The sequence below is a fragment of the Tenrec ecaudatus genome, chromosome 13 (genome assembly GCF_050624435.1).
Source record: "Tenrec ecaudatus isolate mTenEca1 chromosome 13, mTenEca1.hap1, whole genome shotgun sequence".
Taxonomy (NCBI): domain Eukaryota; kingdom Metazoa; phylum Chordata; class Mammalia; order Afrosoricida; family Tenrecidae; genus Tenrec; species Tenrec ecaudatus.
This window is the reverse complement of record NC_134542.1, coordinates 120651068-120720417: the sequence shown is the minus strand read 5'-3', so window position 1 is coordinate 120720417 and position 69350 is coordinate 120651068.

Here is a 69350-nt window from a genome sequence, read left to right as displayed (position 1 = left end):
CCTGCGCGGCTTCAATAGCTCAATACCCTGAGTTGCTGAACCTGCCCGCAAGCTTCTCAATAAAGCCTGCTTCTAAAACTTCGTTAATTGCATCTTTGATTCTGTTTTCACGTCCAAATAAACCTTATACACTGAGCCTCGAGAAGGCTTTTGGAGTCAAAATCCTCCCAGCCTCCAGGCAGCAGCGTCCCAGCCCCCTCACAAATGCAGCCCGGGAAGGCAGGCGAGTTCCTGGGAAAGCAGGCACGTCAAGTCCCGCACACCAGCAAGAAACGGCGCAAAGACGGACACCAGCAAGAAACGGCGCAAAGACGGACACCAGGAAGAAACGGCGCAAAGACGGACACCAGCAAGAAACGGCACAAAGACGAACACCGTGAATTCAACCCAACAATTCTCCCGAGGGTGGTGAGGTAAAAGGAGCCCAGAGGGGCCCCCAATCCGTGAGACCAACATGGGAGGGCCCACTCCTGGGGCCGGCTTACCTCATAGCTCCAAATCACACAGCACCACTTCTTTTCGACCTCTCCGGGGACAGGTGTGCCTCGGTCCATGGCTCCACGCGAGAAACAGCTCACGGCGAGGCCTGGTTTGGGATCCCCGTGAGTTTTATGAGCGGTTAGGGAGGCGTGGTCGATGACGTGGGTCGACCCCATTGGCTGAATTGTTGAATTGAATTCACCTGGCCTAGGTGAGCCAATGCAGGTACAGCCCCACCCAGGCATAGCTCCCCCTCCTGGCTGGAAACCTGAACTGCTGAGCATGCAGTGAGCCACTGCTTCATGAGCCGGTAGCTCGGACCTCTGAGCATGTGTAATAGGCCTGCCAGTCCCTATGCTAGCTCCCTAACAGGTTTTCCAGCCAAAGGTCTGCCTTCTGGAGCTGTTCTACAGAAAGCACTTAGTTCCTGACCCTTATGCATTCGGGGTAATGGATGCCCTCGCTTCCGTGCTTGCTTCTATTTCATTCTGGAATGGTCCTTGTTTCACAGGTCGGCGAGGTCAGGAATTCTGGGCTGGTTGGCTACCAAGCACAAAAAACATAGCCAACAGATTGAAATCTCAACCCCTATATTGGTTTATTATCGACCACACAAACTTGTCTTCTGGAACTTCCCTCCTAAATTTCTGAACCCTTGAACTCCTTGACACATGTACTTGGAAAGCAAGGATTCCAAACTCTGATCACCATATCTGACTGCTCCCCCAGTCCCTCTGCACTGTCAACCAGCAAAGTCGGGCCTCTCCATTTCTCAGAAGCTGCAGATTGTTACGTGACATCACCCTGTGTTTAAATGTTAGTGATTATGCCATTTAAGAAACAAATGTGTGAGCCAACTGGGGGCAAACAAGACTCGTTTCAAACACCAGCTCTGTCTCCTCTAAGGGCCCGTGTACAACTGCGACAACACAACAGTGGGTCCTGCTGGGTCTCCATTAGCATCTGGGGGGAAGGTTATTTATTACAGGGAATCCTACCTTTGTCCCTTGGTGTTAATGGCAGACTCACTGGGTGACGGATTGTGTCTGACACGCACCACGTTTGCCGCAGCAAACACCAACACTTTGTCAAACTCCGTTTGGTATTGCTCCATCCCTCCATTATTCTCCCTAATCACAAAAATAATTAACACATTCATATAAAAGCACAGGATGAGGATAGCTTTAATTTATGCATCTAGTTCAGGGTCATCCCTCTTATCAAGATATGACAATCTAATGAGGCTTAATTAAAAGTAGCAGTGAAGCAATTTAGGAAACTGAGGGATTGTCACGAGTCCTGGTTGTGACAGCATGTTCTGTGCACCATGGAAGATAACAGATTTGTCTTCTGTGGTATCTCATATCCATCATCCCCAAACTACCTGCTCTTAGGGGTAGAGAGAGCGAGCTTGTCTTTGAAAAAAGTGCCTGGGTTTGGTAGCTGCTCACAGGATGGCAGGTGTAATGTATTATGAGAACTTAACAAGGCTCTGAGAAGATGGCTATTGGAAGGTCTGGCTGGAGGGCAAGGTCATGGCCCTGAAGGATTCAGGATCCAGAAGTCAAGTCAGAACTGGATGCCAGAGACTTTCTCAATCCAGCCCTCTTTGCCACTCCCCTAAGGCCAATCCATTTCTAAGGGTTATGGATTCTACTTCAGAATCTTTCTCAAACCCAGGGCCCTCTTCACCATTGTTGTCTAGACCTGGTCACCTCTTGCCTTATAAATACAAATATGGGTTTATTGTAAGTCTGGGTCTGTTAGGTTTCTCGGGTGGGAAATGTCTCGGTCCTTGGCTACACACTGGAAAGAAATTCACACCAAAGCCTGGGTGGTAATCCGAGTGGGTTTATAGACATGAGAGAAGAAGGTTCCGGCGTTACACTAAACTGAACACGGGCACCCTCATGACACTGCACACTCAGCCCTGCTGAGTGGAAGGCAGAGAAGCAGCTGAAGGGAAGGGGCGGTGGTCTCCAGATTCCAGCCTTGTAAGGGCTTTCAGCTGGGAGGCATCAATTAAGCTCTCCTGGCTTGGGCTTAGCCCGCATTGGCTTCCAACCTCCTGTAGGGGGCCCCCTAAGCATGGAGAGGAACAACCCCTTGTCTTGCTACCTAACCGGTCTACATTCCTGCATGGCTACATTGAGATGGAACTAGCCCCTTTAGACAGCCTGAGGGGTTCACCAGGAGACACGGGCCCCAGTGTTCCCTGTGACCACCTTAAACCTTAAACTACTGTTGGAGTTTATATTACCTGTGTGGGTCTGTGGGCATGGGACGTTTCCATGCCAGAGACCTGAAGTTACACAAATAGGCATCCAGAACAGAACTCATACAGGCTCTAATAAGATGCTCGGATGCTTCTCGCTAGGATGAGAATTTAACGAAGTGTGTGAGCAGTTCAGATCTTGTAAGGGAGAACAGGTCAGTAGGGTATCCAGAGAAGAGAGCAAAGGTCAGGGGAAAGGGAGGGGGCCCACAGACATCTGTGCTCTGTGTTTGGCCACAAGACAAGAAACCGGGTCTCCTTGCAAAAGAGAGCAGAGCAGCAAGTCCCTCAGAACTACGACATTTTTAAACATGACCTATACAACACTCGGCTCTGGGAGGCGCCTTGGAAAACCATAAAAGCCCTAAAAGAGGGGCAAGGAGGAAGCCCAAGTCTTTGATTTTCCCTGCTGTGCTTTCAGTGTTGAAATGTCTGTGCACGGAGCCTTTGAAATTTCAGAATCAGAGAGTGGATTCACAAGCCAAGCTCCTGCTTTATTCTTCAATGCATTTTGGCCCAGCTTCTCCTTGGTGAGACATGTAACAGAAATTCTGGACTTAGGGGCCACTTGGTCCTTGGACACTAGGAGATTTCAGTGGAATCTGAAACAGGGCTCTAACCACCAGCTGGACTGGCCTAGGAAGCCCAAGTATTCATTCTCCCAAACACCAACCTCCCGTTGCTCTTCATCTGCCTGCACCTTGTTCAGCTTTAGTTGTCCGTGGAAGCGTTTGGCACCCATCTGATGCTTCGGAACCCAGAAAGGAGGAAAGGTAAAACTGGGATTCAAATGAAACAGACTTAAGCAGGACCATAGCCAAGATGTGCCCAGGGCTCCTCGCAGCATTTGTCACCTTCATTTCCCTCTTCGGACTCAGACGTGGCAAGGTTCAGAAACAAGCTTTACCAGAAAGAACAGCTGTGAACCCAGCCTGCTTCCAAGTGAGAAAAAGCCCTTTACACATGAGTTCCTGAGGTCAGCCCAGCCCTGTGCGTCCCCACTCCTCCCAGAGTCCCTGGCTCTCTGGCGAAGCATTAAAGCAAGTGGAAGCAGACATTTGCTCAGAATAAAAAAATCGTTTTTCACAATAGCACGGCACGTTCTGGATGGCAATCACGGCTGCACAAACCATATCCGTCCTCCAGCCATAATGTTGGTGCCTCAGTGACCATGCACATACATTGTGTGGCGAGATTCAGAGCCTGTTCCATTTGTGGTCAATTGTTTCCTCCCTCTCCATACTTTGCACTTAGGAGACATGCTCTCTGGAAGTGGTTGAGGCTTGTCTTGTCACCAATAATCATCTCCTACACCTTCTTTAAAAGTCACTAATTTGATGTGTTCACTCAAAGAAATGCCAATAATATGAGGTTTCAGAGGAGAGCTCCTAGAGCTCCCCCAGACAACAAGGAGGCCGAGTGTCACCGTCATTATCCTGAGCTGGGAGGGGGCACTAGTGTTCTGGAAGCTGGGGATCCGTCACTGCCTGCCCACCGCACAGACAGAGCAGGTGCTGGTTATAATTGCTTCTAGACGTCTTGCCATGCTGAGTTGAAAGTCAAACCCGTAAACGCTGCCCGACTACAATAACACTGGAGTACACAGACATTTCTGCATCATTGCTGGGTGAAAATATACTGAGTGGAGTTGGATGAGATGGCAGCAAGTGCCTAAGGAGGGGATGCTGTGGGAATACCAACAAGATGACTGTCAGTCGCCGTTTCCTCCTCTCGTCTGCTTTTCCCCCCCTTTCTTTCAGGCCCAAAAGACATGACAGATATGTAAGCAAACAAATTTGTTCATTTTTAGAGAAGTCTCCCACCCCACCCCACCCCACCCCCATCCAACTCTGGCCTCCTTTGAGCAAGCCAGTAGAACTTTTTTTTTTTTTTTAAACCTGGCTTCTGCTATGGCAATTTCCGGAGTTGCTATGTGGCTGTGTTTAAAAGTCGCCTTTGGGATCCAGAGCACAATCCTTGTCACAAAGGCATTCTCCCAGTCCCAAATAGCAATGCGACCTCCTTTCAGAAGGTTGTTCTTGCTTCTGTAGACCCAGAAAGGAGTTCAAGCTGTTGATCTTGACCGTGGTTGTCGAGTCAGCCTCTCATGGACACCTCATGGGAAGCGGAGCAAACTATGCCAGTCTGTGCTATCACCAGGGCTGGGAAGGGAAGCCAACTGTGGAGGGCCATAGGTCGATGTGTGGATGGAGATAATCAGGTCTTTCGTCCTTATTCTATTTCAGTCTGGAAACATCCCTGAAGCCTGCTCAGTGTCATAGCAACACACAAACTTTCACTGACAGTCTGGGGCACATTGGCTGCAAATCGAACCCGGGTCTTCCCGGTGAAAGACGATGAGAGATCTACCACTGAAGCACCGTGGCCCTCACCTCAAACCAGGGCAGTCATTTCCCACAGATCTACCAGAGTTCAAACCACACCACAATGCGTGATGACTAAGATTGCCACCAGAATCTGATACTGATGCAGAAAAAAACCTAACTACCATTTTATTGACTCCCACTCATACCGGCCCAATAGGACAAAGAACTGCCCCTTTGGGGTTTTGAGACTTTAAATCCTTACAGTAGCGGTTCTCAACCTGTGGGTCGCGACCCCTCTGGGGATCAAATAACCCTTTCACAGGGGTCAACCATTTCATAACAATAGCAAAATTACAGTTATGAAGTAGCAATGAAAATAATTTTATGGTTGCAGGTGACCACAACATGAACTGTATTAAAGGGTGGGGGCATTATGAAGGTTGAGAACCACTGCCTTACAGAAATAGACAACCTCATATTTCTCCCACGGACGGGCTAGTCAGTTCAAACCCCCGACCTTGCTATTAGCAGCTTAATGCACAGTCCACTACACCACCTGGGCTCCTAATGCTATAATAAGAGATACTATTGTTAGATCTCTCCTGGGAGAGATATACCTCAGGCCTTGGCTTCGCGTGAGAAAGAATTCAATTCGAAGCCTGGATTGTGATCCAAGTGGGTTTTTTGAGAGAAGTTTCAGGTTTACACAGGCACCTCAGGGCCCCTCACGGGGCACAGCCTACCTAGAAGCTGCTGGAGAGAAAGTCACTCAGTGGGCTCCGGGATCCTGCCTTTTTTTCTTTTTTTAAAAATCGTTTTATTAGGGGCTCATACAACTCTTATCACAATCCATATATACATCAATTGTGTAAAGCACATTTGTACATTCATTGCCCTCATTATTCTCAAAACATTTGCTCTCCACTTAAGCCCCTGGCATCAAGTCCTCATTTCTCCCCTCCCTCCCCGCTCCCCCATCCCTAAAGAAACCTTGATAATTTGTGAGTGGTGATACTGAGAGGGTTGTGGGAGGGTGGATTGGAAAGAGGGAACTGATTACAAGTATCTACATGTGACCTCCTCTCTGGGGGACGGACAACAGAAAAGTGGGTGAAGGGAGACATCGGAGCGGTCAAGATCCTGCCTTTTCAATTCCTCCATAGGGAGGCATGGTTGACGGTCATGGTCAACCCCAATGGCTGGATTGAATTCACCTGGCCCAGATGGGCCAATCCAGGTGTAATGCCCACCTAGGTGTACCACCCCTTCCTGGCCGGAAGTTTGAACCTGAGCATATGTAATGGATGACCCAGTCCCTATGCTAAACCACCTAATAGTATTTGCAAGATGCCAAGCACCGTTCTAAGCTTTTTGTGTATAATAATTCAATTATTCCACTTAACAAGCCTATGTGTGGACTCTATTTGGCCTCCTTTTACAGATGAAAAATCAGTGGCACAGAATGATAAAGTCATGAGCCTAGGACCACACAGTGATGAAGTGGGAAGGAGAGATTTGCACCCAGGCTGCAGAGCCCATGCCTTGGGTGCCTACAGCTGCCATGTAGGACACAGAAAAGCATGGAGCAGACTCGGCGTAAGATATTAGGGAGGTGGGAGGACTGTAGCATGAATGTATGTGCTATGACTTCATGAGAGTAGCTGCTACTCAGATCCAGAAGAGAATACAAGCCTTTTGCAAAAATTATTTTTGCCAAGAGAGGGTGGAAAACTGCATCTTGTGCGAAATCCCCCCAACCTGCACATGTGCATAGCTATTTCAGAAGGTTCCAAACAATGTGTGCTGTGCGGCAAACCAAACTGAGCTCAGGGGGAGCTGGGCTGTGCGTTATGTTAGCCAGAAAGTGAGCAGTTTGAACTCACCAGCCACCACTCCAAGGGAGAAAGAGGAGGCTTTCTGCTCCCATGGACTTACAGCCTTCGAAGTGGCAGGGAGCATTTCCATGCGTCCTATGATTAGGATCTCAGAGGGTGAGGGTGGAGTTGGTTGAGACCTGTCTTCAGGGCATTTCCCAGAAGGGCTTCCTGCAGTGGCTCTGCCTTCAGGAATGTCTGATGACCTTGAGGGCAGCAAAGTCCTAAACACACTCAAGCAGTGGTTCTCAACCTTCCTAATACAGGTCCTCTTGTTGTGGTGATGCCCCCCTCCCCCAACCATTAAATGATTTTCTTGCTACTTCATCACTGTAATTTTGCTACAGTTATGAATTGGGTGAGCCCTGTGAAAGGGTCATATGACTCCCAAAGGGGTCGCAACCCACAGGTTGAGAACCACTGCACTAAGGGTTCCCCTCCCAGGCAGCCCTACCAGTGTCTGGTGTGCATAGTTCTGTGAGGTGAGAGAAATGGACTTAGTTTCTGCTTCTGGTGACAGTTGATGTGGGTGGGCTTTCTCCCTATGTCAAATCCCTCTCAAGCCATTTGTCACCACAACAGAGGGAGCCATGCACAAAAAAGCAAGAAGAGGATGCAGCACAGCAGGACAGCAAGCAGAACAAAGATTGAATAAGCACAATTCACTTCAATCATGAATCGGGTGCCCTTGAGATGTGAGGAAGACCCCAGTCTAGTGACATTAGATCAGGTTTAGGGATTGAGTGAAGCGACCCCTCTTGGCTCCCCTCAGCCCCTATTTTGCTTTCCCATTGATCCTGACCCTTGCATCGTGATTGGTCCTTATTCCAGCATGATGGTTGGTTTCATAACCACGGCATATGGGAATGTGTTAGTCGATAGGTTATACAGGCACAGCCTCTGGAATGGGTAAGTGAGGAGGCGATTTGGGCTCGCTCATGCAGACCTCTAGTTGTCCTTGACATGACTGGTAGAATGGATCATGTGAAGTGATTTGAGATCGGCGTTGAGATCTCATAGGTCATGCAGACTTCTAGCTGATCCTGGCAGTACCCTATTTTAAGGAAACAGAATGTTTGGCGTTTAAGTCGTATTTGAGCTTAAATTTTGAGCAATAGGCTGTGGCTCACAGTGAGAGTCTATGTGGAGACCCTACATCCATTTTGAGGGGCCACAGATTCAGCCGCCATTGAGTTCTTTCCTACTCTGACTGGCAGTGGAAAGCTTGTCCCTCAGGCAGTGTGCTTGCGTCCACTCCCCGGGCCACACTCAACGATATACGGTAGTGTGCACATCCCAATGAAGGTCCCGCTCATGCTCTCACAGGCCCTCCTGAAACTCCAGGAATTGATCTGTCTTCAGTCACAATTTTGTGACAAAGTTGTTTGTTTTCTATGTCTTATTTAAGTTTTCAGGAGCCCAGGTGGTAATGCTGGATAGTGTTGGACTATTAAGAGCAAGGTCGCTGGTTCAAAGCCACTAGTCATTCCACAGGAGAAAGATGAGGTTATTGCTTCCTGTAAAGGTAGCAACTTCAGGATCCCTACACAGAGTCACTATGAGTCAGAGTCAGCAGGACAGAATGGGTGTCATTTTATTTAAGTCACTGTGGCTGTGGGTCCTTCCAACACCATTGTGGCCTCATGCGGATGCTCTCCTTCATCCAGAACAGCAGTTTGTGCCTTTTTCTTGTGTAAAACTTAGCAAAGGAGTTCCTAATAAAATATAGTTGGATTGGGAGTCTTTTTCCCCTAAAAACAAAGTAAATACAAAAATAGAAACGAGACTATGGTGCTAATAACCAGTTGGAGAGTTGAGAGAGCTGAACTCTCAATCCTGATAGAAAACCATTGTGACTGAGCACCTGCTCAAGGTCATCCACAGCCTATGAGGTTGAGCCTATGTGTTGGGGAGTAATTGTGTACATAAAGTTAACCATTTCTCTTTCTAAAGATTCTGTCTAAAGCTTACTTTAAATAATAAGTTTTCCCCTGGGCTAGGTAAAGTTCAGCATTCATCATGTTAGGCCAGAGGAGGCAAATCACACCCACTACCCAGGGAGCACTGCTTCCAAAAGCACATTGCCTGTGCCGGGGAAGAGGGGAGGTACCCGGACCAGAAATGCTGACAGAGTGGAACCAGAGAGCTCAGCCCCCAGCTTCCCGAGAGAGCAGCTGTGATGGTTCACTTCTGGATGAATATGTTTAAGCAAAGGCCAAGGGCATGACTTGGGCAGCACGAAAAGCAGATGTGCAGAGGTTGTTCACTGCATTCCAGAAGTTCACACACTCTCCTGAGGCTCCTTGGCTCAATGGCAGGAAGTCATTGGTGGCTTCCACCTTCAATCCCAAAAGGTCACTGCCGTCCAGTGGATTCCAACCACAGTGACCCTATATGGAGTTTTCAAGACTGTAAATTTTCATGGGAGCCAGCAGTCTCATTGTCCCCCCTGGGACAGCGAGCTAGCAGCCCGTTTTGCCACCAGGGCTCCTTCCTCTCCAATTCTGGATCCAGTCCCTCCGAATATCCTGCCCTGCCCTTGTCTAGGCTTCTTAAATGCGTTCCACGCTGCTTACGTTTGTCTGGGTGCATTCGAGAAACAAATCCACAGAAACACATATGTATAAGAGAGTTGTATATAAAGGGTGAGTGCACATCAAGAAAACATGCTCACATGTGCTTATGCACCCGCTTTGTCTTCAGCGATCATGTTGGTGTAGGCTGGTGTGCTTTTTCCATGTGGACTTTGTTGTTTCTTAGCTACATGGCCCCCTGTTTATCTTCCAGCCTTTAAGACCCCAGACGCTATATGCTTTGATAGCCGGGCACCATGGTGCTTAACTACTACACCACCAGGGTTCATTAGCATGTGACTTATCTCCTGTCATTCACACTAGATGCTCAAAATAGCAGGAGACCAGGTTTCTCCTTTGTGGCCACACCAGGTACTGACAGAACCAAGAACAGAGACACAGTTATATATCTTGACTATCATTTGCATATTATATGCCAGGAATCCCTAGGAAGTGTCTTGGAATTGTTCTACTCTGGTTCAAATTTCACACACCCTCCCAGTTTCCATACTGACTCTGCCAAACCCCTAGTAGCTGATTTGCACCTCCTATCAACTTGGAGAAAACACCCTAGGCCAGATATAGAAGTGGACATACTTGGTACCCAGAAAAACTGTTCAGTGTTTTGAGGGCGGCTCAGCAAACAAAATGGGCACAGTGATTAAGCATTCAGCTGCTAACACAACGCTCAACTCTGTAGTGGTTCTGCAAGAGAAGGATATGGTAGTTGACCCCCCAAAAGAGTTACAAACTTGGAAACCCTACGGGTATTTGTATACGGTCGCTATGTGTTCCAATTGAGATGATTGTCATAGGTTGGGTTTGGTTCAACCCGTCTTACTGAGGAGACTCCTTCTTTACACGCGATCAGTTACTTTAGAGGAAAAAGGCATGCCTGTCCCAGAAAAATCCAAGGACTGGTAAAGGCAACACCCACAAAGACACTCCCTCTGCCTGCCTAACTCTAAAATGCTGCCCATAAAACACTCTGCCTGGTAATATCTGGGCAGCACACTGGGGAGGTGCGGCAAATGTGTGTTGAATGTATGAGGCCATTTCATAGTTTGGTTGCACGATCAGGGTGTCTGTCATAAAGCCCATCTCTTTGACTCCACCTCTCAGCAGAGATGAACACAAGCTTCCCGTTTTTTTCTCGGCAATGTCCTTGTCAAATAAAAGTTCCTTGTACATCAGTAACTTGCCACAGAGCAAAAGATATGGGAAGAGGCTCATCTTTCTCCTGGCTATGAAATAGAATGGCAAGCCCCTCCCTTCAACACACACACACACACGCACGCACACACACACACGCGTACACGCACACCCCTGCCTTACAACTACATTCGGTTGATTAGCAAACAAAGCTCTACAACCCAACTATGTGTTTTTCTTCTCCAGAGGAATGACAGACTTATATACCCTGCATTGTCTTTTTTTAATGGAATTGCCCCAGTTCTCCTCACCTTTCCTTAGATAGTGCAGTGAACTATTAGATGACTGCAGGTATTGAAAACTAGTATTGATTTCCGGTTTGTGTCACCTTTGGCTTTTAGCACCCTCCACTTCTCTAGTAAGCTTTCCATTGCTTTGGGGAAATTTTCTCTCTCTGAATTTATTATGTGAGGGTGGTAGTGTAATAATCAATGTGCCTATGGAGGACTATCCTTCATGACCTAAACTCATTAAGGGGCAGTGCCTGATGGAGCATCAGGTTGGAGGAAGGCCTATTAACAACCAGCATTATACAGATGACACAATTTTGCTGAAAATGAGAAGGACTTGATTCACTTGCTGATGAAGATGAAGGATTGATTAAAGCCTTCAGTTTGGATTATGACTCAATGTAAAGAAAGCCCAGACCCTCACAACTGGACCTATTGATAACATCATGATCAATGGAGGAAAGATCGAAATTGTCAAGGATTTTGTCTTGCTTGAATCCACAATCAATTCTCATGGAAGCAGCAGAGAAGAGAACAAATGACACATTTCACTAGTCAAATCTGCTACACGAGACCTCTTTAAAGTGTTGAAAAGCAAGAGATTACTTTGAGGACTGGGGCGGGTTGACCCAGGCCATGGTATTTTCAACTGTCTCATATTCATGTGAAAGTTGAACACTGAATACGGAAGACCAAAGAAGAATAGATATATTTGATTAGTAGTGATGTAAAAGAGTAATGAATGTACCATGGACTGCCAAAAGAACAAACCCCTCTAAATTGGATGAAGTACAGCCAGAATGTTCCTCAGGGCAAGGATAATGAGACTTCGCCTTAACATTGACATGTTGTCCGGAGAGATCAGTCCCTGGAGCAGGACATCGTGTTCTGGAAAGTAGAGGGGCAATGAAAAAGAGGAAAGCCCTCAACAAATGGGATTGACACAGTGGCTGCAACAATGGGCTCAAACTTAAGAACAACTGTGAGAATGGTACAGGACCGGGCAGTGTATGATTATGTTGTATGTATGGTCACAATGAATCCAAACCCTCCCTATGACACTGAACAACAACAACAACAACAACCTGACTGAATCCTCTAGGAGGACTCTTGAATGTGAGAAAAATGGAACGAAGCCAGAGGAAGGATTGGAGGATGTCTTAAGTTTCTGTCTTAATCTCCTTAACCAAAAATTATCCAACAAGTCAGTAGCCTTAAAACACTTTTCCCCCTGCTTTGGAGCTTACAGGTTCAAATTTGGGGTGCGACTCTAGGTCAGGGTCCTTCTTTGTGGATACCAGAAAGTTCCTTGGCATTCCTCGCTATCTTTCTCCCCGTACTGTGTGTTACTGGGTCTATCCTGGCCTTTAACTCAGAAGTGTTTAGGTTTAGGCTCAAGCCTATTCTCATATGGCCTCATTTTTTTAAACATTTTATTAGGGACTCATACAACTCTTATCACAATCCATACATATACATATATCAATTGTATAAAGCACATCTGTACATTCTTTGCCTTAATCATTTTTTTTTTGCATTTTATTAGGGGCTCATACAACTCTTATCACAATCCATACATATACATACATCAATTATATAAAGCACATCCGCACATTCCCTGCCCCAATCATTCTCAAAGCATTTGCTCTCCACTTATGCACTTTGCATCAGGTCCTCTTTTTTTTTTCCACTCCCTCCCCGCTCCCCCCTCCCTCATGTACCCTTGGTAATTTATACATTGTTATTTTGTCATATCTTGCTCTATCCCGAGTCTCCCTTCCCCCCCTTCTCTGCTGTCCATCTCCCAGGGAGGAGGTCACATGTGGATCCTCGTAATCAGTTCCCCCTTTCCAACCCACTCACCCTCCACTCTCCCAGCATCGCCCCTCACACCTTTGGTCCTGAAGGTATCATCCACCCTGGATTCCCTGTGCCTCCAGCCCCCATATGCACCAGTGTACAACCTCTGCCCTATCCAGCCCTGCAAGGTAGAATTTGGATCATGGTAGTTGGGGGGAGGAAGCATACAGGATCTGGGGGAAAGCTGTGTTCTTCATCGGTACTACCTCGCACCCTGACTGACCCATCTCCTCTTCTAAACCCCTCTATGAAGGGATCTCCAGTGGCCATACGGCCTCATTTATATTACAAAAGAACTCCCTTCTTTTCAAACAGGATCATGTCCACCAAGGTTCAAATTTCTCACATATTTTGAGGGGGCTACAAATCAATCCATAATGGTTCTTTTGGGTAGCTGTAACAACTGGCTACCAATCGAGTGACTTAAACAGCAGGCATTTGTTCTCTCACTTTTCTGAAGGACAAAGGGTTAAAATTAAGGTGTGGGCAAGATTCATTCCTTCTGAGAGCTCTGAAGGAGAATCAAAGTAGCCTCTCTCTGCTTCTGGTCACTGCTGCTAATCCTTGATATTTCTTGGCTTATAGATGCACTGATCCAATCTCTGCCAGTGTCTTCACACGGGGTCTCTGTGTGCCCACTCCCCTTCTTATAAGAACACACCAATCAGTGCATGTAGTATCCATCTGAAATCTAAACCCAGAAAGATGGAGCTCTTGAAATACTTATCTAAGCACATCTGCCAAGACCTCCTCTCCAAGTAAGGCCATAGCCTCAGGCCCCATGTGAACATGAATGGGTGTGTGTGAATGTGATTTAATGTACTACAGAGGGCACGCTTTGGCCTCAGGAGGAGTGTTTCGCCATTACCTGCTTCACAGCCCTGAGATTGCCCAGGCATTTGCCACATTTTCTTGTCTTCCCAACATTTATCCACCATTAGGCCTTTTTCCCTAAGTTAGTCAAGCGTCAGTTTCTGTCACTTGTGATCATGACCCTCCCTCCCGCCCAGGTCACAAATTTAAAGTGACACAGGCAGTTTCTTTAATGGGCACTATGTTATCCTGACTAGCAAGCATTGCTAAGGAGGGAGGATGAATCAGGGAGAACCCGCTTGCTTCATCTAGCTTCGGGGCAGTCCACAGAGGATTGATCCCTGAGCCACTAACGAATTTTGCAACTGTCACAGAACAATGCAAATAAGTAAGATCCACATCTGCTGAACACCATCATGAGGTCAAACTGTGTGTAAATAAATGCCTGTTTCAAAGAGTGAGTAAATTCTATGGTAAGGAGTGACAGGGCTTTGTTGGCATAAACCCAGCAAGGCATTATGGGTCGGATATTAATGAACTCATGCTCCTGGGCCTCACAGAGCCCCAGCTCAACTGCTTCAGCTTGTTGACAAACTGAACTCAGGGTACCCGGAGAGAGCACTACCATTTTGATGAACAAGGTTGGTTGGGGATGATGCTTCCTAACTTGCATTTTAATATAAATTTGATGATTCATCTGAGCAATGTGGAAAGAGCATTCAGATAAAAGAGAGGGACAAACATCAAGTGACCAGAGGATGAAACTTCTTTCTAATCTGTGCCCACTGGAATTGCTTCTTGGGAAGGTATTTTTTGGGGGTGTGGGGTTGTTCCCCTACCCTGCTCCAAGCCTTCCTCCTCATGCCCACCCCCACCCCAGCATACATCCTACTGGGAGAATGTCTCTGAATAATGAAGTTTTAATAAATGAAGCTTTAATGAGCCTGATAGTCTGCCTAAGACCCCTTCAAACTGTAGTCTTTCATTTGTATTCTTCCATCCTTTCTGAAGAAATGAACCTGATGGCAGGTAGTATGTTTCCTTTCCAGGATGAGCTGATAGAGCCTCTCGCTGCTGCAGTGGGAGGTGAAACATTAAAAGGCCCTCTGTGGCCATGAGACATGCCCACTCTCCAAGAGACACTGGGCAGGTTTTCTGAAGCTCCTCAGAATTGACTAGTGGCCCTGGTCCACCCATCTCAACCAACCCAGTCTTCATTTGCACTGCATGCCCTCTCTGAGCTCCAACTGCATGCTTCATTTGAGGATGACAAAGCCTCTATTGTCTGAGAAGATGCGCAGACATATGAACTAATCAATGCTCCCCCTGTCCCCGGGGAGTGTGAAATTCTCCCATCATGCCCACCAGCTTCCCTGGAAATTCCTGTCTTAACTCAGGCACTTAATATCAATGGTGTCTCTGCTTCCTTTCTTCTTGCACACCCCCCAGGCATTAACTGTCATCCTTCCTCTCCCTAAAATATACTTTGAATCTATTCACTTCATGCCATCCCTACTGCCCCAAGGTGTGTCTTGCATTGACTATGAAACTAGATTCTGTATCCATTTTCCAGGGCTGTCAAAACAAAGCATCGTAAATCAGGTGGCTTTTAAGAACAGTCCACCACCTGTCTATCAGTTCGTGGTGCAGTGGTAGCTAGAGTGCTGCTGTGAAATTGGAAGCTGTGCCACCGATATGACAAACCCCAGAAGGGTCAGCAATGATGGGCAGGCTTCAGTGGAACCTCGAGCCCTGTGGTGCTCAACCTTCCTTTAATACAATTCCTCATGTTGTGGTGACCCCCAACCATAAAATCATTTTCCTTGCTACTTCATAACTTTAATGTTGCTACTGCCATGAATCGGGTGACTCGTGTTAAAAGGTCGCTGGACCCCAAAAGGGGTCACAACCCACAGATTGAGAACCACTGCTCTAGCCTAAGGCAGACTAGGAAGAAAGACCTGGTGATCTACTTCCAAATATTAACAAATGAAAGCCTATGGGTCACAAAAAAATATGGTCCTATAGAGTGCTGGAAGATGAGCCACTGACCTGCAAACAACAGCTACAAAAATAGACTCAAACACACCAACAAAGGCCTGCTGAACTCCAAAGCCCTAACAAACCCACTGCCCTCAAGTCCATGCCAACTCATAGCGGCCCTATAGGACAGGGGCGAACTGTGTATTAGTCTGGGTATGCTAGAGGAAAATCGAGGGAGACTCATGTGTATGAGAGAGAGTTGGTGGTTTTTAAAAATCATTTCCCTATTATTTAATCATTATATTAGGGATTTATACAACTCTTATCACAATCTATCCATCCATCCATTATAAAGCACATTTATACATTCATTGCCCTCATCATTGTCAAAACATTTGCTCTCCACATAAGCCCCTGGCACCTGCTCCTCATTTTTCTCCTCCCTCCCCACTCCCCCCTCCTTATGAACCCTTGATAAATTTTATTGGGGGCTCATACAACTCTTATCACAGTCATTCCATCCATCCATCCATCCATCCATCCATCCATCCATCCATCCATCCATCCATCCATCCACCCATTGTGTGTCAAGTACATTTGTACATGTGTTGCCCTCATCCTTCTCAAAACATTTGCTTTCTACTTGAGCCCTTCGTATCAGCTCCTCATTTCCCCACTTCCATCCTCCTCCCCCTCCCTCATAAATCCTTGGTAATATATAAATTATTTTGTCATATCTTACACGTCAAACATCTCACTTCCCCCACTTTTCTGTTGTCCGTCCCCCAGGGCAGAGATTTTATGTAGATCCTTGTAATCGATTCACCCTTTCTACCCCACCTTCCCTCCACCCTTCTGGTATTGCCACTCTCACCACTGGTCCTGTAGGGATCATCTGTCATGGATTCCCTGTGTTTCCAGCTCCTGTCTGTACCAGAGTACATGTTCTGGTCTAATTCTACCTTATAAATCCAGAGAGAGAGTTTTATATCAAACAGTAATTGTACATTAAGCAAACGTCCCAGCCCAGTGCACATCAAATCCATAAGTCTGGTATTAGCCCATATGTCTGATACCAATCTATAAATTCCTTTTCAGACCCATAAAACATGTGCAGTGATGCTGAATGCAGGATAATCACAGGCCAATGGGTGGAAAGTCTTGTGGATCCAGTGGCATTGTAAGCATCTCAGTGCTGGCTGCGATCTCTCTGAGGCTTCTTTGGCTTCAGAGGTCTGGTCGCATCCATTTGGCTTGCCTTCTGCAATGTCTCCAAAGGAGTAGCAGAGAGAGAGAGAGAGAGAGAGAGAGAGAGAGAGAGAGAGAGAGAGAGGTGTCTTCCACCGCCAAGGAGGAAGTACCAGATTTCTCAGAGTTCTCAGGAGAAGGCTATGCCCACATAAAAATCTCACTGACTATCTCCAGATTGGCAGCCTAAACTCCACGCCTACACTCCTAATCCTTAACTTGACACAAGATTAGGTGACTACCACAGGCTCCTAATCCATAACAAGCCCATTTATTTTTTCCCTGCATACCGACACCAATCCAATACCCAAAGCTTTACACAATGGGTGGAGATCTACTTCTAAAACATGAATATAGAAAAATCGCTTTTGCTTGAAGGCTCTCAAGGAAATGCTCACTGAAAACTCCATTCCTATTATCTCACCTCCCCCAAATTAGTCTTCTTCTGGGCTTTCAGTCACACCAAGATCTCTCCTGCCCCAAGGCCTTTACATGCACTGTCACCTCTTCCAAGCCCTGAAGTGCCAAGTTCAAAGTTCCAGTTTTCTCCCTGATCCTGAATTTTAAGAACTGTGTGTGTGGGAGGGAAGGGGTTGGGCTGTTTGTTGAACTGCTGGGTTTTGGAGCCATTTGTCATGCAACCTCATTTTGTCAATGACTGGTTAATTAATGCAGCATTCATTTGCCCTTCTTCCACTCACAGCACATGGCTTGTATCTTTGGGATCACTCTTCCACCATGCTCCATCTCCATGCTTCTGCTGGCATTGACCCAATCTGCCAGCTCCAGGCCTGGCTAGTCAGGGCATGACTTTCCTCTGTCCAAAGGGACTGGGTCAGACTCAGTATGAGACTCATGCTAGGTTAATGATATCTAACCCTAAAAAATGCCCCAGAAACAATTTCCTCATTGCCAATGAGTCCATTTTGAATCATAGAAGGTCCCTGTGGGGTTTCTCAGACTGTAAATATTTATGTGAGCAGAAAGTTCCATCTTTTTCCCTATGAGGTAGCTGGTAGGGTAGCACTGCCAACCTTGCAGTTAGCAATCCAATGCTTACCTGATAGTACCGCCAATGATTAGAAAGGAAAAGAGCCTCTCTCTAATAGAATTCCTGAGCTTCTAGATAAAACTACAGCTGTCATCAGGAAGCCTGCGTGAAACTCAAAAGGAAACAGCTCTGAAAGGAAAAGGTTCAAACTCTGATGGTATCAACTGAGTGCCAGAACCCAGCTATTCCTGATGCTCTGTCTCCAGACTTACAAATTCCATAAACCTACCCATTAATTCCTTCTCCTGCTCCTTCCCTTCTCACGCCCCAAGGTACTTTGACTTAGCTTTGAAGGCACTCACAACTTCACGGGTTCTGCCTTGCACAGGTGTCTGCTTGCTTCCAGTTCAGTCCTGACATTGTCCCTATCTTTAGCCATGTTAGGCTTGAGTCCTAGAGCTTTCCTTTGCTTGTCTCCCTATTGCTCTTGTCCTATGAAGTCTGTGGCTTTATCTTTAAGTCTAAGTCCTGCCCTTTCGCTTTTGTAGAAATCTGTCTCTGTATCTTGACTCATGGCAGGTTGTGTCCTTCAAAGATGACTGTCCTAATGTTGCACATCGCACATTCTCTTGTTACAAGATGAGTTTGTGTTCATTTTTCCAGAAACAGGGCCTGCTTTCCCTCTTCCTTGCATCTTGGCAGGCCTTTGACTATGGCAGAAGTGTTGCTCTGTGACTTCCACCTGGTCGTATTAGGTTGTTCACCATTGGGACTCTGTCAGGATGTTGCAAGGAAGACCAAGCCAAATGAAAATGTCACATATAGGGTTCTTTTTGAGCTCCAAACAATAGAAGTATCAGTCGTGTGAGGGAGTGAGTCTTAAGAGAGCTGCAGCCTCTGTCCTTTGAGCTACCCCAGCTAATGCTTGATGAAGCCAAAACTAGTGTCCTCACTGAGCTCTGCCCAGATTGCAGATTTGTGAGCAAAATTGATATCATCATTACTTTAAGATGCTATTTGTGGGGATACTTTCTGTTAGCAGCAGATTATCAGAATACTGCCTAATCAGACTGCATTGCCAGTTTTACTCTCTCTCTCTCCATATATAGATATAGATACCCTCCACTCATCTGTCAGTTGGTTGTACTATAATGGTTTGTGTATTGTTATGGTGCTGGAAGCTCTGTTCCCAGAATTTCAAATACCAGCAGGATTTCCCATGGTGGACAGGTTTCAGTGAAGCTTCTAGACTAAGACAGACAAGGAAGAGGGGCCTGCTAGTCCACTTCCAAAAATTACTGAAAGAAAACCTTATGGATCACAAGAGAACACTGACTGACTAATGTGTTTTGGACACACTATCAGTGGACAATTGCTAGAGGAAGACATCATATTTGATGAAATAGAGGGACATGGAAGATCCTTATTGAGGCAGATTGACCTAATCGCTGCAACAATGGACTTCAACATTCAGGAATGTGTGACAATGGTGCAAGATCAGACAGCACTCCATTCCATTTCATATAAGGTCTCCATGGATCACAGTAGACTTGATGGCACTCTCTATATGTTTGTCTTCAGTGACTTCCCAGAGGGCTGCTCTGCCTGGCAGCCTCTATACTTCATGCTTCCAAATGGGGAGCACAACAGGTCCATAGTCACTGATATTCCCCTCAATCCCCAGGTCAAGTAAGGAGGCATGAAACTAACTATGTTGTTCTCTTTGCCTTGTCTCTCTTCCTTTTCCCCTCCTCCAACAGGGCTAGAGGGGGTAAATACTTACCTTGCAGTCTAGAAGAGAATTTCTTCCACACCAAAATCTTCTCCTTCCTCAAAAGGCACATACATGCTTTTCGCCTTGTTTTGAATTAAAATGGCAGATGGGATGGTAGGAAAGAAAATGAACTAGTCTAACAGAATGGCCAAACAGATTTACCTTCCACATAAGAATGTAAATAACTCCTCAATCTTGTTATAGAGTCATGATATGATGAGCTCCATCAAAGCAGAGTAGAACACCACGGAGGTCAGACCAGAAAGACCATATTGAGTTGATTTTGTATGAGAGATTCTAGTTGCTAATTATACTTTTCATAACAGACAGATGGCAGGTATAGAAGCCAAGACTTAAAATGTCTTTATCTAATTGCCTGCCTAAATATATATTTGCATTATGGTCCTCAAAGGGAATACTTTCTTTACCTTAAATTCCATTTCTTTTTCCCCTTTTTTATGTAATTTTATTGAAGTATCATTGATGTACAATAAACCATAGTGTGTTTTGCTCTTTGAGGTTTTTAAAAAGAATCATTTTATTGGGGGCTCCTACAACTCTTATCACAATCTATACATACATCCACTGCGTACATTTGTTGCCATCATCATTCTCAAAACATTTGCTTTCTACTTGAGCCCTTGGTAGTAGCTCCTCATTTCCCCTCCTTCCCCCTTCCCCTCCCTCATGGACCCTTGATAATTTATAAATTATTATTCTGTCCTATCTTACACTGTCCGACATCTACCTTCACCCACTTTTTTGTTGTCCCTCCCTCATGGAGGAGGTTATATGTAGATCCTTGTAATCAGATCCCTCTTTCTACCCCACCTTTCCTCCATCCTCCTGTTATTGCTACTCTCAGCACTGGTCCTGAAGGGGTCATCTGTCCTGGTTTCTCTGTGTTTCCAGTTCCTATATGGACCAGTGTATATTCTCTGGTCTAGCCAGGTTTGTAAGGTAGAATTGGGATCATGATAGTGGGCGCGGTAGCATTTAGGAATGAGAGGAAAGTTATATGTTTCATCGTTGCTACACTGCATCCTGACTGGCTCATCTCCTCCCAGCGACCCTTCTGTAAGGGGTTGTCCAGTTGCCTACAGATAGATCTTGGATCCCCTAACTGTACCCCCCCCTCATTCACAATGATATGATTTTTTTGTTCTTTGATGCCTGATACCTGATCCCTTCTACAACTTGTGATCACACAGGCTGGTGTGCTTCTTTCATGTGTGCTTTATTGCTTCTGAGTTAGATGGCCACTTGTGAACCTTCTAGTCTTTAAAACCCTAGACTCTTTATCTTTTGATAGCTAGGCTCCATAAGCTTTCTTCACCACATTTGTTTATACACCCACTTTTTGTCTTGAGTGATTGTGTCGGGAAGGTGACCATCATGGAATACCAGTTCCTTAAATTCCATATCTATAGGCTTAAGTCTTACCCACAGGAAACCTATTTTTATTTTATCCCTGGAACAAAATCTTGCAATAATTTTCTCTTTTTGGGCAAGTCCATCCTCAATCACTTATCCTTTAACATTTACAAGAATTTATCTGTAACCAACCCCATTTACATAGTCTCATTCATGCTATTTCCACAATAATTGCTAATAACCCTATTTTTTAGAATCGGCAGAAAGCATCAGCATCAATATCCCATTGCCACTGGGTTGATTTCAACTCAGTGGTACCCTATAGGACAGAATAGTATTGCCTCATAGGTTTCCAAGGCTGAAAAAAAATATCTTTATTGTGAGTTGGGTGAAGGTTTACAGAATACATCTGTTTTCCATTTGACAGTTCACACATATTTTGCTTCATGATATTGACTGCAATCTGCTCAACGTAATATCACTTATCGCACTTCCTCCTTGTATTTCCTGTTTCCATTCCCCCTTCTTTCCTGACCCTTCTGAACTTTATCTTTGAATAAATTATATCCTTTTGATTCAAAGAGTTGATTAGTGTTACTTTTTACCTTATAGATCTACCTATTGTTTGGCTGAAGATTGAGCCAAGGGAGTGAGTTCAGTTCCAGATCTGAAGGTGCCTAAGGACAACATTCTTGTGGGTTCCAAGAATCTCTCTCTGAGCAATACCACTGAACATTTAAAATAAGTTTAAACTTCGTTGCACATATTTCTCCTATTCTATCCCAAAATTCCAAAGCAAACTCATTATCATTGTGTTGAAGCTGACTCATAGAGACCCTACAAGATAGAATAGAACTTCACCCTTTGATTTTCCAAGGCTTAAATCTTTACCAGAGCAGACAAACTCCTATTTCTCACATGGACCAACTGATAGGTTAGAACCACTTTCCTTGTGGTTAGGAGATCAATGAGGAGTCCACTCTGCCATTAGAGCTCGTTAAGAATGCGATCCAGCATCCCCTAATGCTATCCCTCTCAGATCAGTTGGTAGTGGTAATCAATGTAAATCTTAAGGGGGTCAGACTGCCACATCGTAACTCTTCCTTGGGGAAGATGGTGGGTTTGAACTGCTGATTGATTAGCCCTTAAGTGCTTAATTACTGCCTCACCAGGGTTTTCCTTAACATCAGAACAGTGGACACTTATTGGTTTATCTTACTGGTCTCTGTTCCCTAAAAATTGCACTTCATCCACAGGGTTTTCTTCCACAACACACAGCTGCTAGTGTTTTTGGTTTGTTTTTCCACATGACTTCACCTTCCTGGTCAAAGCTGATTTGTCCAGGGCTAAACACACAATGAAAACATAGCCATATTTGCACACTACAAAATTTGAAGTGAGACAGCAAGCTATTTGTTGAGTTTTTTGAATGACTGAAGTCTAAAAGGAAGTGTTATGATACAGGAAACAGTGAGTTTTGATGTCCAGGATCTATGCTGGGGACCCAGTTGGCACTCCGAATGACTATTCAAAGTGATGGTATGAATTCTCCTCTTCCATGACCTACACATATAATAGCTATAACCACTAAGTCCATGATTTGACAAATGTCTTGTGTGATTGAGTTTGGGTTCCCCATAGGATTAGATCCTGAGACAAAGGTTTTAATTAAGCCATTTTCTGGGGAGATATCAATAAGGAAATGGGAAATAGAAAAGAGAAAGAAGGCAGCCAATGAAAAGTACATTATCAAACAATTTAAAATTGTGAGCAACTGGAGGTTAATCTTACTGGAGACACTGTAGAAAATCCACTAGTTATTCAGCCCAGAATGTGAGGGAGTGTGGCTATTTGTCCAACAACTCCTATGGGTCATTGGTTAAGGGTTACTCCAGGAAGCAAGAATTAACTCCACAACCTCCTAAGCCATGCATGCTCAGGTACAGTGGTCTACAGAAACTAGAGAAAGCAAGAAGAGAGATGTGCTGGCCATTCGGAATTAGGCTAGCATGCCAAGTTGTCAGACATGTCAGGTTCTTGAACTATCATAACTTGAAAGTCATCATGATCCTGTGAGATATACCACTGGTATTTCAAACACAAGCATAGTTACCCGTGGTGGAAAATTTTCAGAAAAGCTTACAAGCTAAATAGACTAGAAAGAATAACCTGCCAATCTACATCTGAAAAAAATAGTGGTGTTTGTGGAGCACATTGATAGCAGTGGAATATTGTTTCATATAGTGCAGGATGATGAACCCCTCAAGTTGGAAGACACTCAAAATATAATTGGGGAAGAGCTGTCTCCTCAAAGTAGAGTTGACCTTAGTGATATGAAGTTTTCAGGACCTATATTTGTTGATGTGGCAATGACTCAAAATGAGAAGAAACAGCAGTACTGCAATAACCACTAACAAGAAGATGGGATGCATGAAATATGGATCTAGAAAAATTGGAAGCCATGAAAAAATGGAACACATAAAGATCAAACACTCTAGGTGTTATTGAACTGAAATAGACTGGTATTGGTCATTTTGAATGTCACAATAATATGGTTTACATACCAGAGTAACAAATTTGAAAGGAATGGATGACTTTCATGTTAAAAATGAGAATGTTTCAACATCGATTCCAATGTTCACCATTGTTAGGTGTAGGATATATTACACCTACAAGGATGAATAATTAATAAAGTTATTATTCAAATTTACACACCAACCACTAATGCTAACAATAAAGCCATTGAGGATTTTTACCAACCTTTTCAGTCTGAAATTGATGAAACATGCAATCAAGATTACTGATGACTTGAATGCAAAAATTGGATACTAAGGAGAAGGATCACTAGTTAGAAAATATGGCCATGGGGATGGAAGCCACATGGGAGATCTCATGATAGAATTTTCCAATAAGGATGGCTTATTGATTGAAGATTTATTTTTCAGGGATGTAAACAGTAACCATAGACATGGATCATGTATATTCGATAGAAATACACATGAATTAAATCAACTATATCTGTTGAAATAAACTACTATACATACTCGAGTATAACCCAAGGCAACTAATTTTACCCCCCAAAGCTGGGGTGCTTTTTCAGCATAAAAAATGTGCTGAAAAAACCTCGGCTTATCCTCAAGTATTTACGGTATAAAGAAGTTCAATATCATCAGTCACGAGACTGGAGACGAACTGTGGAACAAACCATCAATGGCAAATTCAACTCGAATTCCAACAAAATTAAAACAAGTCCCCAAGAGTCAAAGTATGAATTTGAGTATATCTCATCTAAATTAGAGGATACTTCAAGAAGAAAGTTGACACATTGAACACAAATCACCTGAGATGATACGAGTTCTGCAATAATATCAAGAACATCATAAATAAAGAAATTCAAAGATAATTAAAAAGATAGAAACTAAAGAAAAGACAAAACGGATGTCACCTTGAATGTGGAGTAGCTGAAGCCAATGAAAGAAATGATGAAGTACGAAAAAGAGAGAGAGAAATATAGAAATAATTGATTAAGTAAAGACGCTGAATAAAGAAGCTGAACATAAAATCTCAAAGGGGAATTAAAAAAGATGGAATAAAGAATTATATGAAAAGGTGCAAAGACCTGGAATTAGGACAGCAAAAATGAAAAGCATGTGCATTTCACTAGCTGAAAAAATTGAAGAGAAATTCAAAATACAGAATTACACAGATAGCATCAAAAGAAGATGAAAGGGATTCACTGACCACATGAAGCCCAGGCTCCACAGCGCTGAGTCCAGAAGACCAAGATAGCATAGGGTTCTCACTGCAGATTGCTCTGAAAGTGCTCACAGTAGTAGGCCCTGGATCAACTGGGGAAAATGTAGAACTCAAAATAAGAAGACTAACCTTAGGATATGATAGGCACTAGTGGAATTCCCATTTGACACCTGACCTCACCTCCATGGCTCAACTTTCAGCCCCCAAATAGGAGACCTATACTGTCAACGATGTACAATTCAGAGCCCAGCATTTGTCAGGGAGTTACTCAGAAGGCAGGAAGGCATGGGAACGAAAGACCAATGGAAACGGCAAACAAAGGGAGGGAATAGGAAAAGTAGTATTGCATTGTAGGTATTGCAATCAATATCATAAAACATTGCATGAATTATAAAGAAAATCAATTTACTCTGTAGATTTTCCCTCACATCACAATCAAAACAGTGTAAAAAGAAAATAAGTCATATGACCGAGTACACTGGTAGATCTTGCTGAAGACCAATTTCCAGTGTTAAAAGATGTCACTTTGAGGAATAAGGCACAGCTGAGCCCTAGTGGTATAGTGGTTACAAACATAATGCGTCAGAACCAACCAAGTTGGGTTGCTCAACACAAGATAAGCAGTTCTGCTCCCATACAAAGTTCCAGTATTGGAAACCCACAGGGATATCTCACCCCTGTCCTATAGAGTTGCTAAGGGTTGGAATCAACTTGATGGCAGTGAACTGGATGTAAGCCAGGCTGACTAGAGACACAAATCAAGTGACACTCATATATGTGCAATAAATAGTTTTTAATCAAGAAGTCATTATAGTATTTCTATTTCAAGGAAATATCCCAGGCCAGTCCAACTCAAGTCCATAAGTCCAACACTAGCCCATAAGTTCCTTTCCAACTTACGCAGTTACATGCAATGATGCAGAATGCAGGGATGTCAAAGGCCAGTGATTGCAATGTCGTGTGGACCCAAGGTCGATGGAAGCATGGCAAGACTCTGGCAGCTCTCAACGTGGGCAGGAAGCAGTCAGGTGAATGCAAAAAGAAGGGGAGGTTCCCAGGGCCCTCCTTATGAGAAGGCCATGGTCACAAAGAGGCACCATCAGGCTATGGTGTGATTGACAGATTGGATACCAACCTTACATTTTTACATATCTTCAAACTGACATAAAATTATATAACTATCATACTATGGCATTTTCAATCACCTCATATGTACTTGAAAATGGACAATAATTATGAAAGGTAAAATAAAAGTTGATGTCTTTGAATTATGATGCTGGTGAAGAATATTGAATATTCCATGGACTTTCAGAAGAAGGAACAAATCTTTCTTGGCGGAAGTAGAGCCAGAATGCTTCCCAGACGTGAGAATGGCAAGACTTCATATCACATACTTTGGACATCTTAACAGCTGAGCATAGTCCCTAGAGAAGGATATCATACTTGGTAAAGTGGAGTGGTGAAAAAAAGAAGGTCCTCAATGGGATGAATTGGCATACTGGCTGCAAAAATGGTCTCCAACATTAACTGTGAGGAAACAGGCTGTGGGTGCTATGAGTTAGAGCCTAATTAACAGTGTCTAACAACGACAACTCCCCTCCCGCGCCCCATCTGTCAATTTGCTGCACTGTGGTAGCTTGTGCTTTGCTGTGATGCTGGGAGTTAGTTCACTAGTACTTCAAATACCAGGCAGGATCACCCACGGTGAACAGATTTCAACACAGCTTCCAGACTAAGAACTGACAGGACGACAAAACAATCAGTCCACTTCTGAGGGATTCACCATTGAAAACTTTATGCATAGCAGTAATATATTGTCTGATATAATGCCAGAAAATGAGTCCCTCAGATTGCAAAACAATCAAAATATCACCGAGAAAGAGAGCTTCCTCAAAGTAGAGTCCACCTTAATGATAACTCAAAACCTCACAACAGGAGCTGTAGATAACATCATAATAAATGGAGAAAATATTGAAGTTATCAAGGATTTCGTCTTGCTTAGATTCACAGCTAATGCTCATGGAAACAACAATCAAAAAACCAAATAACATATTGCATTAGGCAAATCTACTGCACAATACCACTTTAAAGTACTGAAGATCAAGAATTTCACTTAGGATTAAGTTGCGCCTGGCCCAAGGCATGGCATTTTCCGCCACACCTTATGCATGTGAAATTTGAACATTGAATGAGAACGACTGAAGGAGAACTGGTGCATTTGAATTAAGGTACTGACAAAAAAATACTAAAAGTACCATGGGTGGAGAGAAGAACAAACAAATCTGTCTGAGAAGAAGTGCAGCTAAATGTTCCTTGGCAGATAGGATGGCGAGACTTCATCTCATGTACTTTGCAGATGTTATCAGGACAGACCAGTCCCTGGAGGACATCATACACATTACAGTGGAGGGGTTGCAAAAAGAGGAAGACACCCGATCAAATGGATCGAGACAATTCCTACAACAATGGACTCAAACATAACAAAATTTTTGAGTATGGGGCAGGACGAGGCAATGTTTCATTCTGTTGTGTAGGCATTATTATGAGAAAGAACTGACTTGAAGGCATCTAGCAACAAAGTGTACTAAAGCTTCTTCTGGCACCTTCATTTGCTAATGGATTATAATTCAAAATGAGAAAAATCATTGCAACCATTCATTAATAATCAGAACATGAAACGTGCAAAATAAGAATCTAGGAAAATTGGAAATCATAAAAAAAACGGAATCTGACCTATAAAGATCATTATCCTAGGCATTGGTGAGTTGAAATAGTCCCTTTGAATCTTAAAATGATAAGAATGACTATGCTGACAATGACAAATTCAAAAGAATGTCTCTTTCATCCTCAAAAAGAGCATTTTTAGATCTATCTTGAAGTGCAATGCTGCCTGTGACAGAATAATATTTATCTTCATACACAAGGAAGGCCGGTTAATAGAACCATTATTCAAATTTTCTCACAAACCACTAAAGCCAATGAACAATTGTACCAACTTCTTTAGTCTGAAATTGACCACACATGTACTGAAAATACATTAATAATTGCTAACAATTGGAATGCACACATGGAAACAAAAAGGTAGGAAGAGTAATTAGAAACTATGGCTTTGGGGATCGAAAAGAAGCTGAAGACTGCATGAAAGAATTCTGCAAGAGCAATAACTTCCTCATTGCAAACACCTTTATTCAACAACAGGAGCGGCATATATACATGTGGAAAACACAGGAATGGAATTGATTAAATCTGTGGGAAGACATGATAGAGAAGCTCAATATCATTGAGACAAAACAAGACCGGGGGCCAACTATGTAAAAGACTATCAATTACTAATATGCAAGTTCAAATCAAACCTGAAGAAAATTAAAATAAGAACGCAAAAGAGCCCAAATACAGTCTATATTATATTTGTGGTCGGCTGGGGTTTCTAGAGAAACAAACCAGTGATACTGATACATGTAGAAGAAGGAAATTTATATCAATAAAGAATTTTACATTAAGAAGTCCACACAACAAGAAACCCCAGTCCAACTCCAGCCCATAAATCAGATGCAAACTAGAGGCCCTTCCAGACTCCTGAAGCTGTTGGAGGAATAGCCCAAGAAACAGGAAAACCACAGGTTGGTGGAAGCAGAGTTGGGAGAATCCAATGTCAACAGGCAGTTGGCAGGCCACAGACAGCTCTTAGGGTCAGCAGGTCTCATGGTGATTGCCATCCCAAGAAGCCAGACGTAGGGTCCAGGGTCATTTCATCAGGAAGAAAAAGAGTGAGCCCATTCTCCACAGTCTACTTATAGCTATGAAATAGGTCATACCCCCAAGGAGAGTGTGAGCTGCACCTTCTGAAGATCCTGGTCGAGCTAAAATGACACGAAACCTTACTATCACAATATCTCACCTGAATTTAGAGCCTATCTCAAGAATGGTTCGGACATATTGAACATTAATGATCAGCTACCAGAAGACTTGTGAAATAGCATAAAGGTCATCAATGTTTTGGTTTTTTTTGTCATGTCACCTGTGGCTATTTATTTATTTATCACAAATCATTTTATTGGGGGCCCCTCAAAAAGATCATTAATAATCCAGGAAAGAAAGAAAATACTACAGTGGATATCAGAGGAGACTGGGAAACTTGCTCTTGAACCTAAAGCAGTTAAAGCAAATGGAAGAAATGATGAAATAAAAGAGTTGAACAGAAAAATTTGAAAGGACAGCTTGAGAAGATAAAGTAAAGAATTATATTGTAACGTGTAAAGACCTGGAATTAGGAAAGCAAAAGGAATGAGTACAGTCAGCATATCATAAATTGAAAGAACAGAAGAAAAAATCCAAGCCTCGGATTACAATGTTCAAGGATTATTTATCAAACTATTGAATGATGTAGGGAGAATCCAAAGAATATGGACGGAGTGTACAGAGTCTCTGTTCCCAAGAATTAGTTGAGGTTCTACTAGTTCAAAAGGCCAAGAGGAAGTTGAAGCTGCAATGTAAGCATTAGTGAAAAGCAAGGAAGGGATAGGAATGGAAATATTTCAACACGCTCATGCAGTGATAGTCCATGTCAAGAAATTTGGAAGATAGCTATCTGGCCAACCAACTGGAAGTGATTAATATTTGTGTCCATTCTAAAGAAATATGACGCAACAAAATCTGCAAATTAATTTAAAATAACATTAATATGACATGCAAGTACAATTTTATTGACGATACCTTTAAAAGTAGTTATAGCAATATGTCAACAGGAAGCTGCCAGAAATCCAGGCTGTATTAAAAGAGGGCATGAGGCAAGGTATATCAATGCTGGTTTCAGATGGACCTTGGCTGAAAACAGAGGATACAAGGAAAATGCTTACTTATGTACTATTGACTATGCAGAGGATTTTACTGTGTACCATAACAAACTTTGGGTAGCATATGAATACATATGAGAACAATGGGAATTCCCGTACATTTAATTGTGCTCCTGTGGTACCTGTACACAAACCAACAGGAAGTGGTTCGAATAGAACAAGTGGATAGTGCGTGGTTTAAAATCAGGAGAGTGTGTGTTGTGGTTATATCCTTTCACCATATGTGTTAGACAGGGTTCTCTAGAGAAACAAAACCAGGACATTTATGATTTGATAGATAGATAGAACACGAAGGAATATAACAGCTAATTAGTCCACATAGCAGTACAAAGGACTCAGTTTAACTCACTTCCATGCAACAGTAAATATGGCAGTACAGCCAGGCAGCAAACTGCAGAACTAGGTAAGGCAGCCACACACTGGTCTGATCACCAGAGAGCAACTGAGAGATAGGTGTGGCTTGCTGAGCCATTTATCTCTTTGCCCACGAATCAAACTGCGAACTTATTAATCCCACATGTTCTTATTGGCCAGGTTGGCACTATAAACCTACCTATCTATCACACTATACTTATTCAAATAATCTGAGAAGCTGCTCTGTATGAAGAAGTTGAGGCATCTGGTTTGGAGGAAGAATCATTAACAACCTGTATTATGCAGATGACCCAATCTTGCTGGCTGAAAGTCAATAGGCCTTGAAGTACTTACTGATAAAGCTCATATAGTACACCTTCAGTATGAATTAGTCTTCAACACTAAGAATACAAATGTCTTCTCAACTTGACAAATATAAACACACAACATCATTACAAATAGAGAAATGTAGCTAAACTCTATTTTACTTGGACCCACAATCAATACTCACAGAAGCAGCAGTCAATAAATCAACGTATTTCATTGGAAAAATCTGTTGTAAAAGACCTCTTTAAAATGTGAAAGAGCAAATGTTTTACTCTGGGGATTAGCAAATTATGCCTGCTTTTAGCCTTGATATTTTTAATCACCTTAGATGCATGTGAAAGGAGTCTTAATTTCAGTGTCTGGTATTGGTTGAATGACTAACAGCAAGGTTGGTGGTTCAACCCACTTGCTGCTCCACAGAAGAAAGAGGAAGCTATTTGACCCTGTAAAGATTTACAGCCTTGGAAACCCTATATGGTCACTATGAATAAGAATAGACTTGATGGTAATGTTTGACATATGCATGTGAAAGATGGACCATAAATAAGGAAGACTGAAGAAAATATGATGCCTTTAAAATATGATGTTGCAAATAATATTGAATATACCATGAATGCCCAGCAAAACAAAGAGGTCTATCCATGAAGAAGTACAGCCAGAATGTATTTTAGAAGTGAGGATGGTAAAACTCCATTTCATATACTTTGAACATGGTATCAGGAGAAATTAGTCCCTAGAAAAGGACAAAATACTTGGTAGAGCATCGTCAAAAAACAGGTAAGCCCTGAATGAGATGGATCAACACAGTGGCTGTAACAATAGGCTAAAATATGACCATTGTGAGGATGTCACAGGACTAGAAAGGCTTTTATTCTATTGTGCCTAGGGTCACTATAAGTGGCAGTGCGTGAGTTTTTGTTGATTAACAACACTGGGATATGAGCAATGTGCCCATGGCATATGCTAAACTGTCACCATGCTGGACACAGTTGATCTTTGTGGCTTTAGAGGGTAATTATTTAGAGGGTTATGATTCCACTGAATTTTTTTCTGTGTATTCAAACTATTCCATCCTAAGATTCCACATATCTAGGGGTGCTCAAGTCTTAGGCTAGCTGAGCCCTAGCCTTATCCTAAGCCTAGGGGTGCCCTAGCCTACGCCTAGGGGTGCCCTAGCCTTAGGCTAGGGGAGCCCTAGTGTTAGCCTAAGCCTAGGTGTGCCCTAGGCTAAGCCTAGGGGTGCCCTAGCCTAAGGCTTAGGGGTGCCCTAGTCTAACCTAGGGGTGCCCTAGCCTAAGCCTAGGGGTGCCCTATGGTTAGGCAAGGGGAGCCCTAGCCTTAGCCTAAGCCTAGCGGTGTCCTAGCCTAAGCCTAGGGGTGCCCTAGCCTAAGCCTAGGGGTGCCCTAGCCTTAGACTAGGTGAGCCCTAGCCTTAGCCTAAGCCTAGGGGTGCCCTATCCTAAGCCTAGGGGTGCCCTAGCATAAGCCTAGGGTTGCATTAGCCTAAGCCTAGGGGTGCCCTAGCGTAAGGCTAGGGGTGCCATAGCCTTAGTCTAGTGGAGCCCTAGCCTTAGCCTAAGCCTAGGGGTGCCCTATCCTAAGAAATGGGGTGCCTTAGCCTAAGCCTAGGGGTGCCCTAGCCTAAGCCTAGGGATGCCCTACCCTAAGCCTAGGGGTGCCCTAGCCTTAGGCTACGGGAGCCCTAGCCTTAGCCTAAGCCTAGGGGTGGCCTAGCCTAAGCCTAGGAGTGCCCTAGCCTAAGCCTAGGGATGCCCTACCGTAAGCCTAGGGGTACCCTAGCCTTAGGCTAGGGGAGCCCTAGCCTTATCCTAAGCCTAGGGGTGCCCTAGCCTAAGCCTAGGGGTGCCCTAGCCTAAGCCTAGTGGTGCCCTAGCCTTAGTCTAGGGGAGCCCTAGCCTTAGCCTAAGCCTAGGGTTGCCCTAGCCTAAGCCTAGGGGTGCCCTAGCCTAAGCCTAGGGGTGCCGTAGCCTTAGGCTAGGGGAGCCCTAGGCTTAGTCTAAGCCTAGGGGTGCACTAGCCTAAGCCTAGGGGTTCCCTAGCCTAAGCCTAGGGGTGCCCTAGCCTAAGGCTAGGGGTGCCCTAGCCTTAGTCTAGTGGAGCCCTAGCCTTAACCTAAGCCTTGGGGTGCCCTAGCCTTAGCCTAGGGGTGCCTTAGCCTTAGGCTAGCTGAGCCCTAGCATTATCCTAAGCCTAGGGGTGACCTAGCCTACGCCTAGGGGTGCCCTAGACTAAGCCTAGGGGTGCCCTAGCCTAAGCCTTGGGGTGCCCTATCCTATGCCATGGGGTGCCTTAGCCTAATCCTAGGGGTGCCCTAGCCTAAGCCAAGGGTTGCCCTACCCTAAGCCTAGGGGTGCCCTAGCCTTAGGCTAGGGGAGCCCTACCCTTAGCCTAAGCCTAGGGGTGCCCTAGCGTAAGCCTAGAGGTGCCCTAGCCTAAGCTTACGGGTGTCCTAGCATAAGCTTAGGGTGCCCTACCCTAATTCTAGGGGTGCCCTAGCCTTAGGCTAGGGGATCCCTAGCCTTAGCCTAAGCCTACGGGTGCCCTAGCTTAAGCCTAGGGGTGCCCTAGCCTAAGCCTAGGGGTGCCCTATTCTTAGGCTAGCAGAGCCCTACCCTTAGCCTAAGCGTAGGTGTGCCCTAGCCTAAGACTAGGGGTGCCCTAGACTAAGCTAAGGGGTGCCCTATCCTAAGCCTAGATGTGCCCTAGCCTAAGCCTAGGAGTGCCCTACCCTAAGCTTAGGGGTGCCCTAGCCAAAGCCTAGGGGTGCCCTAGCCTAAGCTTAGGGATGTCCTAGCCTAAGCCTAGGGGTGCCCTAACCGTAGGCTAGGGGAGCCTTAGCCTTAGCCTAAGCCTAGGGGTGCCCTAGCCTAAGACTAGGGATGTCCTAGCCTAAGTTTAGGGGTGCCCTAGCGTAAGCCTAGGGGTGCCCTAGCCTAATCCTAGGGGTGCCCTACCCTAAGCCTAGGGGTGCCCTAGCCTAAGCCTAGGGGTGCCCTAGCCTTAGGCTAGCTGAGCCCTTGCCTTAGCCTAAGCTTAGGAGTGCCCTAGCCTAAGCCTAGGGGTGCCCTAGCCTAAGCCTAGGGGTGTCCTAGCCCAAGCTTAGGGGTGCCCTAGCTTATGCCTAGGGGTCCACTAGCCTAAGCCTAGGGGTGCCCTAGCCTAAGCCTAGGGGTGCCCTAGCCTTAGGCTAGGGGACCTCTAGCCTTAGCCTAAGCCTAGGGGTGCCCTAGCCTAAGCCTAGGGGGTGCCCGAGCCTAAGCCTATGGGTGCCCTAGCCTAAGCCTAGCGGTGCCCTAGCCTAAGCCTAGGGGTTCCCTAGCCTAAGCCTAGGAGTGCCCTATCCTTAGTCTAGTGGAGCCCTAGCCTTAGCCTAAGCCTAGGGGTGCCCTAGCATAAGCCTAGGTGTGCCCTAGCCTAAGCCTAGGAGTTCCCTACCCTAAGCCTAGGGTTGCCCTAGCCTAAGCCTAGGGGTGCTCAAGCCTTAGGCTAGCTGAGCCCTAGCCTTAGCCTAAGCCTAGGGGTGCCCTATCCTATGCCTAGGGGTGCCCTAGCCTAAGCCTAGGGGAGCCCTAGCCTTAGGCTAGGGGAGCCCTAGCCTTAGCCTAAGCCTTGTGGTGCCCTAGCCTAAGCCTAGATGTGCCCTAGAATAAGCCTAGGGGTGCCATACCCTAAGTTTAGGGGTGCCCTAGCCAAAGCCTTTGGGGTGCCCTAGCCTAAGCCTAGGGGTGCCCTAACCTAAGCCTAGGGGTGCCCTAGCCTAAGCCTAGGGGTCCCCTAGCCTAAGCCTAGGGGTGCCCTAGCCTAAGCCTAGGGGTGCCCTAGCCTTAGTCTAGTGGAGCCCTAGCCTTAGCCTAAGCCTAGGGGTGCCCTAGCATAAGCCTAGGTGTGCCCTAGCCTAAGCCTAGGAGTTCCCTACCCTAAGCCTAGGGTTGCCCTAGCCTAAGCCTAGGGGTGCTCAAGCCTTAGGCTAGCTGAGCCCTAGCCTTAGCCTAAGCCTAGGGGTGCCCTATCCTATGCCTAGGGGTGCCCTAGCCTAAGCCTAGGGGAGCCCTAGCCTTAGGCTAGGGGAGCCCTAGCCTTAGCCTAAACCTAGTGGTGCCCTAGCCTAAGCCTAGATGTGCCCTAGAATAAGCATAGGGGTGCCATACCCTAAGTTTAGGGGTGCCCTAGCCAAAGCCTAGGGGTGCCCTAGCCTAAGCCTAGGGGTGCCCTAACCTAAGCCTAGGGGTGCCCTAGCCTAAGCCTAGGGGTGCCCTAGCCTAAGCCTAGGGGTCCCTTAGCCTTAGGCTAGGGGAGCCCTAGCCTTAGCCTAAGCCTAGGGGTGCCCTAGCCTAAGCCTAGGGGTGCCCTAGCCTAAGCTTAGGGATGCCCTACCCTAAGCCTAGGGGTGCCCTAGCCTTAGGCTAGGGGAGCCCTAGCCTTAGCCTAAGTCTAGGGGTGCCCTAGCCTAAGCCTAGGGGTGCCCTAGCCTAAGACTAGGGGTGCCCTAGCCTAAGCCTAGGGGTGTCCTAGCCTAAGCCTAGGGGTGCCCTAGCCTAAGCCTAGGGGTACCCTAGCCTTAGGCTAGGGGAGCCCTAGCCTTATCCTAAGCCTAGGGGTGCCCTAGCCTAAGCCTAGGGGTGCCGTAGCCTAAGCCTAGGAGTGCCCTACCATAAGCTTAGGGGTGCCCTAGCCAAAGCCTAGGGGTGCCCTAGCCTAAGCTTAGGGGTGCCCTAGCCTAAGCCTAGGGGTGCCCTAACCGTAGGCTAGGGCAGCCTTAGCCTTAGCCTAAGCCTAGGGGTGCCCTAGCCTAAGACTAGGGGTGTCCTAGCCTAAGTTTAGGGGTGCCCTAGCGTAAGCCTAGGGGTGCCCTAGCGTAAGCCTAGGGGTGCCCTAGCCTAATCCTAGGGGTGCCCTACCCTAAGCCTAGGGGTGCCCTAGCCTAAGCCTAGCGGTGCCCTAGCCTTAGGCTAGCTGAGCCCTTGCCTTAGCCTAAGCTTAGGAGTGCCCTAGCCTAAGCCTAGGGGTGCCCTAGCCTAAGCCTAGGGGTGTCCTAGCCCAAGCTTAGGGGTGCCCTAGCTTATGCCTAGGGGTCCACTAGCCTAAGCCTAGGGGTGCCCTAGCCTAAGCCTAGGGGTGCCCTAGCCTTAGGCTAGGGGACCTCTAGCCTTAGCCTAAGCCTAGGGGTGCCCTAGCCTAAGCCTAGGGGTGCCCGAGCCTAAGCCTATGGGTGCCCTAGCCTAAGCCTAGCGGTGCCCTAGCCTAAGCCTAGCGGTTCCCTAGCCTAAGCCTAGGGGTGCCCTAGCCTTAGTCTAGTGGAGCCCTAGCCTTAGCCTAAGCCTAGGGGTGCCCTAGCATAAGCCTAGGTGTGCCCTAGCCTAAGCCTAGGAGTTCCCTACCCTAAGCCTAGGGTTGCCCTAGCCTAAGCCTAGGGGTGCTCAAGCCTTAGGCTAGCTGAGCCCTAGCCTTAGCCTAAGCCTAGGGGTGCCCTATCCTATGCCTAGGGGTGCCCTAGCCTAAGCCTAGGGGAGCCCTAGCCTTAGGCTAGGGGAGCCCTAGCCTTAGCCTAAGCCTAGTGGTGCCCTAGCCTACGCCTAGATGTGCCCTAGAATAAGCCTAGGGGTGCCATACCCTAAGTTTAGGGGTGCCCTAGCCAAAGCCTAGGGGTGCCCTAGCCTAAGCCTAGGGGTGCCCTAACCTAAGCCTAGGGGTGCCCTAGCCTAAGCCTAGGGGTGCCCTAGCCTAAGCCTAGGGGTTCCCTAGCCTAAGCCTAGGGGTGCCCTAGCCTTAGTCTAGTGGAGCCCTAGCCTTAGCCTAAGCCTAGGGGTGCCCTAGCATAAGCCTAGGTGTGCCCTAGCCTAAGCCTAGGAGTTCCCTACCCTAAGCCTAGGGTTGCCCTAGCCTAAGCCTAGGGGTGCTCAAGCCTTAGGCTAGCTGAACCCTAGCCTTAGCCTAAGCCTAGGGGTGCCCTATCCTATGCCTAGGGGTGCCCTAGCCTAAGCCTAGGGGAGCCCTAGCCTTAGGCTAGGGGAGCCCTAGCCTTAGCCTAAGCCTAGTGGTGCCCTAGCCTAAGCCTAGATGTGCCCTAGAATAAGCATAGGGGTGCCATACCCTAAGTTTAGGGGTGCCCTAGCCAAAGCCTAGGGGTGCCCTAGCCTAAGCCTAGGGGTGCCCTAACCTAAGCCTAGGGGTGCCCTAGCCTAAGCCTAGGGGTGCCCTAGCCTAAGCCTAGGGGTCCCTTAGCCTTAGGCTAGGGGAGCCCTAGCCTTAGCCTAAGCCTAGGGGTGCCCTAGCCTAAGCCTAGGGGTGCCCTAGCCTAAGCCTAGGGATGCCCTACCCTAAGCCTAGGGGTGCCCTAGCCTAAGACTAGGGGTGCCCTAGCCTAAGCCTAGGGGTGTCCTAGCCTAAGCCTAGGGGTGCCCTAGCCTAAGCCTAGGGGTACCCTAGCCTTAGTCTAGTGGAGCCCTAGCCTTAGTCTAAGCCTAGTGGTGCCCTAGCCTAAGCCTAGATGTGCCCTAGCCTAAGCCTAGGGGTGCCCTACCCTAAGCTTAGGGGTGCCCTAACCAAAGACTAGGGGTGCCCTAGCCTTAGGCTAGCTGAGCCCTAGCCTTAGCCTAAGCCTAGGGGTGCCCTAGCCTAAGCCTAGGGGTGCCCTAGCCTAAGCCTAGGGGTGCCCTAGCCTAAGACTAGGGGTACCCTATTCTAAGCTTAGGGGTGCCCTAGCGTAAGCCTAGGTGTTCCCTAGCCTAAGCCAAGGGGTACCCTAGCCTAAGCCTAGGGGTGCCCTAGCCTAAGCCTATGGGTGCCCTAGCCTAAGCCTAGGGTGCCCTAGCCTAAGCCTAGGGGTGCCCTAGCCTAAGACAAGGGGTGCCCTAGTCTAAGCTTAGGGGTGCCCTAGCATAAGACGATGGGTGCCCTAGCCTAAGCTTAGGGGTGCCCTACCCTAAGCCTAGGGGTCCCCTAGCCTAAGCCTAGGGGTGCCCTAGCCTAAGCCTAGGGGTGCCCTAGCCTTAGGCTAGGGGAGCCCTAGCCTTAGCCTAAGCCTAGGGGTGCCCTAGCCTAAGCCTAGGGGTGCCCGAGCCTAAGCCTATGGGTGCCCTAGACTAAGCCTAGGGGTGCCCTAGCCTAAGCCTAGGGGTTCCCTAGCCTGAGCCTAGGGGTGCCCTAGCCTAAGCCTACGGGTGCCCTAGCCTAAGGCTAGGGGTGCCCTAGCCTTAGTCAAGTGGAGACCTAGCCTTAGCCTAAGCCTAGGGGTGCCCTAGCATAAGTCTAGGGGTGCCCTAGCCTAAGCCTAAGGGGTTCCCTACCCTAAGCCTACGGTTGCCCTAGCCTAAGCCTAGGGGTGCTCAAGCCTTAGGCTAGCTGAGCCCTAGCCTTAGCCTAAGCCTAGGGGTGCCCTAGCCTACGCCTAGTGGTGCCCTAGCCTTAGGCTAGGGAAGCCCTAGTCTTATCCTAAGCCTAGGGGTGCCCTAGGCTAAGCCTAGGGGTGCCCTAGCCTAAGCTTAGGGATGCCCTAGTCTAAGCCTAGGGGTGCCCTAGCCTAAGCCTAGGGGTGCCCTAAGGTTAGGCAAGGGGAGCCCTTGCCTTAGCCTAAGCCTAGCGGTGTCCTAGGCCAAGCCTAGGGGTGCCCTAGCCTAAGCCTAGGGGTGCTCTAGCCTTAGACTAGGGGGGCCCTAGCCGTAGCCTAAGCCTAGGGGTGCCCTAGCCTAAGCCTAGGGGTGCCATAGCCTTAGGCTAGGGGAGCCCTAGCCTTATCCTAAGCCTAGGGGTGCCCTAGCCTAAGCCTAGGGGTGCCCTAGCCTAAGCCTAGGGGTGCCCTAGCCTAAGCCTAGTGGTGCCCTAGCCTTAGTCTAGGGGAGCCCTAGCCTTAGCCTAAGCCTAGGGTTGCCCTAGCTTAAGCCTAGGGGTGCCCTAGCCTAAGGCTAGGGGTGCCCTAGCCTTAGTCTAGTGGAGCCCTAGCCTTAACCTAAGCCTAGGGGTGCCCTAGCCTAAGCCTAGGGGTGCCCTAGCCTAAGCCTAGGGGTGCCTTAGCCTTAGGCTAGCTGAGCCCTAGCATTATCCTAAGCCTAGGGGTGACCTAGCCTATGCCTAGGGGTGCCCTAGAATAAGCCTAGGGGTGCCCTAGCCTAAGCCTTGGGGTGCCCTATCCTATGCCATGGGGTGCCTTAGCCTAATCCTAGGGGTGCCCTAGCCTAAACCAAGGGTTGCCCTACCCTAAGCCTAGGGGTGCCCTAGCCTAAGGCTAGGGGAGCCCTACCCTTAGCCTAAGCCTAGGGGTGCCCTAGCGTAAGCCTAGAGGTGCCCTAGCCTAAGCCTACGGGTGTCCTAGCCTAAGCTTAGGGGTGCCCTACTCTAAGCCTAGGGGTGCCCTAGCCTTAGGCTAGGGGATCCCTAGCCTTAGCCTAAGCCTACGGGTGCCCTAGCTTAAGCCTAGGGGTCCCCTAGCCTAAGCCTAGGGGTGCCCAATTTTTAGGCTAGCAGAGCCCTAGCCTTAGCCTAAGCCTAGGGGTGCCCTATCCTACGCCTAGGGATGCCCTAGCCTAAGCCTAGGGGTGCCCTAGCCTTAGGCTAGGGGAGCCCTAGCCTTAGCCTAAGCCTAGTGGTGCCCTAGCCTAAGCCTAGATGTGCCCTAGAATAAGCCTAGGGATGCCATACCCTAAGTTTAGGGGTGCCCTAGCCAAAGCCTAGGGGTGCCCTAGCCTTAGGCTAGCTGAGCCCTAGCCTTAGCCTAAGCCTAGGGGTGCCCTAGCCTAAGCCTAGGGGTGCCCTAGCCTAAGCCTAGGGGTGTCCTAGCCTAAGCCTAATGGTGCCCTAGCCTAAGCCTAGATGTGACCTAGCCTAAGCCTAGGGGTGCCCTACCCTAAGCTTAGGGGTGCACTAGCCAAAGACTAGGGGTGCCCTAGCCTTAGGCTAGCTGAGCCCTAGCCTTAGCCTAAGCCTAGGGGTGCCCTAGCCTAAGCCTAGGGGTGCCCTAGCCTAAGCCTAGGGGTGCCCTAGCCTAAGCCTAGGGGTGCCCTAGCCTAAGCCTAGGGGTGCCCTACCCTAAGCTTAGGGGTGCCCTAGCGTAAGCCTAGGTGTTCCCTAGCCTAAGCCTAGGGGTACACTAGCCTAAGCCTATGGGTGCCCTAGCCTAAGCCTAGGGTGCCCTAGCGTAAGCCTAGGGGTGCCCTAGCCTAAGCCTTGGGGTGTCCTAGCCTAAGACTAGGGGTGCCCTAGCCTCAGCTTAGGGGTTCCCTAGCATAAGACGATGGGTGCCCTAGCCTAAGCTTAGGGGTGCCCTAGCCTAAGCCTAGGGGTCCCCTAGCCTAAGCCTAGGGGTCCCCTAGCCTAAGCCTAGGGGTGTCCTAGCCTAAGCCTAGGGGTGCCCTAGCCTTAGGCTAGGGGAGCCCTAGCCTTAGCCTAAGCCTAGGGGTGCCCTAGCCTAAGCCTAGGGGTGCCCGAGCCTAAGCCTATGGGTGCCCTAGCCTAAGCCTAGGGGTGCCCTAGCCTAAGCCTTGGGGTTCCCTAGCCTGAGCCTAGGGGTGCCCTAGCCTAAGCCTACGGGTGCCCTAGCCTAAGGCTAGGGGTGCCCTAGCCTTAGTCAAGTGGAGACCTAGCCTTAGCCTAAGCCTAGGGGTGCCCTAGCATAAGCCTAGGGGTGCCCTAGCCTAAGCCTAGGGGTTCCCTACCCTAAGCCTACGGTTGCCCTAGCCTAAGCCTAGGGGTGCTCAAGCCTTAGGCTAGCTGAGCCCTAGCCTTAGCCTAAGCCTAGGGGTGCCCTAGCCCACGCCTAGTGGTGCCCTAGCCTTAGGCTAGGGAAGCCCTAGTCTTAGCCTAAGCCTAGGGGTGCCCTAGGCTAAGCCTAGGGGTGCCCTAGCCTAAGATTAGGGATGCCCTAGTCTAAGCCTAGGGGTGCCCTAGCCTAAGCCTAGGGGTGCCCTAGGGTTAGGCAAGGGGAGCCCTTGCCTTAGCCTAAGCCTAGCCGTGTCCTAGACCAAGCCTAGGGGTGCCCTAGCCTAAGCCTAGGGGTGCTCTAGCCTTAGACTAGGGGAGCCCTAGCCGTAGCCTAAGCCTAGGGTTGCCCTAGCCTAAGCCTAGGGGTGCCATAGCGTAAGGATAGGGGTGCCCTAGCCTTAGTCAAGTGGAGCCCTAGCCTTAGCCTAAGCCTAGCGGTGCCCTATCCTAAGCCATGGGTTGCCTTAGCCTAAGCCTAGGGGTGCCCTAGCCTAAGCCTAGGGGTGCCATAGCGTAAGGATAGGGGTGCCCTAGCCTTAGTCAAGTGGAGCCCTAGCCTTAGCCTAAGCCTAGTGGTGCCCTATCCTAAGCCATGGGTTGCCTTATCCTAAGCCTAGGGGTGCCCTAGCCTAAGCCTAGGGATGCCCTACCCTAAGCCTAGGGGTGTCCTAGCCTTAGGCTAGGGGAGCCCTAGCCATAGCCTAAGCCTAGGGGTGCCCTAGCCTAAGCCTAGGAGTGCCCTAGCCTAAGCCTAGGGGTGCCCTAGCCTAAGCTTAGTGGTGCCCTAGCCTTAGTCTAGGGGAGCCCTAGCCTTAACCTAAGCCTAGGGGTGCCCTAGCCTACGCCTAGGGTGCCCTAGCCTAAGCCTAGGGGTGCCCTAGCCTTAGGCTAGGGGAGCCCTAGTCTTAGCCTAAGCTAGGGGTGCCCTAGGCTAAGTCTAGGGGTGCTCTAGCCTAAGCTTAGGGTTGCCCTAGTCTAAGCCTAGGGGTGCCCTAGCCTAAGCCTAGGGGTGCCCTAGGGTTAGGCAAGGGCAGCCCTAGCCTTAGCCTAATCCTAGCGGTGTCCTAGCCTAAGCCTAGGGGTGCCCTAGCCTAAGCCTAGGGGTGCCGTAGCCTTAGACTAGGGGAGCCCTAGCCGTAGCTTAAGCCTAGGGGTGCCCTAGCCTAAGACTAGGGGTCCCCTAGCCTAAGCCTAGGGGTGCCCTAGCGTAAGCCTAGGGGTGCCCTAGCCTAAGGCTAGGGGTGCCCTAGCCTAAGGCTAGGGGATCCCTAGCCTTAGTCTAGTGGAGCCGTAGCTTTAGCCTAAGCCTAGGGGTGCCCTAGCCTAAGCCTAGGGGTGCCCTAGCCTTAGGCTAGCTGAGCCCTAGCATTAGGCTAAGCCTAGGGGTGACCTAGCCTACGCCTTGGGGTGCCCTAGCCTAAGCCTAGGGGTGCCATAACCTAAGCCTTGTGTTGCCCTATCCTAAGCCATGGGGTGCCTTAGCCTAATCCTAGGGGTGCCCTAGCCTAAGCCTAGGGTTTCCCTACCCTAAGCGTAGGGGTGCCCTAGCCTTAGGCTAGGGGAACCCTACCCTTAGCCTAAGCCTAGGAGTGCCCTAGCCTAAGCCTACGGGTGTCCTAGCCTAAGCTTAGGGGTGCCCTTCCCTAAGCCTAGGGGTGCCCTAGCCTTAGGCTAGGGGATCTCTAGCCTTAGCCTAAGCCTAGGGGTGCCCTAGCTTATGCCTAGGCGTGCCCTAGCTTAAGCCTAGGGGTGCCCTAGCTTTAGGCTAGGGGAGCCCTAGCCTTAGCCTAAACCTAGGGGTGCCCTAGCGTAAGCCTAGGGGTGACCTAGCCTTAGCCTAAGCCTAGGGGTGCCATAGCCTAAGCCTAAGGGTGCCCTAACCTAAGCCTAGGGTGCCCTTGCCTAAGCCTAGGGGTGCCTTAGCCTAAGCCTAGGGGTGCCCTAGCCTAAGCCTAGGGGTGCCCAGGCCTTAGGCTAGAGGAGCCCTAGCCTTAGCCTAAGCCTCTGGCTGCCCTAGCCTAAGCCTAGGGGTGCCCTAGCCTAAGCCTAGGGGTGCCCTACCCTAAGTCTAGGGGTGCCCTACCCTAAGCCTCGGGGTGCCCTAGACTAAGCCTAGGCTTGCCCTAGCCTTAGGCTAGCTGAGCCCTAGCCTAAGCCTAAGCCTAGGGGTGCCCTAGCCTAAGCCTAAAGGTGCCCTAGCCTAAGCCTTGGGGTGCCCTAGCCTTAGGCTAGGGGAGCCCTAGCCTTAGCCTAAGCCTAGGGGTGCACTAGCCTAAGCTTAGTCGTGCCCTAGCCTAACCCTAAGGGTGCCCTAGCCTAAGCCTAGGGGTGCCCTAGCCTAAGCTTAGGGGTTTCCTAGCCTAAGCCTAAGGGTGCCCTAGCCTAAGCCTAGTGGTGCCCTAGCCTTAGGATAGGGAAGCCCTAGCCTTAGCCTAAGCCTAGGGGTGCCCTAGCCTAAGACTACGGGTGCCCTAGCCTAAGCTTAGGGGTGCCCTAGCCTAAGCCTAGGGGTGCCCTAGGGTTAGGCTAGGGGAGCCCTAGCCTTACCTAATCCTAGGGGTGCCCTAGCCTAAGCCTAGGAGTGCCCTATCCAAGGCCTAGGGGTTCCCTAGCCTTAGGCTAGGGGAGCCATAGCCTTAGCCTAAACCTAGGGGTGCCCTAGCCTCAGCCTAGGGGTGCCGTAGCCTCAGCCTAGGGGTGCCCTAGCCTAAGCCTAGGAGTGCCCTAGCCTAAGCCTAGGGGTGCCCTAGCCTTAGCCTAAGCCTAGGGGTGCCCTAGCCTAAGCCTAGGGGTACCCTAGCCTAAGCCTAGAGGTGCCCTAGCCTAAGCCTAGGGGTGCCCTAGCCTAAGCCTAGGGGTGCCCAGGCCTTAGGCTAGAGGAGCCCAGCCTTAGCCTAAGCCTTTGGCAGCCCTAGCCTAAGCCTAGGGGTGCCCTAGCCTAAGCCTACGGGTTCCCTAGCCTAACCCTAGGGGTGCCCTAGCTTTAGGCTAGGGGAGCACTAGCCTTAGCCTAAGCCTAGGGGTGCACTAGCCTAAGCTTAGGCGTGCCCTAGCCTAAGCCTAAGGGTGCCCTAGCCTAAGCCTAGGGGTGCCCTAGCCTAAGCTTAGGGGTTTCCTAGCCTAAGCCTAAGGGTGCCCTAGCCTAAGCCTAGTGGTGCCCTAGCCTTAGGCTAGCTGAGCCCTAGCCTAAGCCTAAGCCTAGGGGTGCCCTGGTCTAAGCCTAGGGGTGCCCTAGCCTAAGCCTAGGGGTGCCCTAACCTAAGCCTAGGGGTGCCCTAACCTTAGGCTAGCGGATCCTTAGCCTTAGGCTAAGCCTAGGGGTGCCTTGCCTAAGACTAGGGGTGCCGTAGCCTAAGCTAAGGGGTGCCCTAGCCTAAGCCTAGGGGTGCCCTAGCCTAAGCCTAGGGGTGCCCTAGGGTTAGGCTAGGGGAACCCTAGCCTTAGCCTAAGCCTAGGAGTGCCCTAGCCTAAGACTAGGGGTGCCCTAGCCTAAGCCTATGGGTGCCCTAGCCTAAGCCTAGGGGTGCCCTAGCCTAGGCTAGGGGAGCCTAGCCTTAGCCAAAGCCTAGGGGTGCCCTAGCCTAAACCTAGTGGTGCCCTAGCCTAAGCCTAGGGGTGCCCTAGCCTAAGCCTAGGCTTGCCCTAGCCTTAGGCTAGGGGAGCCCTAACCTTAGCATAAGCCTAGGGGTGCCCTAGCCGAAGCCTAGGGGTACCCTAGCCTAAGCCTAGGGGGGCCCTAGCCTAAGCCTAGGGTTGCCGTAGCCTAAGCTTAGGGGTGCCCTAGCCTTAGTCTAGTGGAGCCCTAGCCTTAGCCTAAGCCTAGTGGTGCCCTAGCCTAAGCCTAGATGTGCCCTAACCTAAGCCTAGGGGTGCCCTAGCCTTAGGCTAGCGGAGCCCTAGCCTTAGCCCAAGACTAGGGGTGCCCTAGCCAAAGACTAGCGGTGCCCTAGCCTAAGCTTAGGGGTACCCTAGCGTAAGCCTAGGGGTGGCCTAGCCTAAGCCTAGGGGTAGCCTAGCCTAAGCCTAGGTGTGCCCTAGCCTAAGCCTATGGGTGCCCTAGCCTAAGCCTAGGGGTGCCCTACACTAAGCCTAGGGGTGCCCGAGCCTAAGCCTATAGGTGCCCTAGCATTAGCCTAAGCCTAGGGGTGCCCTAGCCTAAGCCTAGGGGTGCCCAAGCCTAAGCCTATAGTTGCCCTAGCCTAAGCCCAGGGGTGCCCTAGCCTTAGGCTAGGGGAGCCCTAGCCTTAGCCTAAGCGTAGTGGTGCCCTAGCCTACGCCTAGGGGTGCCCTAGCCTAAGCCTAGGGGTGTCCTAGCCTTAGGCTAAGGGAGCCCTAGGCTTAGGCAAGTGGAGCCCTAGCCTTAGCCTAAGCCTAGCGGTGTCCTAGCCTTAGCCTAGGGGTGCCCTAGCATAAGCCTAGGGTTGCCCTAGCATAAGCCTAGGGGTGCCCAACATAAGCCTAGGGTTGCCCTAGCATAAGCCTAGGGGTGCCCTAGCGTATGGCTAGGGGTGCCCTAGCCTTAGTCTAGTAGAACCCTAGCCTTAGCCTAAGCCTAGGGGTGCCCTATCCTAAGCCATGGGGTGCCTTAACCTAAGCCTAGGGGTGCCCTAGTCTAAGCCTAAGCCTAGGGGTGCACTAGCCTAAGCTTAGGCGTGCCCTAGCCTAAGCCTAAGGGTGCCCTAGCCTAAGCCTAGGGGTGCCCTAGCCTAAGCTTAGGGGTTTCCTAGCCTAAGCCTAAGGGTGCCCTAGCCTAAGCCTAGTGGTGCCCTAGCCTTAGGCTAGGGAAGCCCTAGCCTTAGCCTAAGCCTAGGGGTGCCCTAGCCTAAGACTACGGGTGCCCTAGCCTAAGCTTAGGGGTGCCCTAGCCTAAGCCTAGGGGTGCCCTAGGGTTAGGCTAGGGGAGCCCTAGCCTTACCTAATCCTAGGGGTGCCCTAGCCTAAGCCTAGGAGTGCCCTATCCAAGGCCTAGGGGTTCCCTAGCCTTAGGCTAGGGGAGCCATAGCCTTAGCCTAAACCTAGGGGTGCCCTAGCCTCAGCCTAGGGGTGCCGTAGCCTCAGCCTAGGGGTGCCCTAGCCTAAGCCTAGGAGTGCCCTAGCCTAAGCCTAGGGGTGCCCTAGCCTTAGCCTAAGCCTAGGGGTGCCCTAGCCTAAGCCTAGGGGTACCCTAGCCTAAGCCTAGAGGTGCCCTAGCCTAAGCCTAGGGGTGCCCTAGCCTAAGCCTAGGGGTGCCCAGGCCTTAGGCTAGAGGAGCCCAGCCTTAGCCTAAGCCTTTGGCAGCCCTAGCCTAAGCCTAGGGGTGCCCTAGCCTAAGCCTACGGGTTCCCTAGCCTAACCCTAGGGGTGCCCTAGCTTTAGGCTAGGGGAGCACTAGCCTTAGCCTAAGCCTAGGGGTGCACTAGCCTAAGCTTAGGCGTGCCCTAGCCTAAGCCTAAGGGTGCCCTAGCCTAAGCCTAGGGGTGCCCTAGCCTAAGCTTAGGGGTTTCCTAGCCTAAGCCTAAGGGTGCCCTAGCCTAAGCCTAGTGGTGCCCTAGCCTTAGGCTAGCTGAGCCCTAGCCTAAGCCTAAGCCTAGGGGTGCCCTGGTCTAAGCCTAGGGGTGCCCTAGCCTAAGCCTAGGGGTGCCCTAACCTAAGCCTAGGGGTGCCCTAACCTTAGGCTAGCGGATCCTTAGCCTTAGGCTAAGCCTAGGGGTGCCTTGCCTAAGACTAGGGGTGCCGTAGCCTAAGCTAAGGGGTGCCCTAGCCTAAGCCTAGGGGTGCCCTAGCCTAAGCCTAGGGGTGCCCTAGGGTTAGGCTAGGGGAACCCTAGCCTTAGCCTAAGCCTAGGAGTGCCCTAGCCTAAGACTAGGGGTGCCCTAGCCTAAGCCTATGGGTGCCCTAGCCTAAGCCTAGGGGTGCCCTAGCCTAGGCTAGGGGAGCCTAGCCTTAGCCAAAGCCTAGGGGTGCCCTAGCCTAAACCTAGTGGTGCCCTAGCCTAAGCCTAGGGGTGCCCTAGCCTAAGCCTAGGCTTGCCCTAGCCTTAGGCTAGGGGAGCCCTAACCTTAGCATAAGCCTAGGGGTGCCCTAGCCGAAGCCTAGGGGTACCCTAGCCTAAGCCTAGGGGGGCCCTAGCCTAAGCCTAGGGTTGCCGTAGCCTAAGCTTAGGGGTGCCCTAGCCTTAGTCTAGTGGAGCCCTAGCCTTAGCCTAAGCCTAGTGGTGCCCTAGCCTAAGCCTAGATGTGCCCTAACCTAAGCCTAGGGGTGCCCTAGCCTTAGGCTAGCGGAGCCCTAGCCTTAGCCCAAGACTAGGGGTGCCCTAGCCAAAGACTAGCGGTGCCCTAGCCTAAGCTTAGGGGTACCCTAGCGTAAGCCTAGGGGTGGCCTAGCCTAAGCCTAGGGGTAGCCTAGCCTAAGCCTAGGTGTGCCCTAGCCTAAGCCTATGGGTGCCCTAGCCTAAGCCTAGGGGTGCCCTACACTAAGCCTAGGGGTGCCCGAGCCTAAGCCTATAGGTGCCCTAGCATTAGCCTAAGCCTAGGGGTGCCCTAGCCTAAGCCTAGGGGTGCCCAAGCCTAAGCCTATAGTTGCCCTAGCCTAAGCCCAGGGGTGCCCTAGCCTTAGGCTAGGGGAGCCCTAGCCTTAGCCTAAGCGTAGTGGTGCCCTAGCCTACGCCTAGGGGTGCCCTAGCCTAAGCCTAGGGGTGTCCTAGCCTTAGGCTAAGGGAGCCCTAGGCTTAGGCAAGTGGAGCCCTAGCCTTAGCCTAAGCCTAGCGGTGTCCTAGCCTTAGCCTAGGGGTGCCCTAGCATAAGCCTAGGGTTGCCCTAGCATAAGCCTAGGGGTGCCCAACATAAGCCTAGGGTTGCCCTAGCATAAGCCTAGGGGTGCCCTAGCGTATGGCTAGGGGTGCCCTAGCCTTAGTCTAGTAGAACCCTAGCCTTAGCCTAAGCCTAGGGGTGCCCTATCCTAAGCCATGGGGTGCCTTAACCTAAGCCTAGGGGTGCCCTAGTCTAAGCCTAAGCCTAGGGGTGCACTAGCCTAAGCTTAGGCGTGCCCTAGCCTAAGCCTAAGGGTGCCCTAGCCTAAGCCTAGGGGTGCCCTAGCCTAAGCTTAGGGGTTTCCTAGCCTAAGCCTAAGGGTGCCCTAGCCTAAGCCTAGTGGTGCCCTAGCCTTAGGCTAGGGAAGCCCTAGCCTTAGCCTAAGCCTAGGGGTGCCCTAGCCTAAGACTACGGGTGCCCTAGCCTAAGCTTAGGGGTGCCCTAGCCTAAGCCTAGGGGTGCCCTAGGGTTAGGCTAGGGGAGCCCTAGCCTTACCTAATCCTAGGGGTGCCCTAGCCTAAGCCTAGGAGTGCCCTATCCAAGGCCTAGGGGTTCCCTAGCCTTAGGCTAGGGGAGCCATAGCCTTAGCCTAAACCTAGGGGTGCCCTAGCCTCAGCCTAGGGGTGCCGTAGCCTCAGCCTAGGGGTGCCCTAGCCTAAGCCTAGGAGTGCCTTAGCCTAAGCCTAGTGGTGCCCTAGCCTTAGCCTAAGCCTAGGGGTGCCCTAGCCTAAGCCTAGGGGTACCCTAGCCTAAGCCTAGAGGTGCCCTAGCCTAAGCCTAGGGGTGCCCTAGCCTAAGCCTAGGGGTGCCCAGGCCTTAGGCTAGAGGAGCCCAGCCTTAGCCTAAGCCTTTGGCAGCCCTAGCCTAAGCCTAGGGGTGCCCTAGCCTAAGCCTATGGGTTCCCTAGCCTAACCCTAGGGGTGCCCTAGCTTTAGGCTAGGGGAGCACTAGCCTTAGCCTAAGCCTAGGGGTGCACTAGCCTAAGCTTAGGCGTGCCCTAGCCTAAGCCTAAGGGTGCCCTAGCCTAAGCTTAGGGGTGCCCTAGCCTAAGCTTAGGGGTTTCCTAGCCTAAGCCTAAGGGTGCCCTAGCCTAAGCCTAGTGGTGCCCTAGCCTTAGGCTAGGGAAGCCCTAGCCTTAGCCTAAGCCTAGGGGTGCCCTAGCCTAAGACTACGGGTGCCCTAGCCTAAGCTTAGGGGTGCCGTAGCCTAAGCCTAGGGGTGCCCTAGGGTTAGGCTAGGGGAGCCCTAGCCTTACCTAATCCTAGGGGTGCCCTAGCCTAAGCCTAGGAGTGCCCTATCCAAGGCCTAGGGGTTCCCTAGCCTTAGGCTAGGGGAGCCATAGCCTTAGCCTAAACCTAGGGGTGCCCTAGCCTCAGCCTAGGGGTGCCGTAGCCTCAGCCTAGGGGTGCCCTAGCCTAAGCCTAGGAGTGCCCTAGCCTAAGCCTAGGGGTGCCCTAGCCTTAGCCTAAGCCTAGGGGTGCCCTAGCCTAAGCCTAGGGGTACCCTAGCCTAAGCCTAGAGGTGCCCTAGCCTAAGCCTAGGGGTGCCCTAGCCTAAGCCTAGGGGTGCCCAGGCCTTAGGCTAGAGGAGCCCAGCCTTAGCCTAAGCCTTTGGCAGCCCTAGCCTAAGCCTACGGGTGCCCTAGCCTAAGCCTATGGGTGCCCTAGCCTAACCCTAGGGGTGCCCTAGCTTTAGGCTAGGGGAGCACTAGCCTTAGCATAAGCCTAGGAGTGCCCTAGCCTAAGCCTAGGCATGCCCTAGCCTAAGCCTAGGGGTGCCCTACCCTAAGCCTAGGGGAGCCCTACCATAAGCCTAAGGGTGCCCTAGTCTAAGCCTAGGCTTGCCCTAGCCTAAGCCTAGGCTTGCCCTAGCCTTAGGCTAGCTGAGCCCTAGCCTAAGCCTAAGCCTAGGGGTGCCCTGGTCTAAGCCTAGGGGTGCCCTAGCCTAAGCCTAGGGGTGCCCTAACCTAAGCCTAGGGGTGCCCTAACCTTAGGCTAGCGGATCCTTAGCCTTAGGCTAAGCCTAGGGGTGCCTTGCCTAAGACTAGGGGTGCCGTAGCCTAAGCTAAGGGGTGCCCTAGCCTAAGCCTAGGGGTGCCCTAGCCTAAGCCTAGGGGTGCCCTAGGGTTAGGCTAGGGGAACCCTAGCCTTAGCCTAAGCCTAGGAGTGCCCTAGCCTAAGACTAGGGGTGCCCTAGCCTAAGCCTATGGGTGCCCTAGCCTAAGCCTAGGGGTGCCCTAGCCTAGGCTAGGGGAGCCTAGCCTTAGCCAAAGCCTAGGGGTGCCCTAGCCTAAACCTAGTGGTGCCCTAGCCTAAGCCTAGGGGTGCCCTAGCCTAAGCCTAGGCTTGCCCTAGCCTTAGGCTAGGGGAGCCCTAACCTTAGCATAAGCCTAGGGGTGCCCTAGCCGAAGCCTAGGGGTACCCTAGCCTAAGCCTAGGGGGGCCCTAGCCTAAGCCTAGGGTTGCCCTAGCCTAAGCTTAGGGGTGCCCTAGCCTAAGCTTAGGGGTGCCCTAGCCTTAGTCTAGTGGAGCCCTAGCCTTAGCCTAAGCCTAGTGGTGCCCTAGCCTAAGCCTAGATGTGCCCCAACCTAAGCCTAGGGGTGCCCTAGCCTTAGGCTAGCGGAGCCCTAGCCTTAGCCCAAGACTAGGGGTGCCCTAGCCAAAGACTAGCGGTGCCCTAGCCTAAGCTTAGGGGTACCCTAGCGTAAGCCTAGGGGTGGCCTAGCCTAAGCCTAGGGGTAGCCTAGCCTAAGCCTAGGTGTGCCCTAGCCTAAGCCTATGGGTGCCCTAGCCTAAGCCTAGGGGTGCCCTACACTAAGCCTAGGGGTGCCCGAGCCTAAGCCTATAGGTGCCCTAGCCTTAGCCTAAGCCTAGGGGTGCCCTAGCCTAAGCCTAGGGGTGCCCAAGCCTAAGCCTATAGTTGCCCTAGCCTAAGCCCAGGGGTGCCCTAGCCTTAGGCTAGGGGAGCCCTAGCCTTAGCCTAAGCGTAGTGGTGCCCTAGCCTACGCCTAGGGGTGCCCTAGCCTAAGCCTAGGGGTGTCCTAGCCTTAGGCTAAGGGAGCCCTAGGCTTAGGCAAGTGGAGCCCTAGCCTTAGCCTAAGCCTAGCGGTGTCCTAGCCTTAGCCTAGGGGTGCCCTAGCATAAGCCTAGGGTTGCCCTAGCATAAGCCTAGGGGTGCCCAACATAAGCCTAGGGTTGCCCTAGCATAAGCCTAGGGGTGCCCTAGCGTATGGCTAGGGGTGCCCTAGCCTTAGTCTAGTAGAACCCTAGCCTTAGCCTAAGCCTAGGGGTGCCCTATCCTAAGCCATGGGGTGCCTTAACCTAAGCCTAGGGGTGCCCTAGTCTAAGCCTAGGGATGCCCTACCCTAAGCCTAGGGGTGCCCTAGCTCAAGCCTAGGTGTGCCCTAGCCTAAGCCTAGGGGTGTCCTAGCCTAAGCCTAGGGGTGCACTACCCTAAGCCTAACGGTGCCCTAGCCTTATGCCAGGGAGCCCTAGCCTTAGCCTAAGCCTTGGGGCACCCTAGCCTAAACCTAAGGGTTCCCTAGCCCAAGCCTAGGGGTGAGCTAGCCTAAGCCTAGGGGTGCGCTAGGCTAAGGCTAGGGGTGCCATAGCCTTAGTCTAGTGGAGCCCTAGCCTTAACCTAAGCTTAGGGGTGCCCTATCCTAAGCCTAGGGGTGCCCTAGCCTAAGCTTAGGCGTGCCCTAGCCTAAGCCTAGGGGTGCCCTAGCTCAAGCCTAGGGATGCCCTAGCGATAGGCTAGAGGAGCCCTAGCCTTAGCCTAAGCCTAGGCGTGCCCTAGCCTAAGTCTAGGGGTGCCCAAGCCTAAGCCTTGGGGTACCCTAGCCGAAGCCTAGGGGTGCCCTAGCCTAAGGCTAGGGGTGCTCAAGCCTTAGTCTTGTGGAGTCCTCGCCTTAGCCTAAGCCTAGAGGTGCCCTATCCTAAGCCATGGGGTGCCCTAGCCTAAGCCTAGGGGTGCGCTAGCCTAAGCCTAGGGGTGCCCTAGCATAAGCCTAGGGTGCCCTAGCCTAAGCCTACGGGTGTCCAAGCCTAAGCCTAGGGGTGCCCTAGCCTAAGCCTAGGGGTGCCCTAGCCTTAGGCTAGGGGAGCCCTAGCCTTAGCCTAAGCCTTGGGGCGCCCTAGCCTAAACCTAGGGGTTCCCTAGCTTAATCCTAGGGGTGACCTAGCCTAAGCCTAGGGGTGCCCTAGCCTAAGACTAGGGGTGCCCTAGCCTAAGCTTAGGGGTGCCCTTGTCTAAGCCTAGGGGTGCCCTAGCCTAAGCCTAGGGGTGCCATAGGGTTAGGCAAGGGGAGCCCTACCCTTAGCCTAAACCTAGGGGTGCCCTAGCCTAAGTTTTGGGGTGCCCTAGCCTAAGACTATGGGTTTCCTAGCCTTAGGCTTGGGGGCCCGAGCCTTAGCCTAAGCCTAGGGGTGCCCTAGCCTAAGCATAGTGGTGTCCTAGCCTAAGCCTAGGGGTGGTCTAGCCTAAGCCTGGGGGTGCCCTAGCCTTAGACTAGGGGACCCTAGCCTTAGGCTAGGGGAGCCCTAGCCTTAGCCTAAGCATTGGGGCGCCCTAGCCTAAACTTTGTGGTTCCCTAGCCTAAGCCGAGGGGTGATCTACTCTAAGCCTAGGGTGCCCTATCCTAAGCCTAGGGGTGCCCTAGCCTAAAACTAGTGGTGCCCTACAATAAACCTATGGTTGCCCTAGCCTAAGCCTAGGGGTGCCCTAGCGTAAGGCTAGGGGTGCCCTAGCCTTAGTCTAGTGGAGCCCTAGCCTTAGCCTAAGCCTAGGGGTGCCCTATCCTAAGCCATGGGGTGCCCTAGCCTAAGCCTAGGGGTGCCCTAGCCTAAGCCTACGGGTGTCCTAGCCTAAGCCTAGGGGTGCCCTACCCTAAGCCTAGGGGTGTCCTAGCCTTAGGCTAGGGGAGCCCTAACCTTAGCCTAAGCCTAGGGGCGCCCTTGTCTAAACCTAGGGGTTCCCTAGCCTAAGCCTAGGGGTGCCCTAGGCTAAGGCTAGGGGTGCCCTAGCCTTAGTCTAGTGGAGCCCTAGCCTTAGCCTAAGCTTAGGGGTGCCCTATCCTAAGCCTAGGGGTGCCCTAGCCTAAGCCAAGGTGTGCCCTAGCCTAAGGCTAGCGGTGCCCTTGCCTTAGGCTAGGGGAGCCCTAGCCTTAGTCTAAGCCTAGGTGTGCCCTAGCCCTAGTCTAGGGATGCCCTAGCGTTAGGCTAGAGGAGCCCTAGCCTTAGCCTAAGCCTAGGGGTGCCCTAGCCTAAGCCTAGGGGTGCCCTAGCCCAAGCCTAGGAGTGCCCTAACCTTAGGCTAGGGGAGCCCTAACCTTAGCCTAAGCCTAGGGGCGCCCTTGTCTAAACCTAGGGGTTCCCTAGCCTAAGCCTAGGGGTGCCCTAGGCTAAGGCTAGGGGTGCCCTAGCCTTAGTCTAGTGGAGCCCTAGCCTTAGCCTAAGCTTAGGGGTGCCCTATCCTAAGCCTAGAGGTGCCCTAGCCTAAGCCAAGGTGTGCCCTAGCCTAAGGCTAGCGGTGCCCTTGCCTTAGGCTAGGGGAGCCCTAGCCTTAGTCTAAGCCTAGGTGTGCCCTAGCCCAAGTCTAGGGATGCCCTAGCGTTAGGCTAGAGGAGCCCTAGCCTTAGCCTAAGCCTAGGGGTGCCCTAGCCTAAGCCTAGGGGTGCCCTAGCCCAAGCCTAGGAGTGCCCTAACCTTAGGCTAGGGGAGCCCTAGCCATAGCCTAAGCGTAGGGGTGTCCTAGCCTAAGCCTAGGGGTGCCCTAGCCTAAGCCTAGGGGTGCCCTAGCCTTAGGCTAGGGGAGCCCTAGCCTTAGCCTAAGCCTTGGGGTGCCCTAGCTTAAACCTAGGGGTTCCCTAGCCTAAGCCTAGGGGTGCCCTAGCGTAAGGCTAGGGGTGCCCTAGCCTTAGTCTAGTGGAGCCCTAGCCTTAGCCTAAGCCTAGGGGTGCCCTATCCTAAGCCATGGGGTGCCCTAGCATAAGCCTAAGGGTGCCCTAGCTTAAGCCTACGGTTGCCCTACCCTAAGCCTAGGGGTGCCCTGGTCTTAGGCTAGGGGAGCCCTAGCCTTAGCCTAAGCCTAGGGGTGCCCTAGCCTAAACCTAGGGGTGCCCTAGCCTAAGCCTACGGGTGTCCTAGCCTAAGCCTAGGGGTGCCCTACCCTAAGCCTAGGGGTGCCCTAGCCTAAGCCGACGGGTGCCCTAGCGTAAGCCTAGGGCTGCCCTAGCCTAAGCTTAGGGCTGCCCTTGCCTAAGCCTAGGGGTGCCCTAGCCTAAGCCTAGGGGTGCCCTAGCCTAAGCCTAGGGGTGCCCTAGCCTAAGCCTAGGGGCGCCCTAGCCTAAGCCGAGGGGTGCCCTAGCCTTAGGCAAGGGGAGCCCTAGCCTTAGCCTAAGCCTTGGGGTGCCCTAGCTTAAACCTAGGGGTTCCCTAGCCTAAGCCTAGGGGTGACCTAGCCTAAGCCTAGGGGTGCCCTAGGCTAAGGCTAGTGGTGCCCGAGCATAAGTCTAGTGGAGCCCTAGCCTTACACTAAGCCTAGGTTTGCCTTAGCCCAAGCCTAGGGATGCCCTAGCGTTAGGCTAGAACAGCCCTAGGTTAGCCTAAGCCTAGGGGTGCCCTAGCCTAAGCCTAAGGGTGCCCTAGCCTAAGTCTAGGGGTGCCCTAGCCTAAGCCTAGGTGGACCCAAGCCTTAGGCTAGGAGAGTCCTCGCCTCAGCCTAAGCCTTGGGGTGCCCTAGCCTAAGCCTAGGGGTGCCCTAGCCTAAGCCTAGGGGTGCCCTAGCCGAAGCCTAGGGATGCCCTAGCGTTAGGCTAGAGGAGCCCTGGCCTTACCCTAAGCCTAGGGGTGCCCCAGCCTAAGCCTAGGGGTGCCCTAGCCTAAGTCTAGGGGTGCCTAGACTAAGCATAGGGGTGCCCTAACCTAAGCCTAGGGGTTCCCTACCTAAGCCTAGGGGTTCCCTTGCCTTAGCCTAAACCTAGGGGTGCCCTAGCCTGAGCCTAGGGGTGCCCTAGTGTAAGCATAGGGGTGCCCTAGCCTAAGCCTAGGGTTGCCCTAGCCTAAGACTAGGGGTGCGCTAGCGTAAGGCTAGGGGTGCCCTAGCCTTAGTCCAGTGGAGCCCTATCCTTAGCCTGAGCCTAGGGGTGCCCTATCCTAAGCCTAGGGGTGCCCTAGCCTAAGCCGAGCGTTACCCTACCCTAAGCCTAGGGTTGCCCTAGTCTTAGCTAGGGGAGCCCTAGCCTTAGCCTAAACCTAGGGGTGCCCTAGCCTATGCTTAGGGGTGCCCTAGCCTAAGCCTACGGGTGTCCTAGCCTAAGCCTAGGGGTGCCCTACCCTAAGCCTAGGGTTGCCCTAGCCTTAGGCTAGGGGAGCCCTAGCCTTAGCCTAAGGCTTGGGGCGCCCTAGCCTAAACCTAGGGGTTCCCTAGCCTAAGCCCAGGGGTGCCCAAGGCTAAGGCTAGGGGTGCCCTAGCCTTAGTCTAGTGGAGCCGTAGCCTTAGCCTACGCTTAGGGGTGCCCTATCCTAAGCCTAGGGGTGCCCTAGCCGTAGTCTAAGCCTAGGGGTGCCCTAGCCCAAGCCTAGGCATGCCCTAGTGTTAGGCTAGAGGAGCCCTAGCCTTAGCCTAAGCCTAGGGGTGCCCTAGCCTCAGCCTAGGGGTGCCCTAGCCTAAGTCTAGGGGTGCCCTAGCCTAAGCCTAGGTGTACCCTAGCCTTAGGCTAGGGGAGTCCTCGCCTTAGCCGAAGCCTTGGAGTGCCATAGCCTAAGCCTAGGGGTGCCCTAGCCGAAGCCTAGGGGTGCCCTAGCCCAAGCCTAGGGATGCCCTAGCGTTAGGCTAGAGGAGCCCTAGCCTTACCCTAAGCCTAGGGGTGCCCTAGCCTAAGCCAAGGGGTGCCCTAGCCTAAGCCTAGGGGTGCCCTAGCTTAAGCCAAGGGGTAACTTAGCCTTAGGCTAGGGGAGCCCTAGCCTTAGCCTAAGCTTAGGGGTGCCCCAGCCTAAGCCTAGGGGTGCCCTAGCCTAAGTCTAGGGGTGCCTAGCCTAAGCATAGGGGTGCCCTAGCCTAAGTCTAGGGGTGCCTAGCCTAAGCATAGGGGTGCCCTAACCTAAGCCTAGGGGTTCCCTACCTAAGACAAGGGGTGCCCTAGCCTAAGCCTACGGGTGCCCAAGCCTAAGCCTAGGGGTGCCCTAGCCTTAGGCTAGGGAAGCCCTAGCCTTAGCCTAAACCTAGGCGTGCCCTAGCCTAAGCCTAGGGCTGCCCTAGCCTAAGCCTAGGGGTGCCCTAGCCTAAGCCTAGGGGTGCCCTAGCCTAAGCCTAGGGGTACACAAGCCTTAGGCTAGGGGAGCCCTAGCCTTAGCCTAAGCCTAGGTGTGCCCTAACCTAAGCCTACGGGTGCCCTAGCCTAAGCCTAAGGGTGCCCTAGCCTTAGGCTAGGGAAGCCCTCGCCTTAGCCTAAACCTAGGGTTGCCCTAGCCTAAGCCTAGGGGTGCCCTAGCCTAAGCCTAGGGGTGCTCTAGCCTAAGCGTAGTGGTGCCCTAGCCTAAGCCTAGGGGTTCCCTAGCCTAAGCCTAGGGGTGCCCTTGCCTAAACCTAGGGGTGCCCCAGCCTAAGCCATGGAGTGCCGTATCCCAAGCCTAGGGGTGCCCTAGCGTTAGGCTAGAGGAGCCCCAGCCTGAGCCTAATCCTAGGGGTACCCTATCCTAAGCCTAGGGGTGCCCTAGCCTAAGTCTTGGGTTGCCCTAGCCTAAGCATAGGGGTACCCTAGCCTTTAGATAGGGGAGTCCTCGCCTTAGCCGAAGCCTTGGGGTGACGTAGCCTAAGCCTAGGGGTGCCCTAGCCTAAGCCTAGGGGTGCCCTAGCCTAAGTCTAAGGGTGCCCTAGCCTAAGCCTTGGGGTACCCTAGCCTAAGCCTAGGGGTGCCCTAGCCTAAGCCTAGAGGTGCCCTAGCCTAAGGCTAGGGGTGCCCTAGCCTAAGGCTAGGGGTGCCCTAGCCTTAGTCTTGTGGAGTCCTCGCCTTAGCCTAAGCCTAGAAGTGCCCTATCCTAAGCCATGGGGTCCCCTAGCCTAAGCCTAGGGGTGCCCTAGCCTAAGCCTAGGTGTGCCCTAGCCTAAGCCTAGGGGTGCCCTAGCGTAAGCCTACGTGTGTCCAAGCCTAAGCCTAGGGGTGCCCTAGCCTAAGCCTAGGGGTGCCCTAGCCTTAGGCTAGGGGAGCCCTAGCCTTAGCCTAAGCCTTGGGGTGCCCTAGCCTAAACCTAGGGATTCCCTAGCCTAAGCCTAGGGGTGACCTAGCCTAAGCCTAGGGGTGCCCTAGCCTAAGACTAGGGGTGCCCTAGCCTAAGCTTAGGGGTGCCCTAGTCTAAGCCTAGGGGTACCCTAGCCTAAGCCTAGGTGTGCCCTAGGGTTAGGCAAGGGGAGCCCTAGCCTTAGCCTAAACCTAGGGGTGCCCTAGCCTAAGCTTTTGGGTGCCCTAGTCTAAGAATATGGGTGCCCTAGTCTAAGCCTAGGGGTGCCAGCCTAAGCCTAGGGGTGCCCTAGCCTAAGCCTAGGGGTGCCCTAGCCTTAGGCTTGGGGGCCCTAGCCTTAGCCTAAGCCTAGGGGTGCCCTAGCCTAAGCCTAGTGGTGTCCTAGCCTAAGCCTAGGGGTGCCCTAGCCTAAACCTGGGGGTGCCCCAGTCTTAGACTAGGGGACCTTAGCCTTAGGCTAGGGGAGCCCAAGCCTTAGCCTAAGCCTTGGGGCGCCCTAGCCTAAACCTTGGGGTTCCCTAGCCTAAGCCTAGGGGTGAGCTAGCCTAAGCCTAGGGGTGCCCTAGGCTAAGGCTAGGGGTGCCCAAGCCTTAGTCTAGTGGAGCCCTAATCTTAGCCTAAGCTTAGGGGTGCCCTATCCTAAGCCTAGGGGTGCCCTAGTCTAAACCTAGTGGTGCCCTACCATAAACCTAGGGTTGCCCTAGCCTAAGCCAAGGGGTGCCCTAGCGTAAGTCTAGGGGTGCCCTAGTCTTAGTCTAGTGGAGCCCTCGCCTTAGCCTAAGCCTAGGGGTGCCCTATCCTAAGCCATGGGGTGCCCTAGCCTAAGCCTAGTGGTGCCCTAGCCTAAGCCTACGGTTGCCCTACCCTAAGCCTAGGGGTGCCCTAGTCTTAGGCTAGGGGAGCCCTAGCCTTAGCCTAAGCCTAGGGTTGCCCTAGCCTAAGCCTAGGGGTGCCCTAGCCTAAGCCTATGGGTGTCCTAGCCTAAGCCTAGGGGTGGCCTACCCTAAGCCTAGGGGTGCCCTAGCCTTAGGCTAGGGGAGCCTTAGCCTTAGCCTAAGCCTAGGGGCGCCCTAGTCTAAACCTAGGGGTTCCCTAGCCTAAGCCTAGGGGTGAGCTAGCCTAAGCCTAGGGGTGCCCTAGGTAAGGCTAGGGGTGCCCTAGCCTTAGTCTAGTGGAGCCCTAGCCTTAGCCTAAGCTTAGGGGTGCCCTATCCTAAGCCTAGGAGTGCCCTAGCCTAAGCCTAGGGGTGCCCTAGCCTAAGGCTAGCGGTGCCCTTGCCTTAGGCTAGGGGAACCCTAGCCTTAGTCTAAGCCTAGGGGTGCCCTAGCCCAAGTCTAGGTATGCCCTAGCGTTAGGCTTGAGGAGCCCTAGCATTAGCGTAAGCCTAGGGGTGCCCTAGCCTAAGCCTAGGGGTGCCCTAGCCTTAGTCTATGGGTGCCCTAGCCTAAGCCTAGGTGTACCCTAGCCTTAGGCTAGGGGAGTCCTCGCCTTAGCCGAAGCCTTGAGGTGCCCTAGCCTAAGTCTAGGGGTGCCCTAGCCTAAGCCTAGGGGTTCCCTAGCCCAAGACTAGGGATGCCCTAGCGTTAGGCTAGAGGAGTCCTTGCCTTACACTAAGCCTAGGGGTGCCCTAGCCTAAGTCTAGGGGTGCCCTAGCTTAAGCCTAGGGGTACCTTAGCCTTAGGCCAGGGGAGCCCTAGCCTTAGCCTAAGCCTAGGGGTGCCCCAGCTTAAGCCTAGGGGTGCCCTAGCCTAAGTCTAGGGGTGCCTAGACTAAGCATATGGGTGCCCTACCCTAAGCCTAGGGGTGCCCTACCTAAGCCTATGGGTGCCCTAGCCTAAGCCGACGGATGCCCTAGCGTAAGCCTAGGGATGCCCTAGCCTAAGCCTAGGGGTGCCCTAGCCTAAGCCTAGGGGTGCCCTAGCCTAATCCGAGGGGTGCCCTAGCCTAAGCCTAGGAGTGCCTTAGCCTTAGGCTAGGGGAGCCCTAGCCTTAGCCTAAGCCTAGGGGTGCCCTAGCCTAAGTCTAGGGGTGCCCTAGCCTAAGCCTATGGGTGTCCTAGCCTAAGCCTAGGGGTGCCCTAGCCTAAGCCAAGGGTTGCCCTAGCCTTAGGCTAGGGGAGCCCTAGCCTTAGCCTAAGCCTTGGGGCGCCCTAGCCTAAACCTAGGGGTTCCCTAGCCTAAGCCTAGGGGTGACCTAGCCTAAGCCTAGGGGTGCCCTAGGCTAAGGCTAGGGGTGCCCAAGCCTTAGTCTAGTGGAGCCCAAGCCTTACCCTAAGGCTAGGGGTGCCTTAGCCCAAGCCTAGGGATGCCCTATCGTTAGGCTAGAGGAGCCCTAGCTTTGCCTAAGCCTAGGGGTGCCCTAGCCTAAGCCTAAGGGTGCCCTAGCCTAAGTCTAGGGGTGCCCTAGCCTAAGCCTAGGTGTACCCAAGCCTTAGGCTAGGAGAGTCCTCGCCTCAGCCTAAGCCTTGGGGTGCCCTAGCCTAAGCCTAGGGGTGCCCTAGCCGAAGCCTAGGGATGCCCTAGCGTTAGGCTAGAGGAGCCCTGGCCTTACCCTAAGCCTAGGGGTGCCCCAGCCTAAGCCTAGGGTTGCCCCAGCCTAAGCCTAGGGGTGCCCTAGCCTAAGTCTAGGGGTGCATAGCCTAAGCATAGGGGTGCCCTAACCTAAGCCTAGGGGTTCCCTACCTAAGCCTAGGGGTTCCCTAACCTAAGCCTACGGGTGCCCTAGCGTAAGCCTAGGGGTGCCCTTGCCTTAGGCTAGGGGAGCCCTAGCCTTAGCCTAAACCTAGGGGTGCCCTAGCCTGAGCCTAGGGGTGCCCTAGCTTAAGCATAGGGGTGCCCTAGCCTAAGCCTAGGGTTGCCCTAGCCTAAGCCTAGGGTGCGCTAGCGTAAGGCTAGGGGTGCCCTAGCCTTAGTCCAGTGGAGCCCTAGCCTTAGCCTAAGCCTAGGGGTGCCCTATCCTAAGCCTAGGGGTGCCCTAGCCTAAGCCTAGGGTTGCCCTACCCTAAGCCTAGGGGTGCCCTAGTCTTAATCTAGGGGAGCCCTAGCCTTAGCCTAAGCCAAGGGGTGCCCTAGCCTAAGCCTAGGAGAGCCCTAGCCTAAGCCTACGGGTGCCCTACCCTAAGCCTAGGGTTGCCCTAGCCTTAGTCTAGGGGAGCCCTAGCCTTAGCCTAAGCCTTGGGGCGCCCTAGCCTAAACCTAGGGGTTCCCTAGCGTAAGCCTACGGGTGCCCTAGGCTAAGCCTAGTGGTGCCCTAGCCCAAGCCTAGGCATGCCCTAGTGTTAGGCTAGAGGAGCCCTAGCCTTAGCCTAAGCCTAGGGGTGCCCTAGCCTCAGCCTAGGGGTGCCCTAGCCTAAGTCTAGGGGTGCCCTAGCCTAAGCCTAGGTGTACCCTAACCTTAGGCTAGGGGAGTCCTCGCCTTAGCCGAGGCCTTGGGGTGCCAAAGCCTAAGTCTAGCGGTGCCCTAGCCTAAGCCTAGGGGTGCCCTAGCCTAAACCTAGGGGTGCCCTAGCCTAAGGCTAGGGGTGCCCTAGCATTAGGTTAGGGGAGCCCTAGTCTTAGTCTAAGCCTAGGGGTGCCTTAGCCTAAGCCTAGGGGTGCCGTAGCCCAAGCCTAGGGATGCCGTAGCGTTAGGCTAGAGGAGCCCTAGCCTGAGCCTAAGCCTAGGGGTGCCCTAGCCTACGCCTAGGGGTGCCCTAGCCTAAGTCTAGGGGTGCCCTAGCCTAAGCCTAAAGGTACCCTAGCCTTAGGCTAGGGGAGTCCTCGCCTTAGCCGAAGCCTTGAGGTGCCCTAGCCTAAGCCTAGGGGTGCCCTAGCGTAAGCCTAGGGGTGCCCTAGCCCAAGCCTTGGGATGCCCTAGCGTTATGCTAGAGGAGCCCTAGCCTTTGCCTATGCCTAGGGGTGCCCTAGCCTAAGTCTAGGGGTGCCCTAGCCTAAGCCTAGGGCTCCCCTAGCCTTTGGCTAGGGGAGCCCTAGCCTTAGCTTAAGCCTAGGTTTGCCCTCGCCTAAGCCTAGGGGTGCCCTAGCCTAAGGCTAGGGGTGCCCTAGCCTTAGTCTATTGGAGCCCTCGCCCTAGCCAAAGCCTAGGGGTGCCCTATCCTAAGCCATGGGGTGCCCTAGCCTAAGCCTTGGTGTGGCCTAGCCTAAGCCTACGGTTGCCCTAGCCTAAGCCTAGGGGTGCCCTAGCCTTAGACTAGGGGAGCCCTAGCCTTAGCCTAAGCCTAGGGGTGACCTAGCCTAAGCCTAGGGGTGCACTAGCCTAAGCCTACGGGTGTCCTAGTCTAAGCCTAGGGGTAACCTAGCCTAAGCCTAGGGGTTGCCTAGCCTAAGCCTAGGGGTGCCCTAGCCTTAGGCTAGGGGAGCCCTAGCCTTAGTTTAGTGGAGCCCTAGCCTTAGCCTAAGCTTAGCGGTGCCCTATTCTAAGCCTAGGGGTGCCCTGGCCTAAGCCTAGGGGTGCCCTAGCCTTAGGCTAGGGGAGCCCTAGCCTTAGTCTAAGCCAAGGGGTGCCCTAGCCCAAGCCTAGGGATGCCTATCGTTAGGCTAGAGGAGCCCTAGCTTAGCCTAAGCCTACGGGTGCCCTAGCAGAAGCCTAGGGGTGCCTTAGCCTTAGGCTAGGGAAGCCCTAGCCTAAGCCTAGGCGTGCCTTAGCCTAAGCCTAGGGCTGCCCTAGCCTAAGCCTAGGGGTTCCCTAGCCTAAGCCTAGGGGTGCCCTAGCCTAAGCCTAGGGGTGCCCTAGCCTAAACCTAGGGATGCCCTAGCCTAAGCCTAGGGGTACCCTAGCCTAAGCCTACGGGTGTTCTAGCCTAAGCCTAGGGGTGCCCTAGCCTAAGCCTAGGGGTGCTCTAGCCTTAGGCTAGGGGAACCCTACCCTTAGAATAAGCCTTGGGGCACCCTAGCCAAAACTTAGGGGTTCCCTAGCCTTAGGCTTGGGGAGCCCTAACCTTAGCCTAAGCCTACGGGTGCCCTAGCCGAAGCCTAGGGATGCCCTAGCGTTAGGCTAGAGGAGCCCTAGCCTTAGCCTAAGCCTAGGGGTGCCCTAGCCTAAGCCTAGAGGTGCGCTAGCCTAAGTCTAGGGGTGCCCTAGCCTAAGCCTAGGGGTACCCAAGCCTTTGGCTAGAGGAGCCCTTGCCTTAGCCTAAGGCTAGGGGTGCCCTAGCCTAAGCCTAAGGGTGCCCTAGCCTAAGCCTATGTGTCCCCTAGCCTAAGCCTAGGGATGCCCTAGCCTTAGCCTAAACCTAGGGGGCCCTAGCCTAATCCTAGGGGTGCCCTAGCCTAAGCCTAGGGGTGCCCTAGCCTAAGCCTAGGGTTGCCCAAGGCTAAGCTTAGGGTTGCCCTAGCCTAAGCCTGGGGGTGCCCTAGCGTGAGGCTAGGGGTGCCCTAGCCTTAGTCCAGTGGAGCCCTAGCCTTAGCCTAAGCCTAGGGGTGCCCTATCCTAAGACATGGGGTGCCGTAGCCTAAGCCTAGGGGTGCCCTAGCCTAAGCCTAGGGTTGCCCTACCCTAACCCTAGGGGTGCCCAAGTCTTAGGCTAGGGGAGCCCTAGCCTTAGCCAAAGCCTTGGGGCGCCCTATCCTAAACCTAGGGGTTCCCTAGCCTAAGCCTAGGGGTGAGCTAGCCTAAGCCTAGGGGTGCCCTAGGCTAAGGCTAGGGGTTTCCTAGCCTAAGCCTAGGGGTGCCCTAACCTAAGCCTAGGGTTGCCCTAGCCTTAGGCTAGGGGAGCCCTAGCCTCAGCAAAAGCCTGGGGCGCCCTAGCCTAAACCTAGGGGTTCCCTAGCCTAAGTCTAAGGGTGAGCTAGCCTAAGCCTAGGGGTGCCCTAGGCTAAGGCTAGGTGTGCCCTAGCCTTAGTCTAGTGGAGCCCTAGCCTTAGCCTAAGCTTAGGGGTGCCCTATCCTAAGCCTAGGGGTGCCCTATGCTAAGGCTAGGGGTGCCCTAGCCATAGGCTAGGGGAGCCCTAGCCTTAGTCTACGCCTAGGGGTGCCCTAGCCCAAGCCTAGGGATGCCCTAGCGTTAGGCTAGAGGAGCTCTAGCCTTAGCCTAAGCCTAGGGGTGCCCTAGCCTAAGCCTAGGGGTGCCCTAGCCTAAGTCTAGGGGTGCCCTAGCCTAAGCCTAGGTGTACTCTAGCCTTAGGCTAGGGGAGTCCTCGCCTTAGCCGAAGCCTTGGGGTGCCCTAGCCTAAGCCTTGGGGTGCCCTAGCCTAAGCCTAGGGGTGCCTTAGCACAAGCCTAGGGATGCCCTAGCATTAGGCTAGAGGAGCCCTAGCCTTACCCTAAGCCTAGGGGTGCCCTAGCCTAAGCCTAGGAGTGCCCTAGCCTAAGTCTAGGGGTGCCCTAGCTTAAGCTTAGGGGTACCCTAGCCTTAGGCTAGGGGAGCCCTAGCCTTAGCCTAATCATAGGGGTGCCCCAGACTAAGCCTAGGGGTGCCCTAGCCTAAGTCTAGGGGTGCCTAGCCTAAGCATAGGGGTTCCCTACCTAAGCCTAGGGGTGCCCTAGCCTAAGCCTACGGGTGCCCTAGCCTAATCCTAGGGGTGCCCTAGCCTTAGGCTACGGAAGCCCTAGCCTTAGCCTAAGCATAGGGGTGCCCTAGCCTAAGCCTAGGGCTGCCCTAGCCTAAGCCTAGGGCTTCCCTAGCCTAAGCCTAGTGGTGCCCTATCCTAAGCCTAGGGGTGCCCTAGCCTAAGCCTAGGGGTGCCCTAGCCTAAGCCTAGGGGTGCCCTAGCCTAAGCATAGGGGTGCCCTATCCTAAGCCTAGGGGTGCCCTAGCCTAAGTCTAGCGGTGCCCTAGCCTAAGCCTACCGGTGTCCTAGACTTAGGCTAGGGGAGCCCTTGCCTTAGCCTAAGCCTTGGGGCGCCCTAGCATAAACCTAGGGGTTCCCTAGCCTAAGCCTAGGGGTGACCTAGCCTAACACTAGGGGTGCCCTAGGCTAAGGCTAGGGGTGCCGTAGCCTTAGTCTAGTGGAGCCCTATCCTTAGCCTAAGCTTAGGGGTGCCCTATGCTAAGCCTAGGGTTGCCCAAGCCTAAGCCTAGAGGTGCCCTAGCCCAAGCCTAGGGGTGCCCTAGCCTAAGCCTAGGGGTGCCCTACCCTAAGCCTAGGGTTTCCCTAGCCTAAGCCTAGGGGTGCCCTAGCCTTAGTCTAGTGGAGCCCTAGCCTTAGCCTAAGCTTAGGGGTGCCCTATCCTAAGCCTATTGTGCCCTAGTCTAAGCCTCTGGGTCCCCTAGCCTAAGGGTAGGGGTGCCCAAGCCTTAGGCTAGAGGACCCCTAGCCTTAGCCTAAGCCTAGGGGTGCCCTAGCCTAAGCCTAGGGGTGCCATAGCCTACGTCATGGGGTGCCCTAGCCTAAGCTTAGTGGTGCCCTAGCCTAAGCCTAGGGTTGCCCTAGCCCAAGCCTAGGGATGCCGTAGCGTTAGGCTAGAGGAACCCTAGCCTTACCCTAAGCCTAGGGGTGCCCTAGCCTTAGGCTAGGGGAGCCCTAGCCTTTGCCTAAGCCTAGGGGTGCCCCATACTAAGCCTAGGGGTGCCCTAGCCTAAGTCTAGGGGTGCCTAGCCTAAGCATAGGGGTGCCCTATCCTAAGCCTTGGGGTTCCCTACCTAAGCTTAGGGGTGCCCTACCCTAAGCCTACGGGTGCCCTAGCCTAAGCCTACGGGTGCCCTAGCCTAAGCCTATGGGTGCCCTAGCCTTGGGCTAGGGAAGCCCTAACCTTAGCATAAGCCTAGGGGTGCCCTAGCCTAAGCCTAGGACTGCCCTAGCCTAAAACTAGAGCTGCCCTAGCCTAAGCCTATGGGTGCCCTAGCCTCAGCCTATGGGTCCCCTAGCCTACGCCTAGGGATGCTCTAGCCTTAGCCTAAACCTAGGGGGCCCTAGCCTAAACCTAGGGGGCCCTAGCCTAAGCCTAGGGGTGCCCTAGCCTAAGCATACGGTTGCCCTAGCCTAAGCCTAGGGGTGCTCTAGCCTAAGCCTAGGGGTGCCCTAGCCTTAGTACAGTGGAGCCCTAGCCTTAGCCTAAGCCTAGGGGTGCCCTAGACTAAGACATGGGATGCCGTAGCGTAAGCCTAACGGTGCCCTAGCCTAAGCCTAGGGGCGCCCTAGCCTAAGCCTACTGGTGCCCTAGTGTTAGGCGAGGGGAGCCCTAGCCTTAGCCTAATCCTAGTGGTGCCCTAGCCTAAGCCTAGGAGTGCCCTAGCCAAACCCTGGGGTGTCCTAGCCTTAGGATAGGGGAGACCTAGCCTTAGCCTAATCCTAAGGGTGCCCTAGCCTAAGCCTAGGAGTGCCCTAGCCAAAGCCTAGGGGTGCCCTAGCCTTAGGATAGGGGAGACCTAGACTTAGCCTAAGCCTACGGCTGCCCTAGCTTAAGCATAGGGGTGCCCTAGCCTAAGCCTAGGGTTGCCCTAGCCTTAGGCTAGGGGAGCACTAGCCTTAGCCTAAGCCTATGGGTGCCCTAGCCTCAGCCTAGGGGTTCCCTAGCCTCAGCCTAGGGGTGCCCTAGCCTAAGCTTAGGAGTGCCCTAGCCTAAGCCTAGGGGTGCCTTAGACTAAGCCTAGGGGTGACCTAGCCTTAACCTAAGCCTAGGGGTGCCCTAGCCTAAGCCTAAGGGTGCCCTAACCTAAGACTAGGGTGCCCTTGCCTAAGCCTAGGGATGCCGTAGCCTAAGCCTAGGGGTCCCCTAGCCTTAGCCTAAGCCTAGGGGTGCCCTAGGCTAAGCCTAGGGGTGCCCTAGCCTAAGCCTAGGAGTGCCCTAGCCTAAGCCTAGGGGTGCCCAGGCCTTAGGCTAGAGTAGTCCTAGCATTAGCTTAAGCTTAGGGGTGCCTTAGTCTAACCCTAGGGGTGCCCTAGCCTTAGGCTAGGGGAGCACTAGCCTTAGCCTAAGCCTAGGGGTGCCCTAGCCTAAGCCTAGGCGTGCCCTAGCCTAAGCCTAGGGGTGCCCTACCCTAAGCCTAGGGGTGCCGTACCCTAAGCCTAGGGGTGCCCTAGCCTAAGCCTAGGCTTGCCCTAGCCTTAGGCTAGTTGAGCCCTAGCCTAAGCCTAAGCCTAGGGGTGCACTAGCCTAAGCCTAGGGGTGCCCTAGCCTAAGCCTAGGGGTGCCCTAGCCTAAGACTAAGGCTGCCCTAGCCGAAGCCTAGGGGTGCCCTAGCCTAACCATAGGGGTGCGCTAGCCTTAGGCTAGGGGAGCCCTAGCCTTAGCCTAAGCCTTGGGGCGCCCTAGCCTAAACCTAGGGGTTCCCTAGCTTTAGGCTAGTGGAGCCCTAGCCTTAGCCTAAGCTTAGGCGTGCCCTAGCCGAAGCCTAGGGATGCCCTAGCGTTAGGCTAGAGGAGCCCTAGCCTTAGCTTAAGCCTAGGGGTGTCCTAGCCTAAGCCTATAGGTGCCCTAGCCTAAGTCTAGGGGTGTCCTAGCTTAAGCCTAGGGGTACCCTAGCCTTAGGCAAGAGGAGCCATAGCCTTAGCCTAAGCCTAGGGGTGCCCTAGCCTAAGCCTAAGGGTGCCCTAGCCTAAGCCTAGGGGTCCCCTAGGCTACGCCTAGGGATGCCCTAGCCTTAGCCTAAACCTAGGGGGCCCTAGCCTAAGCCTAGGGGTGCCCAGGCCTTAGGCTAGAGTAGCCCTAGCTTTAGCTTAAGCTTAGGGGTGCCTTAGTCTAACCCTAGGGGTGCCCTAGCCTTAGGCTAGGGGAGCCCTAGCCTTAGCCTAAGCTTAGGGGTGCCCTAGCCGAAGCCTAGGGATCCCCTAGCGTTAGGCTAGAGGAGCCCTAGCCTTAGCCTAAGCCTAGGGGTGTCCTCGCCTAAGCCTAGAGGTGCCCTAGCCTAAGTCTAGGGGTGTCCTAACCTAATCCTAGGGGTACCCTAGCCTTAGGCTAGAGGAGCCATAGCCTTAGCCTAAGCCTAGGGGTGCCCTAGCCTAAGCCTTAGGGTGCCCTAGCCTAAGCCTAGGGGTCCCCTAGCCTAAGTCTAGGGGTGTCCTAACCTAATCCTAGGGGTACCCTAGCCTTAGGCTAGAGGAGCCATAGCCTTAGCCTAAGCCTAGGGGTGCCCTAGCCTAAGCCTTAGGGTGCCCTAGCCTAAGCCTAGGGGTCCCCTAGCCTAAGCCTAGGGATGCCATACCTTAGCATAAACCTAGGGGGCCCTAGCCTCAGCCTAGGGGTTCCCTAGCCTAAGCCTATCGGTGCCTTAGCGTAAGGCTAGGGGTGCCCTAGCCTTAGTACCGTGGAGCCCTAGCCTTAGCCTAAGCCTAGGGGTGCCCTAGACTAAGACATGGGGTGCCGTAGCCTAAGCCTAGGGGTGCCCTAGCCTAAGCCTAGGGTTGCCCTACCCTAAGCCTAGGGGTGCCCTAGTCTTAGGCTAGGGGAGCCCTAGCCTTAGCCTAAGCCTAGAGGTGCCCTAGCCTAAGCCTAGGGGTGCCCTAGCCTAAGCCTACTGGATTCCTAGCCTAAGCCTAGGGGTGCCCTACCCTAAGCCTAGGGTTCCCCTAGCCTTAGGATAGGGGAGCCCTAGCCTTAGCCAAAGTCATGGGGCACCCTAGCCTAAACCTAGGGGTTCCCTAGCCTAAGCCTAGAGGTGAGCTAGCCTAAGCCTAGGGGTGCCCTAGGCTAAGGCTAGGGGGCCCTAGCCTTAGTCTAGTGGAGCCCTAGCCTTAGCCTAAGCCTAGGGGTGCCCTATCCTAAGGCTAGGGGAGCCCTAGTCTTAGTCTAAGCCTAGGGGTACCCTAGCCCAAGCCTAGGGATGCCCTAGCTTTAGGCTAGAGGAGCCCTAGCCTTAGCCTAAGCCTAGGGGTGCCCTAGCCTAAGCCTAGGGGTGCCCTAGCCCAAGCATAGGGATGCCCTAGCGTTTGGCTAGAGGAGCCCTAGCCTTACCCTAAGCCTAGGGGTGCCCTAGCCTAAGCCTAGGGGTGCCCTAGCCTAAGCCTTGGGGTGCCCTAGCCCAAGGCTATGGGTGCCCCAGCCTTAGGCTAGGGGAGCCCTAGCCTTTGTCTAAGCCTAGGGGTGCCCTAGCCTAAGCCTCGGGGTGCCCTAGCCTAATTCTAGGGGTGCCTAGCCTAAGCATAAGGGTGCCCTAACCTAAGCCTAGGGGTTCCTTACCTAAGCCTAGGGGTGCCCTAGCCTAAGCCTACGGGTGCCCTAGCCTAAGCCTAGAGGTGCCCTAGCCTTAGGCTAGGGAATCCCTAGCTTTAGCCTAAGCCTAGGGGTGCCCTAGCATAAGCCTAGGGCTGCCCTAGCCCAAGCCTAGGGGTGTCCAATCCTAAGCCTAGGGGTGCCCTAGCCTAAGCCTACGGGTGCCCTAGCCTAAGGCTAGGGGTGCCCTCTCCTTAGGCTAGGGGAGCCTTAGACTTAGCCTAAGCCTAGGGGTGCCATAGCCTAGGATAGGGGTGCCCTAGCCTAAGCCTCGGGGTGCCCTAGCCTAAGCCTCGGGGTGCCCTAGCCTAAGCCTCGGGGTGCCCTTGCCTTAGGCTAGCGGAGCCCTAGCTTTAGCCTAAGCCTAGGGGTGCCCTAGCCTAAGCCTAGGGGTGCCCTAGCCTAAGCCTACGGTTGTCCTAGCCTAAGCCTAGGGGTGCCCTAGCCTAAGCCTAGGGGTGCCCTAGCCTTACGCTAGGGGTGCTCTATCCTAAGCCTAGGGGTGCCCTAGCCTAAGATTTGGGGTGCCCTAGCCTAAGGCTAGGAGTGCCCTCGCCTTAGGCTAGGGCAACCCTCGCCCTAGCCTTAGCCTAGGCCTTGGGGCGTCCTAGCCTAAACCTAGGGGTCCCCTAGCCTTAGCCTAAGCCTAGGGGTGCCCTAGCCTAAGCCTAGGGGTGCCCTAGCCTAAGCCTACGGTTGTCCTAGCCTAAGCCTAGGGGTGCCCTAGCCTAAGCCTAGGGGTGCCCTAGCCCAAGCCTTGGGGTGCTCTATCCTAAGCCTAGGGGTGCCCTAGCCTAAGATTTGGGGTGCCCTAGCCTAAGGCTAGGGGTGCCCTCGCCTTAGGCTAGGGCAACCCTCGCCTTAGCCTAAGCCTAGGGGTGCCATAGCCTAAGATAGGGGTGCCCTAGCCTAAGCCTCGGGGTGCCCTAGCCTAAGCCTAGGGGTGCCCTAGCCCAATCCTACGGGTGCCCTATCCTAAGTCTAGGGGTGCCCTATCCTAAGCCTAGGGGTGCCCTATCCTAAGCCTAGGGGTGCCCTATCCTAAGCCTAGGGGTGCCCTTGCCTAAGCCTAGGGGTGCCCTTGCCTAAGCCTAGGGGTGCCCTAGCCTTAGGCTAGCGGAGCCCTAGCCTTAGCCTAAGCCTAGTGGTGCCCTAGCCTAAGCCTAGGGGTGCCCTAGCCTAAGCCTACGGTTGTCCTAGCCTAAGCTTAGGGGTGCCCTAGCCTAAGCCTAGGGGTGCCCTAGCCTAAGCCTAGGGGTGCCCTAGCCTTAGGCTAGGGGAGCCCTAGCCTTAGCCTAGGCCTTGGGGCGTCCTAGCCTAAACCTAGGGGTTCCCTAGCCTTAGCCTAAGCTTAGGGGTGCCCTAGCCGAAGCCTAGGGATGCCCTAGCGTTAGGCTAGAGGAGCCCTAGCCTTAGCCTAAGCCTAGGGGTGTCCTAGCCTAAGCCTAGAGGTGCCCTAGCCTAAGTCTAGGGGTGTCCTAGCGTAAGCCTAGGGGTACCCTAGCCTTAGGCTAGAGGAGCCATAGCCTTAGCCTAACCCTAGGGGTGCCCTAGCCTAAGCCTAAGCGTGCCCTAGCCTAAGCCTAGGGGTCCCCAAGCCTAATCCTAGGTATGCCCTAGCCTTAGCCTAAATCTAGGGGGCCCTAGCCTCAGCCTAGGGGTGCCCTAGCCTAAGCCTAGGTGTGCCCTAGCCTAAGCCTACGGTTGCCCTAGCCTAAGCCTAGGGGTGCCCTAGCGTAAGGCTAGGGGTGCCCTAGCCTTAGTACAGTGGAGCACTAGCCGTAGCCTAAGCCTAGGGGTGCCCTAGACTAAGACATGGGGTGCCGTAGCCTAAGCCTTGGGGTGCCCTAGCCTAAGCCTAGGATTGCCCTACCCTAAGCCTAGGGGTGCCCTAGTCTTAGGCTAGGGGAGCCCTAGCCTTAGCCTAAGCCTAGGGGTGCACTAGCCTAAGCCTAGTGGTGCCCTAGCCTAAGCCTACGGGTTTCCTAGCCTAAGCCTAGAGGTGAGCTAGCCTAAGCCTTGGAGTGCCCTAGGCTAAGGCTAGGGGTGCCCTAGCCTTAGTCTAGTGGAGCCCTAGCCTTACCCTAAGCTTAGGGGTGCCCTAGCCTAAGCCTAAGGGTCCCCTAGCCTTAGCCTAAGCCTAGGGGTGCCCTAGCCTAAGAAAGGGGTGCCCTAGCCTAAGCCTAGGGGTGCCCTAACCTAAGCCTAGGGGTGCCA